General features: G+C 34.6%; 1 protein-coding gene and 1 long non-coding RNA gene across 2 annotated transcripts; one reads left to right on the plus strand and one right to left on the minus strand.

The window, feature by feature from the left end:
* Window positions 1-3,497: 3,497 nt before the first annotated feature.
* Window positions 3,498-26,811, plus strand: LOC129216598 (uncharacterized). Its single transcript, XR_008580189.1, has 4 exons — window positions 3,498-3,516; window positions 24,046-24,140; window positions 24,412-24,538; window positions 26,709-26,811. It is a non-coding gene; the product is annotated as an uncharacterized LOC129216598 (long non-coding RNA).
* A 37-nt stretch (window positions 26,812-26,848) lies between these two features.
* Window positions 26,849-60,691, minus strand: LOC129235031 (nucleotide triphosphate diphosphatase NUDT15-like). Its single transcript, XM_054850110.1, has 3 exons — window positions 60,495-60,691; window positions 33,849-34,045; window positions 26,849-27,092 (listed from the first exon to the last, which is right to left on the minus strand). Exons 1-3 carry the CDS (start codon window positions 60,668-60,670, stop codon window positions 26,992-26,994), a joined length of 474 nt encoding a protein of 157 aa, XP_054706085.1. The 5' UTR covers window positions 60,671-60,691; the 3' UTR covers window positions 26,849-26,991.
* Window positions 60,692-69,887: the final 9,196 nt, after the last annotated feature.

Raw genomic sequence — 69,887 nt, forward strand, 5'->3', positions numbered from 1 at the left:
GGGTGCTTATGTGACCTGAAAACCTTTATGCCTGTAATTAATTTTTTCTACATTGTATTAAAATGTTGATCTAGCTTCTGAGAATGAAAATAGAAAACAGTGAAAACTTGTAACCCCCATTCTATATTGTTCACATTTTAGTTAGCTTTGTCGGCAACATAAGGCTGAAAACGTCATTAAAACTAATACATACAATGCTTAGTAATTCTACCACGGTGTGTTTTTTACATTAACTGAATCATATTAAATTGCTAATATATTTTTCATGATTTTCTATGTATTTAATGAGTATGTTGGTGTACGGAATGTTTTCCGCTATTGAATTTTCCACCTCCCAAACCTTCTAAAGAAATTTGACGAGTCTGGCTCTTAAAGACACAAATAATTTTCAAAAATGTTTGTTGAGCTGTGGAAAGCACTTTATGTGTGTACCATTTGTAGTAACATAAAACACATGTAAAACGATGCAAAATACTCAGTATCTGGAATACGATTTAATCTATATATAAAAATATTTTTCTACTGGAAGGGAAAAATGTCAACTTTTCGCATTCGACAGCATTGTAACAATGTTCATTATATTGTAAATAAACAATTTGACTCAGAAATATTCCTTTCAAATCTATTTCTTTTCAAACCACAAATTTGAAAAAAAAAACAGATGTTGCGAATTTAACAGCTAATAGCACGCATCTACATGGATTCACTTTCAAAAGCACTTGATTCTTCACGAAAGCCTTAGGAAAAGAGGAAAGAAGAAAGGACGTCCAGCGGAGGTCATTGAGGGGAACTAATGAGAGGGTAATAAATCTTACACCCCATTAGCTTTTACCCCTCAAAAAGGGGAGGTAACTATTCTAGGGCGGGGCAAATGCAAAAAGTGAACGTATTTTGAAATTTTTTTCAATAGTTAGAACATGATATTTGTTTAAAAAATGGTCGCATTATTTCAAACAAGATCTCAAAAGAGAGCTGGAAATATTTTGCGTGTCAGGGCGTTCTTAAAATTTCGATAGCACGAGTTGCAGATGTTTTACAGAGCGAAATGTCCAACAGTACCTCGTTTTCGAAGAAATTCATTTTTTCTCGAATTTTAAAAAATCGGAGAATGGACACATCAAAAAAGTAAAAACTAAAAGAAACAGACATGGTCTTGAAAAATACTCAGAAAAAAAACGGATCCGAAAACTTTACAGGAATTTGTAAAACAAGCTCCAACTTTCCCCGTAGGTTAACATTAGATCCGAATCTTTCAGACTCTCAGTGAAGAGCACCCTTAAAGGTAAAGGCTGTCAGAACTGACAATGGGGGGTGAATTTGTGAACGATAATTTAGATGGTTTCTTTAGGAAGTTGGGCATCAAACATGAATTAACTAACAGTTATAGTCCTGAAATGAATGGTGTTGCCGAAGTATTTAACCGAAGGGTCGTAAATGGTGCCAGGGTACTATTGGTAGAAAGTGGAATGGTTCAATGTTTTTGGCCTGATGCCATGCTCCATTTTGTGTATACCTGGAACAGAGTCTGTCACAGTGGCCAAAAGAAAACTCCATTTGAACTTTATGGAGGCTCAATTCTATCGGTAAGGCATCTGAAGCCATTTGGCGTAATTTCATATGTAGGCGTTTCCAAACAGAAAAGAAGAAAGTTAGACTTAAAGGCCTTTAAGGGCATATCCAGGCGAGGACAAAATAATAGAAGCAATAAATGTAAACTTTAAGGAAGTGAAATTTTTTAAGGATCATTATTTTAATTCACAAAGTAGAGTTATGATGGGCAATTTTGAATTTATCCCAAGTCAGATTTTAATTTAAGAGATGCTAAATTTATTCTTAAAATTTCTAAAAGAAAAGATGGATCTCGAAATGACATATATTTTTATAAGGAGAACAGTTCTAAAATATTGAGGTCACATCAAGATGTTAAAAGACATTGCATTAAAAATGATACAAGATACAATCCAAACTCATTTGATTTTTCTGTTAAGTATTCATATAAGGGTCTGGTTGGCCAATCACAAGATTCCGAAACGTCAGAATGATCAGATACATGACTAGGTGCTGATATAATTATTCCTCGATGACAATTTAAATGTTTACCCTAAGGCCCAGTCATTTTTTTGCATGCACTTAACCAGTTTTTAATTTGTTACCAGTTTTTAACCTTTAATAAATGGTTTATTGATTTTAAAAGGGACTTATATGTTGTATTCAACAGTCTACATGTATTCAGTTAGTATACACATCTGAAAAAAATTCAGTATGCTAACGAGCGAATGTATCCGCGCACAATGTGTGCATGTGCGTCTATATTATCTATCTTTGCTTTAAATTAACCTATCAGTATTTTTGTGCTTCCTTTTGAGAAATAGAATGAGCTCTGCATAAAAATTGATCCTTTTTCATTTCTTTGCTCTGCTTCCGTAGGTAGGAAAGCCCATGTGTTTTCCGCCTTTCTATTCCAGGGGTTCTCGGGGAGGGCCGGTGGGAGTGGGAAAGTTATACGTTCTGGCTTGAAGCACTTGATTAGTGATGTGATTCGAGCCTAACTTTGCAATTAAGTTGTGCGCTTAGTGCTTAACAAAGATATATATTTTAGATACTCATTTTGTTCAGAATTTTAATCTCTACAAGAAATCTGCCAAAATGTATGACCATTACAGAAGTTATTTTTGACATATTGTTATATTAATGAAAAAACAGATGTTTTTTGTCACTAATTTGGTCGTAACAGTTAAAGCTCATTTAGTAGAAGGGGGAAAACCTAGTATGGTCATTCCATACCCATACGGCATTGAGTAAAGCAATTTTTAGCTTTCCACCAATTACTTCCGTACTCGACCTTTTTTTACTCCCTAACCATTTGTGTGCATCAGAATTTTGTGAAGGGTCCGTTTTGGTTGATAAGGATTTTGTGAAATGTCCGTTTTGGATAGTCGGATTTTTGTAAAGGGTTTGTTAACGAACTCAAATTTCCTCTGGCCATACCCCTGGTGACTTTTAAGAGTTCAATCTAACTTTATATAACAAACATTCAACAAAATTGACATAATGTTGAAAATAAAAAAGAAGTATGTTCACTTTTGTACCACTGTGCACAAGCAAGGTCGTAGCCAGAAATATATTTTCAAGGGGGAGCATTCTACCAATTTTTGTTTTGAATTTATTACAAATAGTTTTGCCTTTAACTGTTATATTAAATAGTTCTAGTGTAAGTTGGACTTATTGAAAGAAATTTAGTTGAAGCAGTAAATATATTTATTAGTTCTAATAAAATGTTAAATATAGCAAGTGCTAAAATTTATTAACTTTAAATTTCAGATAACAACAGTTATCTATAAAGTTTCTTTTCTAATGCTTTTAGTGAAACAATTCCTCTAACTCTTACATTTATTAAGTCTAGAGTCTCTAGCAGTTTATGAGCCAGTAGCTGAGGAAACACTTCAAAGTATTGCTGAAAGTTTTGAAGAACTTCTAGAGAATTCCCCTTTAGTTGACTGGGATGTGAACTACAGTGTAAGTATTAAAATGTTAACTAATTGTTTTGACACTTATGTCATTTTGGAGCTATTAATATGCAAAAATGCTTTAAATTAGGTAAATTCCTGATTATCTGCGGAATATAGATAACTGCAAATAAGTGAAATTCCTGGATAATCTTCAAAATAGGTAAAAAACAATAATAGTGTTTACAATAACTAAAAAATTCACACTATTCATTTAAACTCTGCCTAAAAAGATAAGTCTCTGTATGTAAAAGCTGAAAAAAGGATTGCTCATTACACTGCAAAGTAAGCACAATAACAGCAAATCATGCACCCAAATTTAAGTTCAATTATGCTTAAAACGTATAGCAAGAGAGGGTAATTTTGAATGAAATTTGCCTGGTCAGTGGGCACTCATGTGCCAGCATAAAGGGTGTAGGTATAAAAATCGGGTTTAGATTAGTCGGGGCTTGGTGACCTTGGAAGGTTTGATATCATTGGAAGGAAGAGGGAAAAATAAGAATGGTCTGAAAATAGATTCTGCATTTGTTAAGTTAAAATGGGTACATTTTCAACCTTCAGTAAATCATCGAGGCACACATTTATGGTGTGAAAGGCCATGGATAAGCCGCAAAGCACTTGGTCTACCCACAGATAATCAGCATTTTTTTGTACTCACCATCTCTCTACTGGGGGTTTTCAAAATTTAAAACAACACATATCACTTTTTAGAAACAAAACTAATAAGTACGACCTGCAATTCACTTCATCCTGAGGCTATGGCGAAAAAATGTTTAACTTACGAGAAAAAAAAAAAAAAACTCATCTTAAATTTCAATTTTACTTCATATTTCATCATCAGCATGCTAACTCCATAAAATGGCATGTTTCTTTTCTGAAAAAACTAAAAAGTTGAATTGAGAGCTCAAAATGTATGATTAATGATGTATGATTTTTTTTTTTTTCAATTTATTTTCAAAATTATTTTGAAATATAATTTCCTTTTTCCAAAATGAAAAACATCTATCTCACTTAAAACTTAAAAATATCCCTATAAAAAACAAAACAAAAAACTACTTCGAAATCATGGTTACAGATCTTAGGAGCAAGAAAAAGAACTCGAAGCTTTGGTAAAATAGGATCACTCGATTCAAATAACATCCAAAAATTGATTAAATATTTTGTTAAATAGCATAGTCGCACTAATTAGTGGCATAAATCATATTGACAAAGATATCACAGGTTTAGTACAGCCTAATGCAATAAACTTATAAATATTGCTAGCTCTCAAGTGTTGACTACTGATGTAAATTTATGTTTTCAGATTTATTTTCATTGTACCTATTAGTATCTCAAAGCAATTGTGACTGAAGTCAAATACTTCCATTACATTTTGTCTCTATGTGTATTCTGATTAGTGTGTTTTTAATACATGGATTAGCAAAAATTGGGCCAATAAACTGAGTTATGTGCCATATACAGTTGAATCCCGACTTACGCAATGGATGCGTAAGTCGGGAAGCGTTCCAAGACCCTTTGTGTAAATCGAAATTTGGCATTGTAGAAAAGGGTATGTGTAAAATGTTTTATAAACGTACCTAATTATTTTAGACACTTGTTAACACCACCTTAAACTGTTTAAAACCATTCCTTAATTATACATTAAAGTTTCACAGAACTGAATTTTTATTTGTATTTTTTTAAAAGTTGGTTTAATCAACATAAAATAATGTTGTGATGCACAAAATCAGTGATCAATGGGAAAGAAAGACATAAAATAAACCAGTAAGGTATGCGCAGTATGTAGTAATAATAAAATTATGTACTATAATAATACTGTGCAGTAGCTCCAGTAATGATATTTGTCACTTTAAAAAATGAAGATGTTGATGATTTATGCTGCTTGATCAAATTGTTATTCTAATATGTTTTTAAATACAGTTGCTTTGTAAGTTCTTTTTATAACGTGTCCATCTATGGCAACACCCCTCTTCAAGGTTTCTTTAATTCTCAATACAAAAGCCACTTCCAATTTCATAATGTTAGCATTTTGCTTAGAAATAACTCGGCAACTTTTTTACGGATTTTCTTTTCTTGACTTTTAATTGTACATATGAAAGAATCATTCATAAGTAATTGTCATGCTACATAAGACGCATATTTTAGTTGTTTGAGTTCATCGAGAACCTTTAGCTTTTCCTTAATTGTCAGAAACTTTCTCTTTTTCTTCCAATATTCACGAACAGAAGATGGAACAGTGCTCTTAGGTGGCATTATATTTCATCAATTTCCTCATTTAGAATGAAAAAAATATGTGATCTGCAGAGTAGTTATTTGTATACATCTGCATTCTTTATCGGTCCTTGTTCCAAGCTGAATGGCACTCCTAAACTTTCACGTTGAAAGGTAAGCAGTTGTTACAGAACAGTTGATTAGGTTAGGGCTGTCTCTCTACTTGTGTGCCAAGGAGAAGGTAGATTGGGTAGACTCCCCCCCCCCCCAGTTAGCCTTTAAGTGGCTAAGTTCCTTCACTTAGCTCAGAAGCGAATAGAGTTTCTACGCTCTGGGGAAAAAGGTTGTAGTGTTTCAAAAGGTCATTTATTCCTAAGTTGAGGATTCCACTCTCAGAACTCATTCAAGTGCAGTTTGTCTTTTGAATATGCTACCAGCACTGGTGAAACTCATCACCAACCATGCTGCTGTTCAAGCATGCTAAGAAGTTATCCTTGATGCCATGTTCAACCCTAGGCATGCATCTTTGTATAGTTTAGTCTTGCGGAATTTGCAGGGTTTTTTTCTTTTTTTTTTCTTTGATAACTTATTTTTTATTTACTTTTTCCCAGTTTTTTAGCTCTTGTATTAAAAGATGTCTGAAAGAAATACAAATACAAAAGTGACGACCAGCAACAGGCTCTGGGCCCAGCTAGACTGGTCCTAGTCAATTTACAATCCCCAATGAAGATAATTGGCCCTCTTAAAACTATCTACTCCCTTGCTCATTACCACCTCTTCCGGTAAACTGTTCCAAGGTTCCACTACCCTGCTATAATAATAATTTTTCCTAATATCCATGTTAGCCTGAGATTTAAATAGCTTAAAACAATGACCCCTTGTCCTGTTTTCAGTGCTTAACTTCAGCCCCGTAACATCTTTCATTTTAATAAATTTAAACAACTGAATCATGTCCCCTCGGTCTCTTCTTTGCTTAAGACTGTACATTTTTAGCCTTCTAAGCCTGGAATCATAGTCTAAGTGAGAAAGTCCATTTATTAGCCTTGTAGCTCGCCTCTGAACCCTTTCCAGTACATTAATGTCTTTCTTAAGATAAGGAGACCAAAACTGAACAGCATACTCCAAATGAGGTCTTACCAAACTTCTATATAAGGGCAAAAGAACTTCTTTAGATTTGTTTGAAATAGATCTATTGATAAACCCAAGCATCTTATTAGCTTTGTTACTAGCTATGCTGCACTGTTGGCTGAGCTTTAAATCCTGACTTATTAAGACCCCCAGATCAGTAACTTTGTCTGCTTGACTAATGACTGAACCTTGCAAATAATAACTTGTACACTTATTTCCATGCCCTAAATGTAGCACTTGACATTTCCCAACATTAACAGCCATACCCCATTTATCAGCCCACTCCGTAATATGATCTAGATCCTCTTGCAGCTGTTTTGCTTGTTCTTCATTATCTATAGTCCCCATAACTTTGACACCATCAGCAAAACAATTCACGTTCCCAGAAATATTTTTGTGAATATCGTTTATAAAAACAATGAACAAAACATTCCCTAACACTGATCCTTGAGGAACCCCGCTTAAAACCTCACTCCAATTAGAGTAATTTCCCTTTACAACTACCCTTTGTTTCCTTCCGGTCAGCCAGTTTTTTACCCAAATGAAAGTTTTCCCTCCTATTCCTATATCAGCTAATTTGCTAAGTAGAGCAACATGCGGTACCTTATCGAAAGCTTTTTGAAAATAATGTAAACAACATCTACAGGCTTCGTATTGTCCAAAGCCATGGTAACTTTGTCATAGAAATGTAATAAATTAGTTGCACAAGATTTGCCTTTCCTGAAACCTTACTGAAAACTAGTCAATAGATTATTAGTCTCTAGAAAATTTACTATCTTAATTTTTATCAATGTTTCAAAAATTTTGCAAACCACCGAAGTTAGACTCACAGGTCTATAATTTCCCACACTCCCTTTAGACCCTTTCTTGAAGAGCGGTGTAATGTTAGCCAGCTTCCAGTCCTCTGGCACTGTCCCCAAGTTATAAGAAGCATTGAAAATATTTACGATTACATCTGCTAATTCCTCCGCACATTCAACTAAAATTTTCGGATAAATATTATCAGGTCTCGGAGCCTTTGTCTCTTTAATTTTTTTCAAATGAAGTAAAACATCATCCCTGGAAAATACAAAGTCCTCAAGCTGTACTGTAGCTTGTGTCTTGTTGGTGTCAACTGTTGAGATACAGTTATCGTTAAAAACACTCGAAAAAAAGTAATTAAGAACATTAGCAATATCACTATCGTCCTGAATTAAAATTCCGTGCTCATCAACCAGTGGCCCAATATGACTATTTCTAACTTTCCCCGAATTAGCGTATGCAAAAAACCTCTTGGGATTCCTGTTTATATTATCTGCCAGTCGTTGCTCCAACTCTCTTTTCTGAATCCGTACCAAATACTTAAATTTGCGCCTTGCATTACAATATTGGAGCCTATCTGTACTGTGACCAGTTTCTCTAAACCTATGAAAAGCAGCTAGCTTGTAATTTAGAGCGTCTTTAGTTTCCCTGGAGAACCACTTTGGCCAAATTTTAATGTTGACACCCTTTCTCCTAAAAGGAACATGATCCCCAACCGTTTTCGCTAGCTTTTCCTTAAACTCTGCCCACTGAAGATTCACATCGCTATTGTCCAATCCAGAAGAAAAAACTGCTTTCAAACTCTGCCTAAGTGCCACAAAATCAGTTTTTCTGAAATTGGGCACAAACCTAAAATTCTCTATTTTGTGCGTATCAAATTTAATCCCAAACCTAATACTGTTGTGGTCACTGTCTCCAATGTGTTCCCCTACACATAACCCCTGAACAGAACCTTCCATATCACAGAAAACTAGATCCAAAATCACTTCCTGTCGAGTACCCTGAGTTACAATTTGGTCTAAAAAACAGTCACCAATTACTTTCAAAAATTCCTCTTCTCTGCTATTACTATGGTAAAAATTATTCCAATCAATTCCTGGAAAATTAAAATCTCCCATTATAATGACTGACCCCTTGCTTGAAATGTCACTAATAATACTAAACATCTGTTCATCTTGACCCTGGCTTAAGTTGGGTGGCCTATAAATGTTCCCTTAACGTAGTTTATTTCCCTTATTGCTCATCAACTCCAGCCAAATCATATCAATCTCATTAGGTTTATCATTAATTACCAATTCATTGCAAGCTAAAGTGTCTCTGACATAAAATAAAACCCCACCACCTCTTTTACCTACTCTATCTTGTCTAAACAAATTGTACCCAGCAATAGATAATAAATCATCATCACTTTTGGTAGCCCATGTCTCAGTAACTCCAATAATATCCAACCTCTCATCTATAATTATGCTTTTCAATTCTTCCATCTTGTTCCTAATACTACGAGCATTTGTATAAAAAACCTTAAGTAAGCCCATCTTACTTTTATTTAATGCTGCACGATTATTTGATTCCCAACTGTTAAAATCTTTTCTCTTATTAGTCACCCTATTTCCATTTCTACTAAAATCCAAATAGTTAATACCCTTTCGAATTCTGCTCCTAAAACCATGCCCCCATTCCAACTTAGTTTTTTGATTCTGAAGCCTCTAAAACCAAACCACTAACCATTTTGACCCCTGTAGAGCTCAGATGCAGGCCATCCCTAGCAATCCAATCGCGTTTACATTTACTCCACACATCAATAAACCTGATACTACGCTTAACGCAAATTTCCTTGAGTATCAGGTTCATACACCTATCCCGTTGGTTTAACCAACTCTTATGCACTCCATACCTGGGAAGCAAACCAACCACTTGGACATTTGCCGAACAGTTGGTTGCTTTGTCCAACAGGGAATCCCATTCCTTTGTAAACTCATCGTTGTTACTATGGCCTACATCATTTGTTCCCATCCACAAAGTAATTTCATCCTCTTTATTAAATACCCCCTTCTTTTCAGCAACCCTATTTACATCTCTCACCCGAGCCCCTGACAAACAACATCAAAAAAAAGTGGCCATGATTTGACAAGGTCAATACAGCACGGGTCCCCTACCTATGGCCAGTCCGCAAAGAGATTTTTTCTGGAACCATGAGAAGCTTAAACACTTTTTTAAAAACATTTTTATTTGGTAATATATTTCCTTTTAAGTGTTAAGAAAATTAAGTCCGTAAAATCTCAAAAACAGCCTCTGAGAGCTTAATTAAAAAAAAATTAAAAACATGGATGATGGGGCAGCACTAACTAAACTTCATTCATGGGAAATACAGACTAGATGTAAACAAAGAATTGCATCATTGTATGACCTCAATCACGTGTTTGACTTGGACAAGAACAAATTGGTACCAAGCAGATGGTGAAGCTGAATCCTATTGGTTAACTTCTTTTTATTCAAGAGAAAAATCCCCAAACGTGGTATAGCGGCAAACTTTCTGGAAACCTTTTTGTTTACTTTCGGTCTATGTATTCCGTAAGTAGAGTGTGGACCATCTGAACGAAAATATTGTTGCAGTGGTGCCGACTCCATGGGACCTGAGGGGGCCCGAGCACCCTTAAAAATATTTTTGTGGGGGCCCCCAATAAATCAAGAAAATTATTAGTTATATTATGCTTCCTAAACTCACAAATTTATCTTTTATTTTCCTTGTTTGAAGATAGACCTTGTAAAATAGAGGCAGTAATGAGTTAAAGCAAATAATTATTACGGTAGTAAGCAAGTTAACTGAAAATGAGTGGTGTAAATAATGATAGTGTTACAGTGCTGCAAGCATACCAGGGGTGCCCATCCCCCCCCCCAGCTCAATGGCACAAATTCCCCCCCCCCCAAAAAAAAATTATCTCGCTTTCGAATCGGGTTTAACATAACAGTTTTTAGAGTGTCTAATTTTCAGTCAAAGTTACGGGGATTTGGGGAGGGGGTAGTGCTAACAAATACCATTTGAACTGAAATATTGCTGGATTGTTCCGTCTCGCCTTCACAAAATTTACAACGTGGACCTTGAATAAACAAGTTTTGGAGCCCCCTGAGTTTAGCTACACCTTATTTATTTATTTTTCAAACCTATGAATAATTACAGGGAGAGTGGATTCAACTTTCTGTTTTGGGGGATGGAATCATTGCTGGATGTATACAATACAAACCTTGAAACGGAAATATAATAATGTTCTCTTAGCTAGGGGGTCAGCGGGTTTCTCCCCCAGAAAATTTTCGAAATTGCAGTTTTAAAATCAGTCTTAGACAACCTCTGGCAATATTAGGGGAATAAAAGGTTTAGTGACCCCTTCCCGGTAATTTTTCAATATTGAAATTTCAAAAAGGCAATTGTAGATAGTCTACCGCTGTGTTGGGGAGAGGGGACGTGTTCTTGGGCTCTCCTCAGATAAGTTTTCAAATTTGTAGTTCTAAAAACACAGTTTTAGACTATCTGTAGTAATGTTAGGAAAAAAGGGGGTTGGGGGGCTCGCCGCCAGAAAAATTTCGCATTTAAAGTTTTAAAAACACTATTTTAAGCTACCTATGGTTAGGGGACAGGCAGTTTTCTAAAATTTTGATGCTCAAAAATTGCAATTGTATCCGACTTTTGTGACGTTAAGAAAAAGAGTTTTCAGAAGCTTCGAGCAATTTTCTCGAAATTGGAAGTCCTGAAAATCAAAATTCAGACAGTCTTTAATAATGTTGACGGAAGTGGGGGAAGGCAGAAGGGCCCTTAAATTTGCGAACTTGTAGCTTTAAAAGTGCAGTTTTGATAGATCTTGATAATGTTAGTAGAAGGTGAATTTCGGTGCCATTCCCCGACTTTTTTTTGAAATTGATACTCTAAAAGCGCAATTCTAGGATTGTCTTTGATTGTGTTAAAGAGACGGGTGGAATCAGGGGCTCTCCCTAGAGAAGGCTATACCGGACCAAAAATTCAATTCTGGTATTCGGTATTTTTAAAACGTGATACCGGATTACCAGTATTAATACCGGTATTTAAAATTTCTCAAAAAATGTTTCAAAACATTTCGTTTCGTTGTCATATTACATCGTTTTGTACAAAAATTGTATTATTTATGAAAACGTATTGTAAACAAATATAAAATGAAGGAACAATTGTCATTTTAAAAAATCAATAATAGTAAAAAACAGTGCATCTATTGAATTATCATATCTCTAAGCCTGGAACTCATTTTATTGCTCAAATTACTACAGTTGAAAATACTTTCTAAATTCACACAGGTCAATGGTACTGTTAACAGTGCGTGATATATCTCCTCTAATTGTCTAGAAGTCCTTCATATTCAAGTAATTTGGTCTCTTCCGTGTTATTTTTTGATAAACCCTTTTTCTGTGTTTGTTTCTTTTGTGTTGTGCATATTATTATTATTAATTTATTTTAATTTATAGCTAGTTGTAATTTCTTTCCGAGAGAGGATGCTAAATATACTAAATATTCCAATATTAACATCATTTTCTCTTGAGCAGGAGAGATTTGTGTTTGCTTTTTACTAGCTCTTTCATTTGAAATCTACGGTAAACTTGACTAAACCTGATCTGGTTAGTTTCTCTTACTCGTTTTCGCTTTCTTTTCAAAATTCTTTATATTTATAATTATGTAAATATCTGAAAATATGTTTCAATTGATTGTGCTTACCTCTATGCAAATTTTCAAGGCACTATATAATTTCTAAATATTATATTGCCAAGTATAAAGCCAAATAGTGAGACAAGACAACAAACCAATACTGGTGACAACATATTACCACTTGTTATTCTAATAAGAAAAAAGTTTTTCTCAAAATTTAGTACAGTTAAGACAAAGTATTAAAAAAGAAATCATAAAGTATCACTAAAATTGATGGTTCAAATAAATTTTTCATAAGACATAGGACAAAAGCATTCAAAATTGCACTCGAAATTAACTTTCATAGTGGGGAAAGTAAGTGATCAGGGAAATGTAAAACGTAAAAACATAGTGCACAAAAGAGCACTAAAATGCAATTCAACTCACAATCTAGTAATGACAATATCATTTTGCAATCTTTCCGCTGTTTTTGTTTAATGATATTTTATTAGTTCGTGCTTTTGAAGCTACATTTTTGCATCAATAGATTGACTTTGGTTCTGTAGCATGGGGAAAAAAATGTACATTAAAAATATAAGTAGATATTCAATTAGTTAAATTGAACATTCTTTAATTGAAACTATTTGTTATTTTCAGTATATGGTAAATAAAGGGTAATTTCTCAAAAAACTTTTTTTTCCTATTTTTGATTAAAATGTAACAAAGAAAGAAGTGAATGACAGCATTTTTGTGTACTATTCTCAAAACAACGAAATATATTTTGATGTTTCTTTTAAATATGGCGTTACTTTCATTGTGTTAATACATTTATCGTGATACAAGGGGATTCAGTTTCTAGCCAATACTTCTTATTTACAATTAAAAGCTGTCTGAACATGATATGTTCTCGGTTTTACGAAAATAATTGGCAGAATTTCCTTTTACACTGTTATTACAAATTAGGCATTGCCATACATCTTTACTAATAATAAAGCTGAAAGTCTTTCTGTCCGGATCTCTGTAATGCGCATAGCGCCTAGACCGTTCGGCCGATTTTCATAACATTTGGCACAGAATTAGTTTGTAGCATGGGGGTGTGCACCTCGAAGGGATTTTTCGAAAATTCGATTTTGTTCTTTTTCTATTCCAATTTTAAGAACATTTTCCCGAGCAAAATTATCATAAGATGGACGAGTAAATTACAACCGTAATTAACGTGGAACCGTAACATGGGCAAGCCAATTGGCGAAAAATTCATACTACATTCTTTGTAAATATACAGGTGAACCTAAAGACCTTTAATTTTCTACTACGGCAAAGCCGTGTGGGTGCCACTAGTTACAAATAAAACAAGCATCTATTTTGCAACACATAATATTGCTGATAACTATTCTAAAGTTAGTCAGTATTTTCAAAATTTTTTTAGTATCAAATCAGCATTTAATAGATTTTGGTTACCAAAGCCAGCATTTTTGACCTTCCAAACAGTTTTACTCCCTGATACTTTATCTTCAATTAGAGTATATGAATGCAAGAGTAATCTTTGAAAATGGTAAAATACATACATAACAGAAGTAAAAGCTTAAGTATCATAGAACAATTACTGTATTTTTTATATGCTACAGTCTCATTGCTCACGTTCACAATATTTTAAAATGTATTGTGTGTATGATAAATGCACACAAGAACACATTATGTACTAAAATCTATGTATATAAACTAGTATTTTCCAATTTATTTGCTGATTTAATAGACTTTATATGATCTGTTTTCACTGCATAAGAGTATTACCTGGATGTTTCATCTTTAAATTTATACAACCATTAATTGAATTGTTTTTTTTTTTTTCAAACTAGTTAAGCGACAAAATTGCTTATATTAGGAAAACATCTATTATCAGCTACAACATTGTTTATACAAAGAAATAAACCTAAATATGTATCCCTTTTAGTTTGAAACATTTATAATCCTTTTAGAAAATTTTAATACAAAGGTAAAAATGCTTTTTTGAATTTTTAGAGTTTATCACTTGACTGGTTTTTGAAATAAACTGTTCTATTATGCTTTACTTTGTTATAATACTCTGTGTTTTGTCACCATTGAAGAAATTTCTTGTGAAAACTTAATTTTTTTCCAAAGTGTAGGTAAGATGATGATAATATCAAAGCAATAAGGTTTACAAGACAACTACATTTGTGTAAAAGTTTAAATTGAGAAAAAATTTATTAGGTTTAAATTGTTATCTTTATTTACTGCCTTTGACTTTCATCATAAGTTCTTACAGTATAAGTGAACTTAAGTTTCTCTACATGCAAAAATATTTGCTGATTAGTTAGTAATTAGAATAATCTTCTGAATGGTGTTCTGGGTTTTACTAAAATAAATTGTAAACTAAAAATTTACAGAGTTAAATGTACAATTTATAGATTTTTTTCATTTTGTATTTCCTGATATCAGAATTTTTCTTAAAGTTGTGTTTTCCAGTGGATTTTCAAAGAAAAATATTGTAAATGAAACATTGCTCTTAATCATTTAATAATATCTTGACCAGTTGCGAGATCTTTTTATTTATTTTCCTAGTTTCAGAAAACTTTTATTCATTATTCAGTAAATCTTATATAATAGCTGCTTCACCCGGCTTTGCGAGGTGTACCTCAAAAAAAAAAAAAAAAAAAAATGTGAAGTGACGCATGTTCAATACTCATGCTTGAAAAAAAAAAAAAAAATCAGTAAAATTTTGCAGCAGATTGCGGAAAAATAACAAAAAAGTAAACATTTTAAATCCCCAAAAGCCTTTAAAACAAAAGCAAGAATTTTACTTGTTCATATTCGAGAAACCAAAATGGCGACAGATCTTTTGTCTCATGATTTTCTTCAGGCTATAAATTTTAATAAAAGCATTGTTGCGGCAAGTTGAGATGAAGCATAGTAATTTGAATGGAGCAAAGCCTTTGAAAAATAGGGATTTTATGTCAAAATCTATGTATCATAATTGATAGTTTTGAATTGATATCTCCGCTAATTATAATTGGAGGATTATGTTAAATAGCCAAACATAAAGACGGGAAAATTAGGAACCTATCGATACCTCGCTCGATGGTCAGTTCACTGGCGTTCGGGAGAAGTAACTTGGACATAGATGACGCATAGGTACATGCATAGATATGTATGCACTCTATGTATGTACCTATGTAGTCAACTATGTATCAACATTGCTTTTATTAAAATTTACAGCGTGAAGAAAATCATTGAGATGAAAGATCTGTTGCCATTTTTGTTTCTCGAATATGAACAAGTAAAATTCTTGCTCTTGTTTTAAAGGCTTTTTCTGTAATTGGAAGATTAAAATGTTTACTTTTTGGTTATTTTTCCGCAATCTGCAGCAAAAATTTACTGATTTTTTTTTTTTGTTCAAGCCTGATTGTTGAACACTTGTCGCTTGACATAACTTTTATTTTCGAGGTGGAACGTGAAAAGCTGTCGATGCAGCTAGTATATGAATTTAAACTCTCAACTTTCAGTCAAAATTTATATCAAATAAGCTTTAAATTATGTTGCTGCACATTACAAATAAAGCTAGCATTTATTTCACTCAGTATGATACTCTTTTTTGTTACTCCAAAGTTTATTAAGTTTTTAAATTTTAGTCGGTACTCGTAAAGTATTTTATGAGTTTTGGTCAGTAAAGTCGGTATTTTCATCCCTCCAAACAGTTTTACCCCCTGAAAAGAAAAACCTTTACAAAATGATGATCCTTCACTTCCTCGGAATCGACGTATACCAAAGAGGTATGAAAACAAGGAAGCCTACTCAAAGCACATTTTCAAAATCCTAAAGGAATACTACAAGGCACTTTACATTAAGGTTTGTGAAATGATGCAATCTTGCATTATTGCGCGGTTTACATCAACTGGACTCACACAGGTCATTGCAGTTGAACAAGAGTGCTTGCTTTTATTAAACAGAGGTGAAACAGATTTTGAAAAATCAACTGAGTTTTTTTAAAAATGACTTAGACATTAAGAGACTGCATTTATACTTGAATATGTTAGCCAATATAACTAATTAAAAAATAACTGGTCTTAAAAAAACATGCGTAAATTAAATATCTTTTTACGAAAATACTGTGCGTGTTTGTATTTATTTTTTCCTTTTTTCAAAGCCAAAAAAATATGTGTCAGGCTTGTCGAGCTTTCAGGGTTCTAATGTTGATTATATGACTTTAAAATACTAAAAAAAACTTTAAAACTCACTATTTTTCATTTCAAATTTAGAAAATTCTGCCGACAAGCCCCCCCCACCAATATTTTAAGTTGGCATCGCTAAAAGTGTCTTTCCTTGCAAGTCAAGTGCTCTACCTTATGTCAATGCCTAGCTACGGCATTGCACGGCTACCGATAAAATAGAACAAAAAATATCTCTTACTAAGACAAGTGTCATGATCTAAGTTGAACCAGAAAATTTTTATACCAATTTTTAAATTGTTTTACTTCGAAAACACCATGTCACATACTGTTTATTTAAATTATATGTATACACCGGAAAATATGGCACTTTCAAGATACAAAAATCTGACCTTTATTGGGGGGGGGGGACCTCTGTGGGATTACATAACCCCCTAAACCCCCAGTGATGTCTGCCCCTCCCCCTATAAATTTTGCAAATTAGTGCCCCTATATTGTTGTATTTCTGGCATGCCTTTCCTTCAGAAATTTAAAATATGGCCCTTGAGTAAAAAAGGTTGGAAACCCCTGCTCTATACATACACACACACACACATATATATATCTTTATACATAAAGGTCTAATCTCTGTCCGGATGTCCGGGGTAAACTTCGAAACTACTGGAGGGATTTTAATCATTTTTTCACCATAGATAGCTTTATAATCGGGGAACAACTTAGGCTATAATTTATTGCTAAAAAAATTAGTTTAAGAACGTCGTGATCGAAAACAGCAAATGTCATGTACTTTCCACATCAAATGATTAAAGATTTCACCCATTGTTTCGAAAATTCGTTGACTAACAACAGCAATATTAAAAGTTATCATAATGAAAATTTTGAATCAAGGCCTGTCTGGAGTAAGCATGATATTTAATGCTTTCTTAGGAGTTGCATCCTTATCTTTGTACATAAAGGGCTACTTCTGTCCGGATGTCCAGGGTAAACTTCAAAACTACTGGACGGATTTTAACCATTTTTTCACCATTAATAGCTACATTATCGGGGAACAACTTAGGCTATAATTTATTGTTAAAAAACTTAGTTTAAGAACGTCGTGATCGAAAACAGTAAATGTCATGTAATTTCCACATCAAATGATTAAAGATTAAACCCATTGTTTCGAAAATTCGTTGCCTAACAACAGCAACATTAAAAGTGATCATAATGTAAATTTTGAATCAAGGCTTCTCCGGAGCAAATATGAGTCTAAAGTCATTTAAACATTTGGAAACTCACTTTTTGCACACTTAGGTAAACATAGTAGAGACCTTTTTTTTTTTTTTTGTGTGTGTACTATTTAAGTAAATAAAGAACCCATAAAGCACAGTTTTTTTTATGATCTTTGTTTTTGTTAGATATATTTTGGAAATTCTTCAAATTTTTATATGCTTCACTTTGCGCTTTCGTTTCTAAATGAATACTCTTTCGTTCTTTATACTTATTGCTGTTTTACTTTTATGGGTAAGGATGAAGCTCAATTTTTAATGACGTCAAAGCGGTGTGTTTTGAGTTCTTTCAGTTAAAACAGAAAACAAAAGAAAGTAGCGATTGTTTCTCACAATTATTACTGACCCAGGCAACGCCGGGTATTTTTGCTAGTATATATATATATATATATATATATATATATATATATATATATATATATATATATATATATTGTGGCAATTAATTGGGAAATGCATTTTTTTTTCAAAAAAATCAGTTTTATTCTAATTTCTCATGAATACATTTGAAACTAATGTAAAAATATGACCTCCCCCGAGACTTAATAACATCACAGACACGTTTTGGCATGGAATGTACTAGACTGGCACATATAGTTTTAATTTCAACGTCTTTATACCATATGTCAAAAACAGACAAAATTAGCTTTCCGTTGTAGTACTATCAAACTTATGGAGACGTTTTTTAACGATAGCCCACAAACGTTCAATTAGATTTAAGTCTGGTGAGTTTCCCGGCCAATCCAGTACCGTAAGTTCATTTTCAGAGCAAAAATTGACAATTTGCTTCGATGTGTGACATCGTGCACTGTCTTGTTGAAAAACGCCATCTTCGTTCGGCCAAAGTGTAGATGGTTGGAAGCACATTTTGGGTCAATATCGATTTGTAGCTGGTACTGTCCATCATTCCTTCTACAGGAACAAGGGATCCTGTCCCTAAAACGCAGAAACAACAACAAAACATCTTTTCGGGCGGATACTTGGGTGATTGATTAATGTGGTGTGGACGAAGAGGTTCTCCTTTGCTCCTTCTCACGAACCTGGATCTAAATCCCTGAACCACAAAATGTGTTTCATCAGAAAATAAAACCTTTTCCCTGTCCTTTTCAGTCCATTTTTTTACATTTCCGTGCCCATTCTAACCTTTTTTCTTCATGCAAGGCATGAAAAGCTGCTTCTTGTACAGTCGACGTGCTTTCCGCTCACGCTCTAAAAACCTGTATCTCTCTGTTGAAGGTGCAATGTCAACACTAGCTGCCACCATGGACTTGGACAGATCAAAACTAGTTAATCAAGGATTCATAACACTCATTCGATGTAAACTTTTGTCATCACGAGCCGAAGTTGATCTTTTTCAGCCACATTTTCCAATACGTTTGGTTCCAGCATTACCTATCGTCTTAAACCGCTGCCATATCCTCTCGACACTTGATTTACTCACTTCATATATTTTGCTTATTTCTTCTAATGTTTTAGAAGTGTGTTCTCTAAGTGTGTTTCAGGGCTGATATCCATGATTGTAATTACTTCCATAACACATGAGCAACAAACACTGCCAACTTCTAGACACTTGGCGCAAGAATTTATATGCCTGCTACTTACCTGATGTGTATAAACAGCTACTAGTTTGACAATAACTGCCAGTTGAACTCTGAACTGAATTTGAGTGCTTATTTGTTTGCTTATGTGTGATAACGCAAAAAAAAAAAAAAAAAAATCCCAATTAATTGCCACATACTGTATATATGCACACCATTTGTATTCTAAAGTGTGCATGTAAGCTTGTTCAATGTTCTATTACAGGTAGTGGAAAAAAGGACTGTGTATGCCGCATAGAAAGAAATGACATCAGCAAAATGATGAGAGATGCTCATTTCAGAAAAATAAAAATTACTTGCATTTGATGAAAGCGTAGTTGGTATTAAAGCTAAATTGCTGTTCATGAGATTTATAGTGAAATACAAACTGCTGCTATCTCTTGGCTCATTATTCAGAAAAATATTCCTGGATTTAAATTATGGATCTGATTGTTGATGTCAGGGTGTATGCAACCTGGAAAAACTTGAAAGGCCTTGAATTTCACTTGATTTTAAAAGCTTTGCAAGTCCTGAAAAATCGGGATACAATACCTGTACAATGTTTGATTATTACTTGCTTTCTTATATTCTCTTGATCCAAGCACATAATTGTTGTAGTAAAATGTGTGACATAGATCTTCCCACAAAAAAGTGTTTTTGCCGAAGATTTAAAAAAAAAAAAAAATCAAAAATACTTACACTAAAAAGTACAATTTGGTAAAAAATTTCAGTGGGCTTCTTTTTTGTGAATACTTGAAACAGAAAGAAATGATACTGATCTTGGTCACTCATATTGTGCATCACAAAACTCTTACAGTGGAAGTAAAAGCAAATGCCTCCTTTTTTTTAATGCAAATGATTCTTCTTCTCCCCAGCAATATGGCTCGTGAAAGTATCTTCTGCATTGTTTAAAACCTATTTACAGATTTTTGTTCCAAGTGTGAACGTGGCCAAATTTGAAGCAATCTTAAATGCAAAAGTGCTAAAGCAATCTGATGCTGTTTTATATGAAGCAGATCTAAACACATGCAACAATGTAGTTATGACTCAGTGTGAGAATAATAGCTATTAGATGTGTGCATTAGGGTGGGCCGAAAAAATTGAATTTTTTCAGAGCACTTAGCCTCAGTGCGGAAAATTTTTGACTCCCTAACACTAATTACTAAACATTAATCACTTGATATTCTAAATTCAGATCTACTTTAAAAAAAATTAATCTCTTTTGGTTAATGAGTTATTAATCTTTTAAATCTAAAAAAACACATTTTTTACTCATCTGTTGCGCTTAAAAATGCTACAATTTTATTTGTATGGGGTCAATACAGTTGGTTAATAGCTCATTTTAAAGAAAATTGCATGAGCTTTAATTTAACATGTAACTTGCATATTTTTTTTGCATTTTTAATTTAAAAAAATAATTTGAATTTTAAATTTAAATTTTTTCAAAGTTACAGAGTCTTAAAAATTTTGAAAAAATATATGTTTTTTAATATGTTTTAGTTGATTTATCCTAAAAATTTTAGAGTGGGGGCATGATGGGATTAGCAGTTATAGCAAATAACGCAATGGTGCTACTTAGTATTTTTGTTTAAAAATTAAAAAAACAATAAAAAAAAATACTTTTTTAAATGCACAAAACTATTTTTAACAATTTAAATTTATTTCAAAATATACATGTTTTAGTTTTTTTAATAATATTATAAACATTTTGCAGTAAAACTATGAGTAGTTCAATTAATTAAAAAACCTTTACATTTCAAAAAAATCTTAAATTTTGGTTATCTTTTATTCCTTTGAAGTTCAGTAAACAGAACTAGCACAGAAACTTCGAGGATGTAATTTTGAAATGTCTAAACACAAAGTAGAATTCGATACATAAAAATACCTTGTGGCAGATAAGTCTTTCATCTCCTCAGTTTGGAAAGAAGCTTTTTACTCGCCTTTGAACTTTCAGATTCTGCGAGATTGTAAACCCTTCCAGTTTGTGTTTGTAGGGTCAACTTTGGTTAGTATTTCTGTTTTATTTACAACCAATACATCAGGAATATGAGGGTACTTAAAGGATGGAGAAGGTCCATGAGGTTGTAAAAAACTTACTTTAACCTCCTCATTTTCAATTCCTAAAACACAACCCAGCCACCATTCATTATTATATACACATGTTAAAAAACCAACTATATCATTCAAGTCCAAATCATCAGCATCATCATGTTTGCTTACTATCTCTACTTTTGTGTGGTGTGAAAAGGAGTAATATTTAACGAAAACTGTGCTTTTGTTTTTTGGTTTGTAATTGTGGAACTGTTGAGTTCCTTTCACTGTTATGGCTTCTTCAAACCTTGTTTTCAGAAATGCTAATTCTTTTTCGTAATCTTTTTCTGTTGAATATATGAAATCGATATATTTTTAATATTGTCTTTAGACCATTCATATAATTGACGGGGGGGGGGGGGGGGAAGAAAATTTAAAATAAAAGTAATTTTAAAAAGTAAGAGATTAATTTAAAAAAATATGATTTTAAAAAAGTAAAAGAAAATAATCTAAAAAAATGTCTAATAAAAAACATATATAATATATATATATATATATATATATATATATATATATATATATATATATATATATATATATATATATATATATATATATATATACACACAAATATACAAAAAAAGTCATTGCATTATTTGCTATAACTGCTGATCCCATCATGTCTCCACTCTGAAACTTTTAGGATGTATTTATTAAAACATATTAAAAAACATATATTTTTTTCAAAATTTTTAAAGGACACTAACTTAAAAAAAATTTAAATTTTAAAATAAAAAAATTATATTAAAAATTCAAGAGAAATATGCAAGCTGCATGTCAAATTAAAGCTCGTGCAATTTCCTTTAAAATGAGCTGTTAACCAACTGTATTGACCCCATAGTACTGAATACTAAAATTGTAGCATTTTTAAGCACAACAGATGAGTTAAAAAAACGTGAGTTTTTACACATTTAAAAAATTAATAACTCATTAACCAAAAAAGATAGATTTTTTTAAAAAGTAGATCTTAATTTAGAATGTCAAACAGTATAATCCCTGAAAGTTTCATGAAAATCTCAGATGGTCATTTTGAGTGACTGGTTGATTTGTCATGGAATGTTCCCTGTGCAAAATTTCACTACTCTGAGTCTTCTGCTCTGGCAAGAGACTTGAATTTTTGTGATTTTTAGAAAAACATCTAACAAAGAGAAATTCAACAAAATATTTAAAATTCTGCTAAACTACAAACTGCAAAATTACCGCACTAAGGCTTAAAGCCTTAGTGTGGTAATTTTTAAACTTTCTAACACAAACTACTGCGTGAAATCTCAATCCTGTGAGTTAATTTTTTCTGCTCTGGCAAGAGACATGAATTTTAAGATTTTATATAAAATTCCTTAAATAGGAGTGACTCATTACAAAGTAGCAGCATACCTAATACACTGCAATACTTCGAATTTTTAATCACATTAACAACATCAGTCCATCCCTTGAACCAGGTCTGTCATTTCAAATTTTAGGGGGAAGGGGGTCAATGCCTCCCCACTACTTTAAAAAACTAATGTTTTTACATATAAAGTGGGCATGTTTTTGATTCCGATAAAATTGCTTTGAGTTCACGCCCTTTATCCCCCGATTCCCTAGAAACAATCGAAATAGTGGGCCTGCTTTGAACTGAAGTAGGCTCTATTTTGTTGTTTTTACAGGGAAAATGATAAAGAAGTCACATAGTTTAAATATTTGTTAGAAGTTGTTTGTTGTATCTGATGCATATTTGAAAGTATTTTCAATTCAAATACAATACAAATGTGATGACCAGTAACAGGCTCTGGGCCCAGCTAGGCTGGTCCTCTTCAATTCATTTGTTCCAAATGAAGATCAATGGCCCTCTTAAAGCTAACCACGAATCAATTCTCAAAGTTGATGCCTTTTGCCAGAGCAGAAAAAATTAACTCCTAGACTTGAAATTTTATGCAGTAGTTTGTGTTTGAAAGTTTAAAAATTACCTCACTAAGGCTTCAAGTTAAGCGGAATTAAAAATATTTTGTAAAATTCTTCTTTTGTTTCATGTTTTTCTAGAAATCTCAAAAATTCAAGTCTCTTGCCAGAGCAGAAGACATTAACTCAGAGTCATGAACTTTTTGCACAGTAATTAGTGTTAGGGAGTTACAAATTTTCCACACTAAGGCTAAGTTCTCATAAAAAATTCGATTTTTTTTGTCCCACCCCCCCTAATGTGAATATATTTATTAAATCTTTATTTAAAATTTAATAAATTTACATTTTTATGAAGCACTAATGTAAATAAATGCCAAGCTGCATTGTGGTATTACCTAAGCTTTTCAGCCTTAGGAACTTGGCCTTGACCACCTGAACTGTTGAATCCAATTAGTGGTAGGAAAATTATTTCACTTTACTAGCGTGGTTACAACAAGTAATCCTTTTGAGAGAATAAATGAGGCAAGAGAAAAGCATAGAATATGAAATTTAGCTCTGTGGTTGCTATCCCTGGGACATAGAAAAATTTTGACTTCAAGGCACAAAGAACTAAACAGTTGATTTTTAAAATGAGCTGGCTGTGGTTTTACAAGATTTTGTAATTAGTAAATTTTTATTACTTTACTTGAGTATACATTTGTAATGTCTATTGTATTGAGATTTCCTTCTTTCTATTAATTATTTTCTCCTCAACAGAATGGTGTATTAAAAATTTCAATTGAGAAGTATGGTGTTTATGTATTAAATAAACAGACTCCAAATAGGCAAATTTGGTTATCATCTCCTATTAGGTAAGTGGCTGTCGTTCTTATGTTGTACAGTGAAATCTTGTAGCAATGAACTTCCAAGGAGCCAATAAAATATTTTGTTGTAACCAAAACGTCTTAAAACTTTCTTTATTTTCATTAAAATATAATTTTGCAAATATACTGTAATATAATTAAACCTACAACATTTGCCTTTTGATCTAAAATAAAGGAGGTGCAAAGGTATTTAATTTGAAAGTGCGATGATTTTTAAAAAAAAGGTGACTTATTTTCCCCGCTTTTCTTTATTTTCTAGTGTCTGTGAAAGGATTACATATCACTTTACGTTTCAGCTCGGACTATGGATCAACATTTGTGAACTTTGAAATTAAATATTTTCGCACCTCTTACAGCTACAATAATATTAAAATACATTTTTACAGGTAATTTTATATTCTTTAATTCAACATGAATTATGTTACGTATAATTAAATGGCTTTTTGCAATTTGAAACAAAAAATGAACCTGGAATCCAAGAGAGTGGTGCGAGTTTCCCCGATGTACGGCCAAATTTTAAGAAACAAGTTGAAAACATATTTATTTAGCATAATTATGTTTCAAAAGCATATGGAAGTAGAAATTTGCAGCCTGATTATGTACTTAAAAGGCACCTGGATTTTGTACTTAACATTGTGATATTAGTCTATTTTTTTGACAAAGCTGATTTTAATTTTTCAAACAAAAGATTTAATTTCTGCCAAACTTGAACCCCAATATGATTTACTGTGATATTATTTGAAAGCTAGTGGAGTGAACCAGTTTTTAGTAGATTTGATCGATTGTAGCTAAAACGAGTTTTTGAAAATGCTGTTTACAGATTTTGGTGCCAATTCAACTTTGAGCACTTAATGTTTCAAAGCTTGATGACAAATGTAACTGTCTCGATGAAAAATGTTTAAATTTAAAGAATTTTGTCTACTCTTTTCAAATATGATCTAATTTTGTGTGTAGATTTTCCAGGAATTACAGAAATTGTTCTCAATCTCAGAGATTTAGTTTTTGGCTAATTTATCTTCTTTCTACTGTAACTGGGTTACAAATTGGACAAAATAATAGGTAGTTCTATGCTCCACTTGGGCTCTTCTAACACCCCCTTTTGTTTGGCAGATTAGGTCAAATTTACCCTGCATATATATATATATATATATATATATATATATATATATATATATATATATATATATATATATATATATATATATATATTTTGCTGCAATGTTCCTTTAAAATCCACAGCTCTATGCTTGCTTAAGTTCAGCCGTAAAATTGATTTGTTAACTCTAAACATTAAGAGATCAGCGCCCACCCTGCCTTGACCTTGTTCATGTTGAAAAATTATCTACATTAAATAAATATCATGCAGGTACTGTTTATTTTGAAATATCATAGTAAACAAGATTTTTTATGATACTTCAAAACAAATTGGTTCACCTCATTTCTTGATCAAGAGAGAGCAGCATGTTATGGACTTGTTAATTGTCCACATAGGCGGCTGATGTACCAAAAAGTGGGACATCAAAAGAAGGGGTTAGTGGCGGCACCCCTGAAGCTAAATTTTTTTGGGGGGAAAATCGTACTACATACATCATTGGATTTTAACAGTACTGATTTAAAGACCTCTAAGAATTTGGAATATGGCCTCAAAAACTAGAATGGATGTGATGGCCACAATAAACTTCCCCTTTCCAATTCAAAGTTCCATTCTTATGAAATACAGTGGGTGGCCAAATTATTGGGGACACTACTCAAATTCTCGTATTTTCAAGTTTACACACATTTTTTTCTTTTTTTAAATAAATCACGAATCACAATTTTTCTTATTCTGCACAGCAGCTGGTATCATTATTATTGTTTTTTAGAAGTGGCAACAATACCAGACTCAGCAGTGTACAAATATTTGAGATTTCCAGTTTTAGTCTCTAGTGAGAAAAAACTGCTTTTTTTTGTCGTGAGGTTATATTAAGTATTCTAGAATTATTTCATTGAAAGTTTTGGTGTCGGTTATAGTTAATACGTAAGTAACACTTATCAATAAAACAATGTTGCTACATTTTGCGATTAAATTTCAATATTTGATTTGTATTATTGTTTGATAATGTCAAAACGATTTTTTTAAGAATGGGCAAGGCTTTTGTACTTATTTATTAGAGAAAATGCAAAGAAAATAATATTGTTAAAAAAAAGTCAATTAAAATCTTTATTCCTTCAACCACAGTATTACTCCTTTACTAGCAAAATATCTTTTCCCACAATTTTATGCCCTTTTTTTTCATTGCCTTAGGTCAATGAAACAAAATTTTTATTTTTTGTACTATACATAAGTTTTTGTACATTATAAGTTGGTTGACAACCATAATCTTTTATTCCATGCTCTCAAAGTGCCTCCATTGTACAACTGGCATGATATATTTTGTAATTATTTCACATTAGCGTTTAAAAGGCACGCGTGAGTTAATATTTACTTGTTTTATAACTTTAGTCTTCTAAAAGGTGTCAAGAAGAAGTGTGTGTGTTTACATATCTTAAAATTTACTGAATTTCTATTATTTATAGTGGACCTAAAAGGTATGACTACATAAATGGAACATGGATCTATAAACATGATGAGAGAGCACTACATGATCTGCTCAGCACTGAACTCAGTGATATATTAAAGACTAAAGTTAATTTTAAATCATGTTCTTTCTGTAATTTATGATTTTATTGTGCATTGTAAAAAAAAAGGTGTTACATAAATGTATAAGATTTCATAAACTAATAAATGATAAAATATAATATTATTGTAATTATTTTGTGTGGACATTCATGTATAACAAACATGCTTTTTTCTCGTAGTTTACATATCTATAGGGTTTATTCCAGTTAATGTAAAATCTTTTAAGGCATAGAATAGTAAATCTGCTTCTGGTAAATCACCCCACTCAATCCATTCCCATCCTGAAAAGAAATACAGATTAATGTATCTTAAAAATTAAGTAAAATCTGTTTCTGTTGAATACTTACTTTCTTCATACAGTCAAACCTTGATATCTCCTCACCATCATCCTTTTGGGCTAGAGGTTCTTAACCTTTCAGGCTCTGCACCTCCCTTTGAATGCTGATGTGTTGTGAACGACATTATGAAACAAACGAGTTTGTGAAAAAAACATGAAAATTCATATACATTTGTTTATTATTTTTTATTATTTCTGGTAAATTTGCTTTGAATCGTTATATTGCCTCATTGTATCATTCTTGTGCTCCAGAAAAAAATTGGCACTTGCATCTCTGACTTCGAAAAAAGGTTCAAGTTTTTCTGCACATCGAAATCCATCGACATTGAAGGTGGTTCAGTTTCAAATTCTTAACATTTGTCATGATTTTTTTCACCTGCATTTGCTTGAATTTAAGCTACAATATCCTGCGAAGCATACCTCGGAAGTGATAACATATTGGCGTCAACAAATGTATGTCATTCAAATGCTTCTCTGCTCTACAAATAGTTTTAAAAAACTATTTGTAGAGCAGAGAAGCATTTAAACTACTTTTATGGTTTTTTTTTTTTTAAAGTACCATCAACACTTGTTCTCAGGATGTATATCTCATCCCTAACTTTCGACTGACTTAGGAAAGCTAAAGGAGTTTTTCCAAGAAAGAAGAAATTGAGCTGAAAGTCTATAGAAATTTTATAAATCATAAAAATATTGCTCGCTTTAAGCAGTGTTTGCTTGTTAAAAGCGAGTTATGCTCCCATAGACATAACATTGTACCAATCAAATCTTTCCGATTTCCTTGCTAAATCCGGGTTTTCGTTAAATCAGGCTTCGTTATAAGAGAGTTCAACTGTATAACTTTAAGGAACGTTTTCCTATATTTCCATCGTTTTTCTGAGTACCATTTTGCTACCCATTTAGCAAACTAGTTTGTTAAAAAAATAATAATGCCCCAGGCCGTATACAGGAGGGGGGGGGGCTTATGGATAACCCCCCCCCCTCCAAAAAGTTCAGTTTGACATTGAAATGTTCATTTATATTTAAAAATGTCCAAAAGATATTGTTCCAACCCTCAAATGTCTTTCATACGTATATTAAGTGCATAAAACGGTTTTGGTGAGTCAAGGCTGGTTTTCATAAATGTACTACCTTCCGCAAAGCCTCGGCATGAAAGTTTTGAAATCCTCCCCAAAATTATTTTCTGGTTACGGCCCTGATAATATCTACATATATAGCTACTTTAGATGGACAGTGGTTGCAGAAGTTTATTTGAAGTATATTGCAAAAGTTTGTTTTCAATTAGTGGTAACAACTGTAATAATATTTTTAATGTAAAAACCTGCAAATTTGTCTAAAAGTAAACAAAAAATACATTTATGTTATACCTCCAAAAAGAATGCTAAGAGACATGGTTGAAAGACTTAAGAATTGGAAGAATAAAAAGACATAAACACAAATGGTTGAATTTTGACCACAAGCAATGCCATTTGAAATTATATCATTAAATCGGGACTTAAAAAATGTAATGTAACATCCTGGTGTCATGATAACAAAGGTGGATTGTAGCATTACATAATATCAATACTTAATCTATCATTTTAATGGAACTAATCAGTATCGCAGAAAATAATAAAAATGCTTTTAAAAACTGTTCTTCAAAAATTGCACTTTGCACAAACTCATATAAGGTTAAGCACAGACTCTCCATGTTTGTTGTGACTGCCCTTAGTTGGCGTAAGCAATTGTTCAGATTTCTAGACAAGCAAGTTCAGAAATACGGGTGAAACCAGGGGTGTAGTGAAGTGGGTTTTGGAGTGTTAAACCACTCCCAAACCTTTGGTGTTAAATCACATTGTAAAACCTAGTACAATAGTTTATGTACATGTAAGATTGGTTTAAATGCCCATCCTTTCCCACCACACACACACACACACACAGAGAAGGTAAATTCTGACTGCTCTAAAGGTTGAAATATATATTTTCAATGTAGAAAATATAATTTTAATCAAATTTAATCATGAACAGATAGATTGTTAAAATATTGTGATAAAATTCCCTTCATTATTAAGGTATAGGACATAGTTGTCTTTACTTTGAGATTTTCACTTCTCCCAATTCCTTACTCTCTTATTCATTGGGTAATGTTTACAATTTCATTTGAACAATTGTAAAAATTTGAGAGGGATAGTATGTTTGGATAATCAATGCTCTATTGTACAATTAGTTATTCTGAGAATTTTTTCAATTAAATCTATACCAATATTATAAAGAGAAAGGCCGGATTTTTGTGTATTTATATGTTCAAGGTAATCTCCGGAACCACTGCACCTATTTGAAAAATTCCGTCACTATATGAAAGGTGCTTTCTTACTGAGTAACTTAGGCTATAATTTGAAAAAAAAAATCCGATAAATAGGTATTTTTTTTATTCCAATTTAGGCCCAAATTTCACTTGAATTGCCTATTATTGGCTATTAAAGGGGTGAAAAATTACCTGCACATATTAATATTATATATCGTCGAAAAGGGAAGAATTTTACGCGTTCTAAAGAATTTGTTTCAATGCTCTAACTTAATTACGGCGGGAGTAATTTGCGTTTTTAGCTCAAACTTTTTTAGGCTTAGCTGAAATTTAGGCACTACTTCCTTCATTAAATCTATCAATAAAAAGTGAAGGAATTGTCCCACAGTTTTCTATTTGACACCAATGGAAAAAGCAACATTTTTTACTCCAAATCTCTCTTGACCTATGGTCGAAAAAATTATCTTCTATCCTCGAAGGAAAAAGTTACAAGTGTTTTTAAAACAGTTTCAAAATATGTCATTTTGATTCAAGTTGTCAACCATTTTATTTTCACGTTTCCACGGTTAGGCTTTTTGAATCCATTGTTTATGTCCTTATTTTGCATTTAATTTCTCAAACTTATTTTATTTCATGTTTCCATACTTATGCTTTTAAAATCCATCTTTCGCATTTTAATTTCTTAAAAGCATTTCAATATCTGTCGTCATTGTTTGGAAGGGTAATTTTGCATGGTGTTTTTTTTCTCTTATTTAAGCCTGATTGTTGAATATATGTCCACTTCACACAATTTTTATTCTCAAGGTAGACCGGGCAAAGCCGGGCAACGCAGCTCTTAATATTTAATTATATATTTAATAAATTTTATAATCTAAGATTTGAAAGCTACTGTTAATGTGATTTTATACCTTTTTATTTGTTTGGCGAAACACTTATTATTGCCAAAGAAAAAACATTCGCTTCACTCGCAAAAGGGCTGTGTTCCGGTAGAGTGGTCGCTTGGCACGTTAGGCGTTGAGCAGTTCAGTCTAGGATCATTGTTTTAAGGCAACCGTTAACGTAAGTCATTGTTTTGGCGATTTGATTTCAAAGAAAAAACTTTTGATTTGTTTTTATCCGAGTGAAATGTACAACATTTTTTTTTCTGACCACGATTTTTGAATGTTACACGGGATGTTTTTTTTTCGTTTGACAGATCGATTATGATAGCGTGGTTGCTGGGCAAGTTTTGCGATAAACAATAGAGTTGCGGAATTATTTTTACATATGAAAGGTATTATTTGCTGTTTTTTTTTGTTTTGTTTATTTGGCCAAATATTTTAAATTGCAGTTAAAACTGCTTCACTCGCTAAATAGAGTTTAATAGAGTTTTAAAGTTACTGTAAATCTAATTTAATAATTTGACAAAAAGTTTTAAATTCCAAAGAAATTTAAATAGTTTTTTTTTTTTTTGAAAAGGTGTGTATGCATTTTATAAAAAGAAAAATGATCATTTCATATTAGAGGGAAAGGGGGTGTCAATTTTTTTTTTAAAAATTATTCAACGAACTTCCATTAAATTTTTAGCACGGGCATCGCTGTGCGGATACTGTTATATTGTATAAAAATACTCAAAATAAAAAATTAGATGTTCGTCCACTTTTTAAATTAGTTATTAGAAACAGCTTGAACCTATGTACGATTCTAGCTCCACCAGTTAGCGATAGTTTTGGCAAAAATCTAAGCGTATAAAAGCATTCGTCTTATCTTGATTTCAACCATTCTCAAAGATTTAAATATTAGTTATCCTCTCACAGGGCTTTTGTGTAATGCATCTCCAAAAAAAAAAAAAAGTTAAAAAAGTTTAAATTAATTCCTTCTAAAATGTTGAAGTTGCGACCATTTTATTGTTATTATACCAATAATTTCATATTATAAAGGATCTTAAAAAGCACCAAGAAAGTAATATTTTTGTATTAAGAAATTCATGAACAGAAACCTTTATAATACCAATATTTTATATGTAAGCAATTACTTTCTATATTGAAAATCAGAGCTTTATCTTTCTCATTTAATTCCTGCAAAATGTTTGATTACCTCATTACTTAATTTACCTTATGCTCAATAAAAAGCATTGCAGTTCATAAACTACATTGAATTTTTACTTTTCCTACGGAAGTTTTCTTGCATTGAAAAGACAAAAGTACAAAGTTTACTTCCATGAATCCAGTCATCTCTAATTATACAAATACAAAAGTGACGACCAGCAACAGGCTCTGGGCCCAGCTAGACTGGTCCTAGTCAATTTACAATCCCCAGTGAAGATCAATGGCCCTCTTAAAACTGTCTACTCCTTTGCTCATTACACCTCTTCCGGTAAGCTGTTCCAAGGTTCCACTACCCTGCTAAAATAATAATTTTTCCTAATATCTATGTTAGCCGAGATTGAAATAGCTTAAAACAATGACCCCTTGTCCTGTTTTCAGTGCTAAACTTTAGCCCCGTAACATCTTTCGTTTTAATAAATTTAAACAGCTGAATCATGTCCCCTCGGTCTCTTCTTTGCTCAAGACTGTACATTTTTAGCCTTCTAAGCCTGGAATCATAATCTAAGTGGGAAAGTCCACTTATTAGCCTTGTAGCCCGCCTTTGAACCCTTTCCAATACATTAATGTCTTTCTTAAGATAAGGAGACCAAAACTGAACAGCATACTCCAAATGGGGTCTTACCAAACTTCTATATAAGGGCAGAAGAACTTCTTTAGATTTATTTGAAATAGATCTATTGATAAACCCAAGCATCTTATTGGCTTTGTTGCTAGCAATGCTGCACTGTTGGCTAAACTTTAAATCCTGACTTATTAGGACCCCCAGATCAGTAACTTTGTCTGCCTGACTAATGACTGAACCTTGCAAATAATAACTTGTACACTTATTTCCATGCCCTAAATGTAGCACTTGACATTTCCCAACATTAACAGCCATACCCCATTTATCAGCCCACTCCGTAATATGATCTAGATACTCTTGCAGTTGTTTTGCTTGTTCTTCATTTTCTACAGTCCCCATAACTTTGACATCATCAGCAAAACAATTCATGTTCCCAGAAATATTTTTATGAATATCGTTCATAAAGACAATGAACAAAACAGGCCCTAACACTGATCCTTGAGGAACCCCGCTTAAGACCTCACTCCAACTAGAATAATTTCCCCTTACAACTACTCTTTGTTTCCTTCCGGTCAGCCAATTTTTTACCCAAATGAAAGTTTTCCCTCCTATTCCTATATCAGCTTATTTGCTAAGTAGAGCAACATGCGGTACCTTATCAAAAGCTTTTTGAAATGAACTGTTGTCCATAAATAATGACACGCTTTTCAGAAGGAAGGTGGGTTCCTGAAATTGTGCCTAGGAGGAGGTTTTAGGTAGCAAGAAATGTGACATCACATTTTTAAAAAAGAATATGTTCATGAAAAATAGCGGAACATGCTATGAGGGGAGGGGATAATGCGAAGTGTTACAGTTCCTGATAAAGAGAGGACAAACGTGTTGAAAAATTGTGACATTTATGGAGAGCCCCTAGTAGAACTATTCACTTGGATTCGAAGATTAACTGAGGCAGTGAGAAGCAAAGGGATGTAAGTGGACATTTTCAAGTTTTGGGTAAAACGCATTTAAAGATAACTTCCTTGGTAGGCTTTCATTGATTTTTTTTTTTTCAAAATCATTCTGTACAGCAGCACCTATCAGGGCTACTAGTATTATCTCTTTCCCCAAGACAGATAAGAGGTTCACCTACCATTTGTGCTGGTTATCTTCAAATTTTTAATTTTGACACTTACATCCATTTGCTTTTCACTGCTTCAACTGTGCTTAATTCCAACTTTGTAAAAATTTAAGTGATATAATACTTATTATGCAGATTTTTTACTGAAACTAATACTATTACTCAAAGCAAGTACTTTGTTTAAAATTAATGTACAGTAGAACCTTAATTAACCGAGGTTTCTATTAACCGAGCCGATAATGAAGATTATTTTTTAAAAAAACTTTTAATTTAATATTAAATGCAGAGTTTTCAATTTGAGAATGAGCATATTTTTCAGAAGTTTGTTTCTTTAAATGCATAATTCAATATTTAACTTTTTTGACATTTTAAAAATAATAATAATTTTTTAACACTTACTACAAGTTATTTTCTATTGCAATTTTTTAACTGTAAAACATTACTTTTCACCTAATCAGTTTTATCTTTCAAAAATATTCTACTGTATTTTAATTAAATTCTTTTCAAAAATTTGAGATCCTGAGAGGTTTTTTATACAAAGTTTCTATTAACTGAGATTTCCGACACTCCACGTCCCCAATTAACTTGGATAATCGAGGTTCTACTGCATAATAGGATAAATGCATACTGTGTTGAATTCAAGTATGACTGACCTTCACATTTATCTGGCTCTAAATTCTGTGGTTCAGATGGCCCGCATTGTTCAATGCTGCCTTTCATAAATATTGTAACATAGTGATAATCTATTTCTGGAACTACTGAATTTACAGCACCGCAAAAGCAAATGTTTGTGATGTGCAAGCCGGTCTCTTCCAAAACTTCACGAATAGCAGCATCTTCCCAAGATTCCCTGAAATTAAAGATTGTTTTAATTGCATTTTTCTGTAGTGTACATTAAGTTCAAATGTAATTTAAATCTTCTTTTATTTTATGACAATTACTACAGCACTTCAGACATTAGTAATAAAGTCTTAAAATTTGATGCATATTTTCTGGAGAAAAAAAAATCCCCATGAGATAAAGCATAAAACCACTAAATTTGTTTGCAAACTGGCATTTTTCTACATTTTTAGTAGAACTGCACCTACACTGCTAGCAAATGCTGTGATATTTTAGTTTAAGACTTGGTTAAATATAAAACTTCTTGTCATATGATAATTTTTATATTTTAGTGGTGATAAATTTTGAAATTATAAGTAAAACAATTGTTTATTACAAAGTTTGACAAAAATTGTAAAATCTTAGAAACCAGGAAAAGGGTCACACAATACAAAAATGCTTTGTAAAGTTTATCATTTTTAGAAGATAATGCAATGTGAATAGATTGTTCACTCATCATTTTAGGATGAACAACTTTATTATTTCAAGTTTAAAAAAAAATATTAAAGAAAAAAGTTATGAAATTAAAAGCTATAAACTAAAACTGAAGCAGAAAGAAAAATATTGATCTTGAAATATTCGAAACTTCACAGAAATTTTTCATGCTCAGTTTTAATACCTTTTAAAGATGTAGATATACTATACAGCTGTATACAGATAAGCACCATTCAGTTGTCAGGTCAATCAGCAACTTTCTGAGCATAATTGGCGATTAAGAGCAGGAATCTGAGAAACTGTCACGCCAAGCATTATGAGGTGGTTCATGCCATCTTGGATTTCTTTCAAAAAATTATCAACTGTTATTCATCTTATTAGAAGATCAAATACAGAATTTTTCTTTCTAAAGTTGAGTTGTTCAGTTTCTGTGGGCCCCTAAAGGCTGGTGTGCGGTATTAAAAATTAAGCGAATTTTTGAGACCTAGAAATTGCTATTTGTCACAATTCATCCCGAAAACAGTTTACCACCAAATTTTTTTGTGTATAAAATACAGAAGGGTCTGACTTAATATAATAAACATTAAATTTGCCGCAACTAGTTGCCCCAAGGTCAATGAAGGTCACCAAAAAGTTGCCTTTTTGATGTTTTTTAGCATTTTTGAGGTCAAAAAGCAGCTTGCACCTTTCAGTTACCCCGACAAAATTAGTATTGTTTGAAAGGCAAGTATAAGCACTTTTAAAAAATGTAAATTTTTCTGGTAAGTTCAATGTGCTTTCTCTTACATTAGACCAAAATGTGGAAAATGTCAAATTTAACCGATATTCAAACTGTCCTAACCTCTTGCGCGAACAACACATTGGAATAATTTTTTTGCCATTTTTATACTCTATTATGTGTCTTACCATAACAATAAAATCTTTTGAGGCGAAGTGCTTCTAAAAATTTTGAAAAAATTTTAAACTTAGCCTATTTCTGTAGTCTGGGCTTTTTGATGCTACTTGCCTGACTTAATGTGATGCTAATCAGAAAGTTTGCAATATAAAGTGATATTTTAATGCTCTGTGACACATATATCAAATTTTTGATACTTATTTAGTTTTACCTATGGCATTAATAACATTTAAGGGAGACTGGGGACAGTTGATCCCCCTTTTTTTTTGGAGCTTATAACTTTTGTTTGATTGAATGGAGCATATAACGTTACATATTTAGAACAGTCTTTTCCCCGCCAAAATGCTATGCCGGTTTTTAAAATACATAAATTTGAAAAAAATATTTTAAGAAAAGTCAAAACTTGGTAAAAGAATCAAGTCTTCTTAGTTACAAGGTGACTTCATCCCCGTCTGTCATGAGACTTGATCTTAAGGGCAAAAGAGTCCTTATATGTGCTTCAAATACAAATCAAACATTTATTATTGCCACATGGTTATTATTTACTCACCCCCCGCCCCCCTCCAAAAAAAATTTTTTGCTTCAAATTAAAAACTAGAATAAAACGAAAACAATTGACTATAAAATAACAAACAAAATCAACTCTGTAACAGGAAATAATTGCTTAAAGATCTAATAATTTTTGTCCTAAATCTTGATTATGTACAGCGAAAACTAAAAAATAATGAAATTATATTGAACGTACTTTTGAAACGTACAATTAGTGACGAACAAAATTAGTGTTTTAAAGTTGAAAACTATAAAAATATTCCAAAATTGACCCTGACAATTAGCTGAAATTAGAAGTTGGAATGAAAATGAAAAAGAACATTAATTTTAGAATTTCAAGAATTATTTTGTAAAATTAAAGTGCCTAATCTGCAGAAATGAGTTTTCGAGATATTTGAAAAAACATGTTTTGTATTCAATAAGAATAGGGAAAAGTTGGAATTAAGGCGTTTTTTCCGTGCTTTTTTCAGTGGAAACGAAATTTGCAAGCATGCACAATAAGTTGATACACAAAAATGCAATAACAATGTGCAAAAAAGTGAAAAATAAAAAATTTGCAGTTACTGATCTTTAATTGCCGACGGCAGTTATAAGCTTAGTAGATGTAACCAATTCTTAATTTTCGTTCTATACTTAATCAAGATTGATGAAAAAGTATTAGTTTCTTTAGCGATGCTAGTTATTTCTTATTAGAGTCTTGTAAGTTTGTTAAATATGAGTTTTGTTAGCTACTGTTTTTGTTTTGTTTCAGTTTTTTACTTGGCAAGATATATATATATATATATATATATATATATATATATATATATATATATATATATATATATATATATATATATATATATATATATTGAGCAAATAATAACCATGTTGCAATAATAAATGTTTGACTTGCTTTTAAAGCACATATAAGGACTCTTTTGCCCTCAGGATCAAGTCTCATAAGAGACATTAAAATCACCTTTGTGACAAAATTAGTTGTCAATCGAAGTATTTTAAGTTTCTTTTATAGAGGAAGATTATGTAGTCCAGTGTTTGCCAGATTGGGAAAATTTCCCCATTTTGGGGAAATCTGGTGCTCTCTGGGGAAATTTTGGGGAAATGGGTTTTGAGGGGAATTTTTTGGGGAAAAATTTTTTCCTTGGGGAAAACCTGGGGAAAAATACCTCGGGGATAAAAGATTTTTTTTCGTATTTAAATTTGTGTCAAGAAGTAGTGGGAACGTTGTTTGTATCAAACAGCGTTGGGTTAGCTTTGTTCAACTTTATGGATTTCGCATTATGTGGAATATTATGCTATGGAATTCGCATTAATGTTCTGCGTGAGTAACTAGTTGATACGTGAAACAGGTAAAAATAAGTGTGATGAAGAGTGTCCTTGGATAAATATATACACAAATCATACTTTAAATGTACATACAGAAGCAGAGTAGTAAATGCGAGTAAAAAAAAATTTGGTTATTTCTTATCTCTCGGTCAGGCGCTCGTATTTATGACGTGGCAATCGCACGGCTTTGCCCGTAGTAGAAAATTAAAAGGTCTTTTGGTCCCCCTGTTTGGTCCCATATTTGGAGATGGATACGCTGGTGAAAGTGGTGAATCTGTCGATAGACAGATAGCAGTATATGTGCCATTTGCAACAGAAGCATAATGGGATGATGCGGTAAGCATCGTCATGTGTTGTGGAGGTGCATATTAAAAATGGTGGTAACAAATAATGCATGATGAATTTCTCGCCAATTGGCTTGCCCATGTTTACAGTTCCACATTATGATAACTTGGTAATTTACTCGTCTATCTTATCATAATTTTGCTCGGAAAAATGTTCTTAAAATTGGAATAGAAAAAGAACAAAATCAAATTTTCAAAAAATTGCTTAAAGGTGCACACCTCCATGCTACAAACTAATTCTTTGCCAAATTTCATGAAAATCAGCCGAACGGTCTTGGCGCTATTTGCGCGTTAGAGATCCTGACAGATAGAAAGAGATCCGGACAGAGAGATTTTCAGCTTTATTATAAGTAAAGATAAAGAAAGATAAAGAAGACAAAAAAAAAAAAAAAAAAGCGAAAATGTGAAGGAAAAAAAAGTTGGGGAATTTTATAAGAAAATTTGGCTATTTGGGGAAAAAAATTTTTTTCAAGAGACAAAAGTATTAGAGGAAGTCGATTCATTTTATGAAAATATAAGTGGAAAAATAGTTTTTGCATTTGGGGAATTTTGGTAGAAAACATCGCTTTTTGGGGAAAAGTTGGAAGGGAATTGGGGAAATCTGGATTTGACCATCTGGCAACACTGATGTAGTCTTGAACTAAAAAGGAAGGAGTTAAAACCAAAATGAAGGAGTTTGAAGGGCCCTTAAAAACATTTTTTAACTAAAGGAGTTTTGGAGGAGGTTCGAAGGAGCGCATAAACCCTGAAGTCGGGCAAGTAGTATCAAAAAGCAAAAAACCCAGACTACAGAAATAGGCTAAGTATAAATTTTTTCAAAATTTTTTGAAGCATTTCGCCTAATGGATTTTACTGTTATGGTAAGACACATAATAGAGTATAATTATGGCAAAAAAATTATTCCAATATGTTGTTCATGCAAGAGGTTATGACAGTTAAAATATCGGTAAAATAGAACATTTTCCACATTTCGGTCTAATGTATGGGAAAGCACACTGAACTTGCCAGAAAAATTTATACATTTTTTAAAAGTGCTTGTACTTGCCTTTCAAACGACACTAATTTTGTCGGGGTAACTGAAAGGTGCAAGCTGCTTTTAGACCTCAAAAATGCTAAAAAACATCAAAAATGCAACTTTTTGGTGACCTTCATTGACCTTGGGGCAACTAGTTGTGGAAAATTTAACGTTTATTATATTAAGTCAGACCCTTCTGTATTTTATACACAAAAAGAATTTGGAGGGAAACTTTTCAGAAAGAGTTGTGGCACATAGCAATTTCTATGTCTCAAAAATCCGCTTAATTTTTAATACCGCACATCAGCCTTTAGGGGGCCTGCAGAAACGGAACAACTAAACTTTAGAAAGAAAAATTCTGTATTTGATCTTCTAATAAGATGAATAACAGTTGGTAACTTTTTGAAAAAAAAAAATCTAAGATAACATGAATCACAGGCGTGATACTCTCTCAGATTATTGCTCTTAAGTAACTAGCGTTCTATTTTAAATCAAATTTCAAACTTATTTTTTTTACATCAGTTTACACATACGTTGGACGTTGATGATATAAAATACAAGTGTGTGAATGAAAAATTCAAATTTTTACTAGTGGAAATATTACTCTACTTGTAAAATATCATTCATGAAAATATTTCGGGAAACATGAATTGTTTTGCGAGAATTTCTTCATAGTTGCTATTTACAATTGTGGGGTTTGGAAACCTTCCCTCGGAATGCTTCCAAAATCAAAGTTTCAAAAACCCACTTCTAGGATGCCTTTGGTCACATAAAATAAAGGAATAAGGTAAGAGGAACCCCACCCCTTCTTGTCTATTGTCTCTTATTTATTCTAATTATGGTTAAAACTGTTGTGAAAAACCCACCCTCAGTTTTTCTCCTCTAAAACCATTGGACTGCTTTGGCTGGTTTGTACAGCCTAATATTAAATCTATTTGGAAAACAAAGTCAACTGCAACCCCAATAAAAATAACGTTTGACATTTTAGGCTGATGTGGTGAACTTTGCAGTGATACCTCAGGTCAGGGCTTCCCAAACTTTATAGCTATCGGACCCCTTTCGTAGACCAATATATAGAGCAGATCTCCCTTTTAAAAAAGGTCTTGGAGAGCTGTCCTTATAAATGATATCACACTTTTTTTTTTCAACATGCTTGATTTGCCAAGCATAGGCGGATTTATGGAGGGGCGGAGGGGGGCAATGCCCCCCAGTCTTTGGAGGACTTTATACATAATAACAATACACCTTCCAAAGTCTCAAAAGAAAAAATTATGATTTTTTTCTTTTTTGAATAGTTCAGAAGCGAAAATGAAGAAAAATAGCGACTGTCCATTTCTAAATGGTGGGGGGGGGGGGGAGAATCCATACAATGTATTACAAGTAGTAAAGTGGTCACTGGGATGCTAAAATGTAATAAAAACAACTACTTCGAACTGAAAACCATTAGGGCAAGTATATAAGGGTCATTCTCCAGAAAAGGTAACTTTCTAATTCAAATATTTTTCAATTTCAAAGCCTTTTATTTTCTTATTTTTTATTCTTACATGAAAGTGTTACCTACTAGAAGTAACGACAAACAATGGCCTAGCAAGGTTCCAATAATTTTTCTCAGAAATAAAAAAAATTAAAAAATGCTTTGTTCACAGAAAAAAAAAGAAGAAAAAACTTTTAATGTTTAAAAATTGTGCTAATTTAGTATCAAAGTAGTAATTTTGTTAATTGTGCAAACAATGAGCTACTTTAATGATTAGTGGGACTCTAATGTTAAGCTCTCTTAATTAAAGTACAGCTTAATTAGTAGGTTTCCTTTTAATTAAAATGTGTGTTAAAAAATAGTATTTAGTAAATTTGAGAATATACTGGCAATTTAAAATTTTGGTAGAATACCTAAGATTGATGTATTTCCTCTCCATCATTTATTTTCACCTCAGAAATAATGACATTGATAAGGCCTGTCACAGAGGTGAGGAATTTTCCATTATTATTGGCCTAATATGGATACATTTTTCAGAGAAATATTTTTTTTTCTTCCTTGCTACAATCTGTACGTGTAAAGGATATGAAAACATGTTCACTTATTTTTTTACATTAATTTACATCCCTGAAATTCAAGTTCACGGAGGTGAGAAGTCACAGTAACCATACTTAGTTTTTAATTAAAGTATACGTCTTCTTGTTTTTCGACAAAAATCTCACAACTTCTTTATGTCTGAAAGTAAACAAGGGGGCCCCCTTGTATCATGGAAAATAAAATTTGATGTCAAGACTGCCACGTGTTAATGAGGAATGGCATTTTGTGCTTCAGTAACGGAGGTGAGAATTTATTGTGTGACACGACTCCTTATCCTACTAAAACGAACTAAAACACAATATTAAAAATTAAATATACTTAAACAATTGGTATTTAAGTCACTTGTGAAAGGAATAATAAATAAATAAGTATATACTTTTAATTAAACAAGTTATAAAGCAACATAATATTTCTGGAAGCATGAATTGTTTTGCTGACGATGTAAAAGTTATGGGGATTGTCGAAAATGAAGAACAAGTAAAACAGCTGCAAGAGGATTTAGATCATATTACTAAGTGGGCAGATAAATGGGGTATGGCAGTTAATGTAGGGAAATGTCAAGTGCTACACTTAGGTCATGGAAATAAGCGTATGAGATATGGTTTACAGGGTTCAGTCATAAATCAGGCAGAAAATGTTATGGATCTGGGTGTCTTTATAAATCAGGACTTCAAGTTTAGTCAACAGTGCAGTATTGCTAGTAACAAAGCCAACAAAATGCTTGGGTTCATCAATAGATCTATTTCAAACAAATCTAAGAAAGTTCTTCTGCCTTTATATAGGAGTTTAGTAAGACCTCATTTGGAGTACGCTGTTCAGTTTTGGTCGCCTTATCTGAAGAAAGATATTTTTGTATTGGAAAGGGTTCAAAGAAGGGTAACTAAATTAGTAAGGGGACTCTCAGATTTAGATTATGATACCAGACTTAATAGGCTTAACATGTATAGCCTGGAGCAAAGGAGAGTCAGAGGGGACATGATTCAGTTATTTAAATTTATCAAAATGAAAGATGTAAATGGATTAAATTTTTGCGGGAAAAGCAGGACAAGGGGCCATTGTTTTAAGCTATTTAAATCTCAGGCTAACTTGGAAAGCAGAAAAACTACTACTTTAGCAGGGTCGTGGGCACTTGGAATAGCTTACAGGAAGAGGCGGGTAATGAGCAAGGGGGTGGATAGCTTTAAGAGGGCCATTGATCTTCATTGGGGACTAATTAATTGACTAGGACCAGCCTAGCTGGGCCCAGAGCCTGTTGCTGGTCGTCACATTTGTATTTGTATTTGTATAAACAGTCACACAAGGTGTGTAACATGCCACGGAGGTGAGAATTCACATGTGAACCAAAAAAACAAAAAATACTAAAATAAAAATTATTATTAAAAAATTGTTGGCAGGTTTAAATAGATATATTTTTGATGAAATTAAAAAGCATTGTTATTGTTAGATGAATTGTTCCTTAAAATTTTTACTGTGAAAGGCGTGAGACTCAAAAGTTACACTTTTTAAAAAATGACCCATAAGTGAAAATATCGACTGAACGACCTATGTATTCAGCAGCAATACATGAAATAATCAACGACTATTTCAACAAATTAGAATCTCAAAGATTAAAAAAAAGAAAAGAAAGTACTTGAAAAAATACATTTCATTTTAAAGTTCTTGAAAACTTTGAAAAAGTGTGGATACAAACCATAAATTTTATAACAAATGGTAGGGGTTAGAGGGATAGATGCCGAAGTATGTTAAATTTTGTTCCTTGCCTCATTCTGCATCAAAAATGCAAAAATCATGGTTCTCACGTTTCTGTAACATATTAATTGAGATAAATTGTTGTGACTCAAATGTTTCATATCTTGCTGTTTATTTAATCCCAAATGCAATGCATTATTTTAGAAATTCTAATATACTGCTTTCTTTTATCTTGCTTCGAATGCATATTGTTAATCTGTTCAGCACGAGAAAAAAAACACAAGTTTTCTGCACTGCTTGTAATTGAAGAAAAAAGTTGTTGAAATGAAAAATCAATATATATATATATTTTTTTTTTCTTTTAAACTTAAAGTAATTGTATCTTACAAAGTTAGAACAATACTAAAAAACTGTAAAATCTAGTACTAAATTTCAGAGACTGAAAAGGGCAAATGAAGCCTAGAATAGTTTTAATTGTTCTGGAGTCTTTGAAATGGATTAGACGAGTTTTTGAAATTCCTAAGCAAAGAGTGCTTCAAATTTATTTCTTATCAAGTGTATAAATTATGAATTGTTCAAATGAGCAGCATGTTACTCTCTTGTTACCTATTTTCCAAATCTGTACACCGTTTCTTTTAAAGCACTTTTTACTATTGATCATTTTGTATTTAATTCATTGTTGTATTTGCGGGTGGATTGAAGACATGATCAAAAACTAATTGAATTGAACCGACAGCCGATGTAAGCAAATAGCAATGCATAACCTTATATTCTACCTTGCTTTTTCTCTCTGAGGACTGCTGTCACTCATTTGCCAACACGAAAACAATTTTTACTTTGTATTATCGTAATTCGCATAAGATTATTTTGCTATTTTTTTCTGAGATTTTTGTGGTTCCAATTATCCCTTATAAGGCTTGAAAATGCAGGATTTCATATCTATTTTACAAAAATTCCTCCGAAAGGGAAACCCCCTGACCCTTTAAATTGGGGATATTCTATACACTACTTAAAAGGGACACTATTTCCCAGCATATAACAAATGTATAATGCATAATGGGGGGGGGGGGGGTCGGGGCTTTAAAGTATGGCCTTTTTTGACCGACAGAAAAGCTGTTTGAACTACAAAAAAGACTCAAAACCTGAAATAGCTTAGGGTCACATGAAGTCTTACCCAGGGATTCAAGTGAAACACGGCCGATCGCAATGCACCGCTGCGATCGCTATTTCCCCAATTTGAATTCAAGTGTAACATTGCGATTGTCTTCAGTCCCGATTCCCTTGCAAAATTAGCAATTGCTCTCGAGCTCTCACAGTGCAGAAAAACATCAATGGCGTTTGTTTTGAATGCAAAGTTGATTTTAGAATTAATGGAATGTTATTGTTAAAAATTTTCAATTCTAAATTGGCAACTCAATGCAAGACTCGTTTTTTGTTTACCGTAGCCTTCATTTTAAATTGGAAGTATAATTGGTTTTATTTACTTAAAATATGCGATACTTCTTCAATTTAACATTGTTTTCATCCACAAATGTAGTACTTATTTTAATTATGACTTAATACTTGATGGCATAATATTCTGCATAGTCATTATACTACTTTGTCGTTTTGAAGAAATCAACGGAATTCTTTTCCGGCTGAACAACAGTACAAGTTGAATTACGACTGTGAAGAGAAATTATAATTAAATTCTCTTCATTGTTGTAATTTTACTAGTTAGTATCATACTAGTTGAGAAAGAAAAAGAAAAGGGACTGTTGAAAGTGAGTAAAACAGTTTAACGTTCACTATCTTACTAATACAAAATCTCAATTCTAGGCTAGTATTTTTTAATTATTTGCTACAATTGCATTTACTTGCGTGTTATGGTACAATAACAAAATGCATCAAACTTAGCTACATGACCCCCTGGCATAAGTTCCTACTATAACATGCATTGTACTCCCATTAAAAGTTAAACTGTGAAAGTCTGAAATCTGGTAAATGTCGACACTAGTCAGTGCATATCAACATACACATACCAAAGGCATCAGTGATAAACTTAATATTTCTGGTGAATCGCCAGTAAAAGTCGACATTCTTTACTTTTGGTGTTTTGCAGTAACATATATGTACTGCATACACATGATTTTAAAAAAGTAATTGGCAGAAACATTTCGCTGTAAAATAAATGAAAAAAAAAATTAATTTGAATTTTGACACCTTGAATTCAAATTATGTTTTTCGCAATCACGAGTGTGTGTGTGTTTGTGTGGGGGTATGTGTTTGTGTGTAGGGGTTATGTGTATGTGTGTGTAAGCATGTGTGTTTGTGTCTGTGTGCTGGCATAAGTGTGTGGGTAGTTGTGTGTGTGAATGTGTGTGGGGGGGGATGTGTATGTCTGTGTAGGCATATGTGTTTGTGTCTGTGTGCAGGCATGAATGTGTGGGTAACTATGTGTATGTGTTTGAGTATGTGTGTGTATGTGTTTGTGTGTGTATGTGTGCGTGTGTGTGTGTGGTTGTGTATGTATGCGCGTGTGTGTAGGACATGGATGCAACCTGGAGACATCTTTCGCTAGAGGTGCAGCATCGTGAGGAGCCCGTCGACGGTGATGGTGTGGAGGGTGGCGGTGGGAAAAATCAAAGGAACGTCAAAAACAGTCAAATGAGAACAATAAGCAATCGTGATTGCTCAAAAAAAAAAAAAAAAAGGATAATTAATTTGAATTCTGAAATTTTGAATTCAAATTATGTTTTTCGCAATCACGAGTTGCGACAGGACCCTACTCATTGGGGGCTATTGTTTCTAGAAACAGCCCCTGTTCCCCCAAGCCTACCCCTCCTCCTGGGCATTTACAGATGTATAGTTGTGTGTGTGCAGGTATGTGTAGGCATACGTGCATGTGTAGGCTTGTATGTGTGCGTAAACCTGTGTGTATGAGTGTAGAAGTGTGTGTGTGTAAAGGCTTGTGTGTATGAGCGTGTGTGTGTGTAGGACATGGACGCCCCCGACCTGGAGAAACGGATTCTAGGGGGCAGTGCTCGGAGCCGCACCTGCACAGGCCGGTGGGCGATGGTGCTGGTGTCCCTGGTCCAAGCTGAAAAAGGAACCACAACATCAAGGACGGTCAAATGAAAGCAATAAGCAATCGCGATTGCTCAATAACGATCCAAATCCCGTTATTTTCTTTTCCAATGAGGAAAAAAATAATGGCAGTACTTCACAAAGCTGAATACAAAACGTAGTCAGACAAGGGGGGCAAATTTCGAATTCAGTCTTCTAATACTGGTTTGGGAGGGGGTGATAGTGAAAAGCGAGCAGTACCAGATGTTTAATTTTTCTGTTATTTTTATATTTCTGTGGCAAATGTTGAAACTGATGCCCTCACTAGTGATGGGCATTATTGAGACCTTTTGATAATCAAGATCTTTCCAAATCGAGAACTTGAGCGATTGATAATCCAGATCTTTTAAAACCGAGAACTCCAGCTGAGTCAATCAATAACCAAGAATTCATGTTCTAACTTGTACATAACCCAAGCTATTAACAAAAACTCTCATTTTGCTTCATAAGTAAACATATTTTTACTTACTACTTGTGCAAATGTATTCAACGAAGGGAAACAAACATGTTCAAATCAAACAGATATTACAATAGGCAGTTTAAATTCAAAATTCTCTAAGTATTATTCAATTGTCGTTGTGAGAAAATTATTTGAAAATCTTTGATCCTCATTAGATTCATTCTCATCGGATGATTATCAAATCGTAATTTTCCTTTAAACATCATGCATTTTATTCAAAACAAATACAATATGCATGTGGAACATATAAAGCATTTCTTAAACGGAAACATTTTTTATCCAGTTTGCTTTCTTTTCCAACTGTAGAACTGAAAGTTGAAAAAAAATAGCACGGAACATATCCATTACGCGAGCGAACATGAATTCAACATCAAAACAAATATTGCATCAGGATTTTAGCCATCTCAAACCCAGGGAGCTCAAACCTAATTCTCTCATTGGTTAGCATCAGTTAGTCGCTCCAAGTACATGCGATTATCATCGACCAGTAGCTCCTACCCCGACTTCTTATTTGCGATTGTCCAAATTGTTTCACTTGAATTCGACTGCCAACAGCGATTGCGATTGTCTTTTTTTGTGATTGTGTAGTGTTTCACTTGAATCCGGCCCTAAATCTAGCCTTGATTACAACTAATATTGCTCAAAAAAAAAAAAAAAAAAAAAAAAAAAAAATCCTGCCCCCCCCCAGGAACTCAGTCCTAAATCCGCCTATGTTGCCATGTCACTAAATATCATTCTTCACCTTATCTCCTCCTCTCTTTTAGTTACATATCACACTGTTTTTCATAAACATATTGTTTTCAAAAGATGTTATCCTCTTCTTGTTCCCCTCCTTTCTCTTGTCACAAACTCAAACAAAATTCCATACCGCCTCCCCCTCAAAACGTTATATCATTTAAAGACGGCCCCTTGGTAGATAGTTTACAATGCAACAAATTTTGAAGTTTAAAAATCAAAATGATCCGAATTCTGAAAAAGGACGGGGGTAGCACGTTCCTTGAAGACGGCCCTGAGTATATTTCAGAGGCTATGTCAGCCTAGTCATGAATAAGTTCTCGCCTCGGAATCGCAGTCATATAAGTTTTAATGAGGATAGGGGGACAGAAAACCAACAGACAGGGGGCCTCTACCTTGGCTCCTGGTAGCCCTAGAGCTCCTTGAAAAGGACAGGCTGACTTATGCGACATTTTGGTTCCAAGACAAAATTGGATCCAACCTCGTTTCTTGTATTTATAAATACGTTATAATACTTGCTGGTTACTATGTCGTAAAACAGCTGTTAAGTTGAGTAAAATGTCACTTAAGGTGAATCTAGAAAGATAACTTAGTTCACAAATTCAACAAAAATGTATCTGGAAATGTTCACTGTAATAAACCTCATTTTCACACCTTATTTGTTTCTAATTTGTATTAATTACATCGTTTTCATCTACAGAATAAAATAATCAAACATCAAGGAGGCACCACATTTAAAGCCAACCAGTTTTCTGCACAATGAGGCTTTTGTACAAATACTATTTTTTTCTCCCGACAATTTTGGAACCAAAATGGGCCACTAGAGGGCGCCTGTGATGCAGGGAGTGTTATTGCTACTAATTTGATAAGTGTTTTTTTACTATAATTTTTCATTATTACTGTCTAGTTTTAGGTTTTTTTACTTCACTTTATCATGTAATTTAGTTTTATTGTGTTTTGGGGGTTCATTTTTGATGTTATTGTATTCTTGAAGTGTTTTTGCATTTTTTGGAGCTAAGTCTAACATGTGGTGATCTCCTGGTTTTTGATCTTGTGTGCTTTATTGGGTGTAGCAACTCTTTATTTACTGCTGTTTTTAGTATTTATTCTGTGTTTTTTTTTTGCATTTTTATCTTTCTGTTTTGCCTTTTGGAACATATTCACTGAGTAGAAATGGGTGTTATATGCATTATGAAAGAGGTAAAGAGTGGGAAGGGGGACAGGTGGATCTCTTGTGATTTATGTCATATGTTCTGCCTGTATAAGGGGGAAAATGAGTCTGTTTTTGAGGAGGATTTTATTTGCACTAAATGTGCTGAACTCTCGGACTTAAGACTTAAGATGCTAGTTTTGGAAGCCCAGTTAGCATTAGGGTGTAAGCCAGTTGTAGAGGGTATAAATGTTCCAGAGATTCAGGGGGAAGTTTCAAATGAGGAGTTAGATTGGGAAACTAAGGGTGTAATTTTGGGGGACTCTATGGTAAGGGAGGTGGGTAACACAGTTGGGAGAGTAAAGTGTAAGGTGGCTAGGTGTTGTTTACCAGGGGCTCGGGTAAAAGACGTTAATATGGTTGCTGAAAAGAAGGGATTATTGAATAAGGAGGATATGGTTACTTTGTGGGTGGGAACAAATGATGTAGGCCACAGTAAAAATGAGGAGTTTTCTAGGGAATGGGAATCCCTGTTGGATAAAGCAACCAGCTTTTCGACGAATGTCCAAGTGGTTGGTTTGCTTCCCAGGTATGGAGTGCATAGGAGCTGGCTAAATCAACGTTCAAGGTGTATGAACTTGCTACTGAAGTCAATTTGCGAAAAGCGCAGTATCAGGTTCATTGATGTATGGAGTCATTGTAAACGGGATTGGATTGCTAGGGATGGCCTGCATCTGAGCTCTACAGGGGTCAAAATGGTTAGTGGATTAATTTTAAGGGCTTCGGAGTCAAAAAACTAAGTTGGAATGGGGGGCATGGTTCAAGCATCAGGTATCGAGAGAATGAAATTTTTTTAGGTATTGCTAGGAATGGAAATAAAGTGACGAACAAGAGTAGTAATGTTAACAATTGTAATTTAGGAAATTTCAGGGTGTTAAATAAAAGCAACTTAGGCATGCTTAAAGTTTTCTATACCAATGCTCGCAGTATTAGGAACAAGATGGATGAATTGAAAAGCATAGTTATGGATGAGAAGTTGGATGTTATAGGAATTACAGAGACATGGGCTACCGAATCTGATGCAGAGTTATTACATATTGCTGGGTATAATTTGTTCAGACAGGATAGAGTAGGTAAAAGAGGTGGTGGGGTTTTATTTTATGTTAGAGACAATTTTATCTGCAATGAATTGGTCATAAATGATAAGCCTACTGATATTGATATGGTTTGGCTGGAGTTGATGAGCAGTAAGGGCAAAAAGCTACGCTTTGGAAACATTTATAGGCCACCTAATTCAAACCAGGGACAAGATGAACAGATGTACCGTATTATAAGTGACATGTCCAGTAAAGGATCCATTATCATAATGGGGGATTTCAATTTTCCGAGGATTGATTGGAATAATTTTTATCCCGGTAATGGCAAAGAAGAGGAATTTTTAAAAGTAATTGGTGACTGTTTCTTAGATCAAGTTGTAACTCAGGGAACTCGAGAGGAGGCCATTTTGGATCTAGCTTTTGTGACATAGGTAGTTTTGTTCAAGGGTTGAGTGTAGGGGAGCATATTGGAGATAGTGATCATAACAGCATTAGGTTCCGGGTTAAATTTGAAGTGTGCAAAGATGATAATTTTAGGTTTGTGCCCAATTTCAGAAACACCGATTTTGTTGCACTTAGGTAGAGCTTGAAAGAGGTTTTTTCGTCAGGGTTGGAAAATAACGACGTAGATCAGCAGTGGACGGAATTTAAGGATAAACTTGCTGAAACTGTTGGGGACTATGTTCCATTTAGGAGAAAAGGTGTTAGTACCAAAATTTGGCCCATGTGGTTCTCCAGGGAGACTAAAGAAGTTCTTAATTATAAGCAAGCCACTTTTCGTAAGTTTAAAGAAACTGGTCAGAGTGCGGAGAGGCTCCAGTATGGTAAGGCAAGGCGAAATTTTAAGCATTTGGTACGGATTCAGAAAAGGGAATTGGAGCAAAGGCTGGCAGATGACATTGATGGGAACCCTAAGAGGTTTTTTGCTTACGCTAATTCTGGGAAAGCTCGAAACAGTCAAATTGGGCCTTTGGTTGATGAGTATGGAAATTTAATCCAAAACGATAGGGATATTGCAAATGTTCTAAATAACTTTTTTTCCAGTGTGTTTAACGATAACTGTATCTCAACAGTTGACACTAACAAGATACAAGCTATTATACAGCTTGAGGATTTTGTATTTTCCAGGGAGGAGGTCTTATTTCATTTGAAAAAGATTAAAGCAACTAAAGCTCCGGGACCAGATAATATTTATCCAAAAATTTTAGTTGAATGTGCAGATGAATTAGCGGATGTTATTTTGATTATTTTCAATGCTTCTTATAACTTGGGGACGGTGCCAGAGGACTGGAAGCTGGCTAACATAACGCCACTCTTCAAGAAGGGGTCTAAAGGTATTGCTGGGAATTATAGACCTGTAAGTTTGACTTCGGTGATTTGTAAGATTTTCGAAACTTTGATCAAAATTAAGATCATGAAGTTCTTAGAGACTAATAGTCTGTTGACTAGTTTGCAGTATGGTTTCAGGAAAGGTAAATCCTGTACTACTAATTTATTGCATTTCTACGACAAGGTTACCTCAGCTTTAGATAACAAAAAATGTGTGGATGTTGTTTATATTGATTTTCAAAAAGCTTTTGACAAGGTACCGCATGTTGCTCTTCTCAGCAAGTTAGCTGACATAGGAATAGGAGGAAAAACTTTACTTTGGGTTAGAAATTGGCTCACTGGTAGGAAGCAAAGAGTAGTTGTGAGAGGAAATCATTCTAATTGGAGTGATGTTTTAAGTGGGGTTCCTCAGGGATCAGTTTTAGGGCCTCTTTTGTTTATTATATTTATGAATGACATCAATGAAAATATTTCTGGAAGCATGAATTGTTTTGCTGATGATGTAAAAGTTATGGGGATTGTCGAAAATGAAGAACAAGTAAATCAGCTTCAAGAGGATTTAAATCATATTACGAAGTGGGCAGATAAATGGGGTATGGCAGTTAATGTAGGGAAATGTCAAGTGCTACACATAGGTCATGGAAATAAGCGTATGAGATATCATTTACAGGGTTCAGTCATAAATCAGGCAGAAAATGTTATGGATCTGGGTATCTTAATAAATCAGGACTTCAAGTTTAGTCAACAGTGCAGTATTGCTAGTAACAAAGCCAACAGAATGCTTGGGTTTATCAATAGATCTATTTCAAACAAATCTAAGAAAGTTCTTCTGCCTTTATATAGGAGTTTAGTAAGACCTCATTTGGAGTACGCTGTTCAGTTTTGGTCGCCTTATCTGAAGAAAGATATTTTTGTATTGGAAAGGGTTCAAAGAAGGGTAACTAAATTAATAAGGGGACTCTCAGATTTAGATTATGATACCAGACTTAATAGGCTTAACATGTATAGCCTGGAGCAAAGGAGAGTCAGAGGGGACATGATTCAGTTATTTAAATTTATCAAAATGAAAGATGTAAATGGATTAAATTTTTGTGGGGAAAGCAGGACAAGGGGTCATTGTTTTAAGCTATTTAAATCTCAGGCTAACTTGGAAATCAGGAAAAACTACTACTTTAGCAGGGTCGTGGGCACTTGGAATAGCTTACCGGAAGAGACGGTAATGAGCAAGGGGGTGGATAGCTTTAAGAGGGCCATTGATCTTCATTGGGGTCTAATTAATTGACTAGGACCAGCCTAGCTGGGCCCAGAGCCTGTTGCTGGTCGTCACATTTGTATTTGTATTTGTATTTGTAAAATGTTGGATAAGTCAGCTCCCCTTATATAGGAGCCTTAAGCAGCCCAGAGTTCATTAAAAAATGCCTTGTGGTCACTCTTGATAGTAAACCTAGTGCCTGATTGCTTCCCAAGCCTCTATTAAACATAGGCCTGGTGCAGGTGTCACCAAATTTGCTGGTCTTTCAAACTATTCATTAAGAGAGATCTCTTTATGAGAAAAAAAAGTTTAACCACCAATCACAACTGGGCCCTGCAATCCACCAGCACTTTGAGCGATCATCTGGTTGTCCAGTCCGGCCCTGTGTAAAAGTTATGGGGATTGTAGGAATTGAAGAACTAGTAAAACAGCTTCAAGAGGATTTAGACCATATTACTAAGTGGTTGGATACAGGGCCTGATAACTGAATAGGCCAACTAGGCCATGGCCTAGGGCCCCTACTTTTTAGGGGCCCCCAAATGGCTACTTTTTTTGAAAACCAATAGCTGAAACTGTTTTTGCCAATGGCTAAAACTGTAAGGATTGACTTCAAAGGGGCCCCGAAAAAGCATACGGCCTAGGGCCCCCTGATAGCTTAATCGGGCCCTGGTTGGATAGGCGAAATATGGCAGTTAATGTATTGAAATGTCAAGTGTTACACTTAGGTCATGGAATAAGCGTACAAGTTCTTATTTACAGGGTTCGGCCATTAGTCAGGCAGAAAATGTTATTGATCTGGGTATCTTAATAAATCAGGACTTCAAGTTTAATCAATAGTGCAGCATTGCAAGTACCCGGGGGGGGGGGGGGGGCAATCGCCCCAGGTGTCACGAAATGAGGGGCATTCCTCATTTCATGTAACATAGTATTTTCCTACATATATCTGTAGATTATCTGTTAAAAAAGTGCAAAGGATTTGTGATTTTTTTTCTCAACACCAACGCATTGAACCTCAATATTTACAGTAGGATTCTCCGATAGAGACCGTAGGCTGGCTGAATGTTGTTTATTTTACATAGTTTGAATGTTCTGTCGCTGCCTGTATGTTACTTAGTTTGCATTGTTTGATTTCAAGTTTAGCCAACAATGCAGCATTGCTAGTTACAAGGCCAATAAGATGCTTGGGTTTATCAATAGATCTATTTCAAACAAATCTAAAGAAGTTCTTCTGCCCTTATATAGAAGTTTGGTAAGACCTCATTTGGAGTATGCTGTTCAGTTTTGGTCTCCTTATCTTAAGAAAGACATTAATGCATTGGAAAGGGTTCAAAGGCGAGCTACAAGGCTAATAAATGGACTTTCTCATTTAGACTACGATTCCAGGCTTAGAATGCTAAAAATGTATAGTCTTGAGCAAAGAAGAGACCGAGGGGACATGATTCAGTTGTTTAAATTTATTAAAATAAAAGATGTTACGGGGCTGAAGTTTAACACTGAAAACAGGACAAGGGGTCATTGTTTTAAGCTATTTAAATCTCAGGCTAACATAGATGTTAGGAAAAATTATTATTTTAGCAGGGTAGTGGAACCTTGGAACAGTTTACCGGAAAAGGTGGTAATGAGCAAGGGAGTAGATAGTTTTAAGAGGGCCATTGATCTTCACTGGGGATTGTAAATTGACTAGGACCAGTCTAGCTGGGCCCAGAGCCTGTTACTGGTCGTCACTTTTGTATTTGTATTTGTATTGTTTCTATTACGTGATTCAGGCCATGTAAAGAAAACAACAACACAGTGAAGGAGGAAGTCTTCATAGGCACAAGATTAGACCGTTTGTTCCTTTGTCTTGACCCCTTGTTTTTCGAGTAATTAGCGTACTATGACTATGATTTCAAGAAGAAATCATTATTTTTTTAGACTATATTTCAGATTAATTTTGATTATAACTTTAAAGTAATTACTTTTTCACATTTTTAGTTTAGTTGCTCAATTAGTATATTGAATTTAGGAATTGCAATACCGGTATACCAAATACCGGTATTTAAAGCAACAATTGCAATTTGGTGATGCCGGTATTTGCTGAGGAAAATATCAGTATTTTTGGTATTAGCTGAAAATAATAAATAGTTTTAATTCAAGAATTTTCATTTTAACTTATTAAATGTCTACTTATATTTTAAACTAGGTGCCCGTTCGAACTTGTTCAGGTTGAAAAATCATGTCTTAAATAAAGACACAAGCTATAGTACAGCTTGAGGACTTTGTATTTTTCAGGGATGACGTTTTACTTCATTTGAAAAAAATTAAAGAGACTAAGGCTCCGGGACCAGATAATATTTATCCAAAAATTTTAGTTGAATGTGCAGAGGAATTAGCAGATGTAATTGTAAATATTTTCAATGCTTCTTATAACTCGGGGGCAGTGCTAGAGGACTGGAAGCTGGCTAACATTACACCGCTCTTCAAGAGAGGGTCTAAAGGGAGTGCGGGAAATTATAGACCTGTGAGTCTAACTTTGGTGGTTTGCAAAATTTTTGAAACATTGATAAAAATTAAGATAGTAAATTTTTTAGAGATTAATAATCTATTGACTAGTTTTCAGAACGGTTTCAGGAAAGGTAAATCTTGTGCAACTAATTTATTACATTTCTATGACAAAGTTACCATGGCATTGGACAATAAGAAGCCTGCAGATGTTGTTTACATTGATTTTCAAAAAGCTTTCGATAAGGTACCGCATGTTGCTCTACTTAGCAAATTAGCTGATGTAGGAATAGGAGGGAAAACTTTCATTTGGGTAAAAAACTGGCTGACCGGAAAGAAACAAAGAGTAGTTGTAAGGGGAAATTATTCTAATTGGAGTGAGGTCTTAAGCGGGGTTCCTCAAGGATCAGTGTTAGATCCTGTTTTGTTCATTGTTTTTATGAACGATATTCATAAAAATATTTCTGGGAACATGAATTGTTTTGCTGATGATGTCAAAGTTATGGGGAGTGTAGAAAATGAAGTACAAGCAAATCAGCTGCAAGAGAATCTAGATCATATTACGGAGTGGGCTGATAAATGGGGTATGGCTCTTAATGTTGGGAAATGTCAAGTGCTACATTCAGGGCCGGATTTGGAATTGTGGAGGGCCCGGGACAACGAAGGAGTGGAGGCCCCTAATCAGGGTTCGAAAAGATCATCATATTTCAGAAAATATCTAATACTTTCATAAATATCCGAATATTTTGATATACGAGGCGTATCTGGAAAGTAAGTACCGTTTCATTCTAATGCCGCTGCAGCGCTGCTGTCGGCACTCAGTGCATGCGTACTTGTTAACTCTGTTCATCGGCTACAAACTCGCGCCATTACGGTTGATTTGTCTTGTGTTTTGCGTTTACTGTGGCCGTATATAATGTTTAAAAAAATCGATGATCCCGCCGACTGTGAAATTCGTTCTGTGATCCGGTTTTTGAATGCAAGGAACGTTAAGCCATCCGAAATTCATTGTCAGATTACAGAGATTTACGGTGAAAGTGCAATGACTGATGGAATGGTGCGGAAGTGGGTAAGACAATTCAATGAAGGACGGACACATGTCCACGACGCAACACTTCACTTGCGACTAATGATTTGGTTAACAGAGTGGATGAGAAAATTAGAGCTAACAGACGAGTCACAATGACAATGCTTGCAGATGAATTTCCACAAGTTTCGAGAACTGTTTTGCACGAGATTGTAACAGATCGTTTAGGTTATCAGAAGCTGTGTTCCCGCTGGGTACCAAAAATGCTGACGGATGAGCACAAAACAAAGCGACTTGGCAGTGCTCTGACATTTTTTACCCGGTACAATGATGAAGGTGAGGAATTTTTAAAACAAATCGTGACCGATGATGAAACTTAGATTCGCCATCTTACTCCAGAATCCAAACAACTATCGATGGAGTGGAGACACACAAGTTCCCCAAAAAGCACAAATTCAAAACAACGTTTTCTGTGCAAAAAATCATGTGCACTGTATTCTGGGATACGAAAGGTGTTTTGCTTGTTGAATATTGTCCCAGAGGTCAAATCATCAATGCGGAACGTTGCCGTGTGACTTTGAGGAATCTTCGACGAGCTATTCAAAACAAACGTAGAGGAATGCTCAGTGAAGGAATTGTGTTGCTGCATGACAATGCTCGGCCCAATACTGCTCGTGACACTGAAAGACTAATTGAACAGTTCGGTTGGGAGCAGTTTAATCACTCACCGTACAGCCCAGACTTGGCACCGTCCGATTTCCACTTGTTCCTGCACATGAAACGAGAACTTGGATGTAGGCGCTTTGCTTGTGATAACAACGCAAAAAATGCTGTAAATTTATGGCTCTCTTTATTGGCGGCAAGTCTCTTTGAGGCAGGTATGAATAAGCTGGTGAGCCGCTACGACAAGTGCCTCAACAATGGTGGAAACTATGTTGAAAAATAATTTAAGGTATGATCTTTGATGTAAACATTAAAAAATCTTTTTAAAAAAAATTTTATAGCTTTTTTTTCAAAACGGTACTTACTTTCCGGATACACCTCGTATATGTATATATCCGATATTTTCGACCCGTGAAAGTTAAGATATTTTGGAAATTTTTTTATTGTGGGGTCCCTTTTGTTGCGGAGGCCCCGGGGCAGTAGCCCCGCCTGCCTCCCCTAAATCCGGCCCTGGCTACATTTAGGGCATGGAAATAAGTGTACAAGTTATTATTTGCAAGGCTCAGTCATTGGTCAGGCAGAAAAAGTTACTGATCTGGGCGTCTTAATGAGTCAGGATTTAAAGTTTAGCCAACAGTGCAGCATAGCAAGTAACAAAACCAATAAGATGCTTGGGTTTATAAATAGATCTATTCAGTGGCGGATGGGACAGCATGAACCGGCCCTGGCATGTACAGACCGGCTGGCCCTTTAAGAGTTGCTCTTTGAAGAGGCGACGCCCCCCCCTCTCTCTAGTTTTTTCAAATATAAAAGAAATATTAGATCTAGCTTCTAGTTTTAGGAGTCATTACTAGAGTCTGATGATTCAAGTTAGGAGAATTGTGTTCTACGAATGTGGAAAAAAAATAGAATACGAACGCTTGCATAATAAAAAGTGTAATATTCATGCAGATAATGGGGGATTCAGGGAAAATTTTTCGAAATTATAGCTCCAAAAAACGCACTGTTAAACTATTTTTAAATGATCTTGGACGATGTTTGCAACAGGGAGGGGGAGAGTTCCTCAAGAAAATTTTCGAAATTAGAGTCTTAAAAACGCATGTAAAAGCTATCTTAGGAAGCACTAGGAGAAGGGGTGGGGTTCAGGATTTCTCTCTAAGCAACATTTCTCAATTGAAACTCCCAAAGCGCAAATTTAGAAGATAATTGAGGTTTTTGGGGTGAGGGTATATTTCTTGAATTTTGTTCTTTAACAAGTTTGTTAACGATAAACTGCCCCCCCCCCTCCCCGCCCAAAACTGTTTCTGTATGCACACATTGCAATAACGCTTGAAGAGGGGGAACTTTTTATGTGAAATCGCAAAAAAACAGAATGTATAATTGTAATGAACGTGCAAAACGAAAATGCAGAAGCTCCTTAATGATATTAGATGAGGATTTAGAAGCGATCCCCCAAGAAAATTGTTGAAATTTTCAGTTCTAATGACATATGTATAGACTATCTTTGATGGCGGAGGAAAGTGGATAAGAATCTTCCAAGGAGCTGCTGGTGTATTAACCAAAAAGGAAGGTAGGGCTTTAAGTGGGGACATGTTAAGCCATCATGGAAACATAAGCCCTGTGTTAACATCAGCAGATATCTTCTGGGTTTATGCCCGTCGCGAGATCAAAAAAAAAAAAATAAATAAATAAATAAATAAATAAATAAACCTACGTTTTTACACTTCCTGTGTATGAAATGAACAGTCATTTAATTATTTCAGACTTATCTTAAATATAGAGGTAAAGAGTGAGTTCAGCTTCTGGGGTAGATCTCATCTAAGTATTGACAACCTGAACCTAATCGTAAATATAATATTCACTCCGGGGGTTTTCTCCGTAAATAGTTTCGAGTTTGTAGTTGAAAAAAAAGAATTGAGGCGATCTTTGGTAATGTTAGGGGAAGGAGAAATTTCAGGGGCTCTCCCGGAGAATTTTTGCGAAAATGTAGTTCTAAAAACGCAACTTTATACGATTTTTGGTGATGATTCGAAGATGAGAAATTCGGTAACCAACGTTTTTAAAATTTTCTGATTTATATAATCTTAATGCCTTTTAGGCAATCTTTGCATAAGTTGGGGGGGGGGGGATTTTCGTGCGCACTTTCCCGGTGATTTTTCAAACTTGAAACTTCTAAAGCGCTAATGGTGCGCAGGTTTAAGAGATTTAGACTGTTTAGACTATCTTTGAAAATGTTAGTGAGAGCAAAGATCCGGTGCCCTGAATATTTGCTCCAGAGAATTTTTTTTCAATTTTTTTTCATTAAAAATGCATTCTATATGATCTTAGGTAATGTTATGGAGTGAAGAGTTTCGGTGGTGCTTCCCAGGAAATTTTTTGAAATTGGAATCTAAAAAAATGGGAAGTTTCAAGCTTAAAAAACGTTATTTTAGTCGATTTTCAATGACGTGAACGGGAGGAGTTTCCGGTAGACATCCGGAAAGGTTCCGATCTGGAAACTCTTCTCCTGCACATTTTCAAAATAAAAGTTTCAAAACACGTTTTCATGCTTTTTGGTGGTGTAAAAGGAGGGGATGAAGTTCGAGGACACCCTCCCCACCGTCTTCCTTCCTCATTCTTGGCTAAGTCCCTAAGTTCTTTCATTTAAATTGTTGATACAAATGTTGTGGGAAAACCTCCCTCAGTATTTTTTTCCAAGACCATTTTAGTTCTTTGGTTTTTCCATAGCGAAATTTTCAACTTCTAGCCTGATGTTTGTACAAGTTTGAAATTAAAGCTTTAGGGATTCATTAAAATAATCTTTTACCATTTCGGACTGATGTGGTACTTTTGAGTGACACCGTAAGTCTTCTTTTCCCCAACTTTATTTTATTTTAACTATCGTGTCTCCTAAATCTCTTGATAAAGTTTTGGTTTACTTTCGTTTCGTAGATTCAAACACTTAGAACTACTGGTGTGACTATTCATTACTATATTTCAAATCTCCCTTACAGCATTTTAAGTTTTTTTTAATTCAAAACATTCTTCGGCGACCCCGATGAAATGGTCATGGTTATTTATCTATCCATTTCTTGTATTAAGCTGAAGTTTGTCATGGGTTTGTGCTATGTACTCTGTACTGTATAATTTTTTTCGTTAAAAATTGTTTGCAACATACATTTCAGCGGCCTTCAGTTAGGTAAATTATAATATAAAGAAACGTGGATGTTCCTAAATAATATTCAAATGTTTAATTGCTAAATATTCAATGGTTTCATTTTCTTTTTTTTTCACTAGAATTCCACCTGTTATTTTATTATCACTATTTCAACTTTTTAATACTGAGAACGTTTTCTATTTTCCTAACATTTATTTATTATTATTACTATTATTATTTTAGTCTTCATTGAATTAAAATTAGCAGACTCGGTTCGGCCGCCTCCTCTGGTGACGGCCCTACCTTGACGTGTTCATTATCCCATACGAACTAGAGACAGTTGTTAAGACATTAGAAAATCCTGGCAGTTATGCAAAAAAAAAAAAAATCTTATCGGCCCGACACACAGAAAATCATCTTATTACTTACAGCATGAGTTTGTAGAGTTATTGTTTTTTATATCTTAATTTTGCAAGCTTTGCTATTCTTGCAGCGATTTTCTTATAAATCGTTGAAAAATGTGTTATAATGATATTGCCACAGCTTTTTTTTAAAGAAAGGAAGAGAGAAAGGAAAAAAAAGAAAAACCTTTTTTTTTTTCTTTACTATTCAATACTAAAACTCAATGCGGCCCAAACAGAGGCGGCCCACCGGGCAAATGCTCGGCTGCCCGCCGGGCCCATCCGCCCCTGGATCTATTTCAAACAAATCTAGAGAAGTTCTTCTGTCCTTATATAGAAGTTTGGTAAGACCTCATTAGGAGTATGCTGTTCAGTTTTGGTCTCCTTATCTTAAGAAAGATATTAATGTATTGGAAAGGGTTCAAAGGCGGGCTACGAGGCTAATAAATGGACTTTCTCATTAGAAAACCATTCCAGGCTTAGAATGCTAAAAATGCAGTCTTGAGCAAAGAAGAGACCTAGGGGACATGATTCAGTTGTTTAAATTTATTAAAATGAAAGATGTTATGGGGCTAAAGTTGAGCACTGAAAACAGGACAAGGGGTCATTGTTTGAAGCTATTTAAATCTCAGGCTAACATGGATATTAGGAAAAATTATTTTTTTAGCAGGGTAGTGGAACCTTGGAACAGCTTACCGGAAGATGTGGTAATGAGCAAGTGAGTAGATAGTTTTAAGAGAGCCATTGATCTTCACTGGGGATTATAAATTGACTAGGACCAGCTTAGCTGAGCCCAGAGCTTGTTGCTGGTCATCACTTTTGTATTTGTACATATGATAATAATAAATGATTTGTAGCATTTGTTGCCATTTATTACAAATGATTTTATAGTTTTAGCGATTGATCAACACTTATTAAAATTTATGGGTGACTATATACAACCCTCTTTGGGGCTGCCCTCAAATGATGTCACGCTTTGAAGAGGGTTTGTGAAAGTATGAGTGCGTGACAAGGGGAGAGAAGAGGTACCAAGAAGTATGACATCATATTTTAAAAAATAGATAAAAATGAAAGCGTGAAGAGAGAAGGGGAGGGGGCACGATGAATTGTGATAAGAGAGGGGTTAAAATGTTGGGGGGTGGGGATGTGACATTATTAATGGACAGTCTCTTTGTGTTTGCTTTTTTTTTCGACGATTCTCTGTTTTCAAATAAAGTTTAAATCTCTTAGTTACCTTTGAAGAAAAAAATGAAAACCAACCCAAATTCCAAGTGTCCACCGGGTAGTTGGTATAAACCCGAACCAATTTTACCTTTCCTTTTTCCTAGGATAACACAACGGGGATGTTTATCACTCGTAACGATAGCAGCTACACCGACACCAGGTCTAGGCTTATTTGCCTGCATTGATGCATCTTGCACACACATCTTATCCATTAATCTACTAATTAAATAAATTTAGCCAAGAAAAAGCAAGATTCTTCTTCTTCTTCTCTATTTTGAGGTATATGCTTCACTCTAACACAGTGGCTTCACCTCTATTACTCCAAAATTTTCCATGTTTCTACTTGAAACAAAAGGAAGGACAATGTTCAATATACAGAAAATAAGACAAAAAAATAAAAAACGAGAGGCAAAGAGCAGAGGGCAAGAAAAAGGCAAACAAGGAACAAAGCTGAACCCCAACCAGAGGAAAGACAAGGAGAACACCAAAGGAAAGGAAATTATGAATCAACAGCCTTGAGCAAATCAATGAGAAGGGACATCAAGCGGCGAGAAGCATGAGCAGCCGAGAAAACAAGAGAAAAGGACAAGGGGACACATCCCATATAGGCACGAATTTTGTTTCTTTCCTTGTTATATTTATTGCAGACCAGAATGGCATGGTCTACTGTATCAGGAGTATTGCAAGTTAAGCACAAAGGGGAGTTACTATGTTTGATTCGGTGCTGATTGAATTGAGTGAGAGTGGTACGGGTCTGAGCTCTTGATAGCAGGACATCTTCATAACGATTTTTTGTTAGATTGTGATTGCTGTTTCCTTGACCATTTAAGTGGCTGTATCCGGTATAGTATTTAGATCTGTTCCAGGAAGTTGTAGCTTTATCTCTGTACTTTTGTTTCAGGTTATTTATTACGTCTTCAGGGGCAATCCAGTGGAGAATTATATTTTCCCCGTGTCCCAAGCTAGCCAGTCTGTCTGCAGTTTCATTTGCTTTGATTCCCACGTGGGCAGGGGTCCAAACGAATTCGAGTGTATGACCGATTGAATTGTGATTGGCAATACTTTTTGAAATCATCGTGATGATGTGAGGAGACTTATTGTTAGCTTTTTCGAGGGCAGAAAGGACTGACAAACTGTCGGAGCAGAATACTATCTTTGGACCTGTGTTTCCAAAACGAACAATAGCGAGCCACAGAGCGAGCCCTTCAGCAGTGAAGATGGAGTTCATGTTTGAAATTTTTCCCTTTATATTTTCGTTTGAGCTAGAATTGTGGATCCCTATTGCGGTAGAATATTGGGTTTTTGATGCATCAGTTGCTATTATATGGCAGTCTTTCCAGTGGGTGGAGTAGTAGTCGTCAAAAGCTTTGCTAATTAGTTGTCTTGGAATGTCTTCTTTTTGAAAAGGAAGGGACTTGAGGGAAATTGTAGTTCTGTTTGGATTAATAATTGACGGAATACAAATAGGTATGCATTGGCTGGGATAGATGTTTAGGTCTGTCAGTAAATTTTTTTTCCGAATTCCTAACGGAGTTTTTTCTAATTTGGTAGGAATTTTTTTAATCTCATAGGAGAGAAGTGTTTTTCTGATTGGTGAGAGCTTGTCCAAGGCAACTTGTCTGATAAAAAAACATCTCAGATTTGAGGTCATGAGTTTGGCTGCAGGAGGTCTCATTTGCTTCTCTAAGCAGGATAGGGATTGGGGTGAATTTTGGGAGGCCAGTTGCTACTCGTAGAGCAGCATGGTATATTATTTCAATTTTATTTTTATTTGTCTGGGCAGAAGATGAATAGATGTGACTGCCAAAATTAATCTTGCTCTTGATGCAGCTATTCGCAATTTTTAAAAGATCTTTTGTTCTTGCTCCCCATCTGTTCGAGGCGACCACTTTTAGAATGTTAGTATATTTAAAGACTTTTTTGGCTAAGTAGTTTATGTGTGATTTAAAGGTGAGGTTATTATTGAAGTAAATGCCTAGTATTCTGATATCTTCCCTCCATTCGATGGTATCTTGGTTTATAGATAAATTACGATCCGTCTTCTTTCTTTTACTTGAAAAATTAACTGCCACACATTTCTCCGGTACAATCGTCATGTGCCAAGTTTTACACCAGGAATTTACTTTATTTAGCGAATTTTGAACCAGGGGCGTAGCTAAGGGGGGGGTTTTGGGGACAAAACCCCCCCCCGAAAAGTTAGTCTCAAAAAAAAAAGAGAAAAAGAAGAGAGAAGTGAAAGAAAAAAAAAGAAGAAAAGGAAAAAAATTCCAAGCGATTATACATATATATATATATATATATATATATATATATATATATATATATATATATATATATATACATATATATATATATAAAAGAAGTAACCCCCCCCGAAAGTCGGGTCTAGCTACGCCACTGTTTTGAACGTCATTAAGTGTGTTGTCAATGTCCACACCTGAGCCTAAGATAAAGATATCATCAGCGTAGGTGATTATTTTTACGTTTTTGAGATGTAGGTGGCAAAGATCTTTGATGTAAATTTGGAAAAGAAACGGGCTCAATACCGCACCTTGGGGGACTCCTCTTTGTGATGTTATATTAGTTGAAAAATGTTCTCTCCATCGGACCTGGGCAGATCTGTGGCTGATGAAGTTGTGTATCCATTGTGCAGTTTTTCCTTGTATTCCGTTTTGTAGCAATTTCCATATTAGACCATCATGCCAAACTGCATCATAGGCTCCCTTAAGATCCAATGCGACGAGGAAGGTGAACCGACCTTCATTTCTTGCTCGGAACAACTCATGATGGATTTCTGCCAAAATTACATCGCAGCCCCTAAAAGGTATAAAGCCGTATTGATTGGGAGGGAAAAGATTCTGTTGAATACTATGGTTTGTCAGCCAGGTTAAGATCATGCGTTCGACAGTTTTAGCGAGAGTAGATGTGAGTGAAATTGGTCTGTACGAGTTTATGTCTTCTTTATTCTTCCCTTTTTTGTGAATTGGAACTATATGAGCGTTTTTAAAGGAGTTTGGGACCTCTCCGGTATTCCAGAGATGGTTAATGGTATTCAGAATTTTAATCTGGTTATTTGCTGAAATATTTTTTAATGCTTTTGCAGATATTTTATCAGGTCCGGGGGCAGAATTCCTGTTTTTATTGATTGCTTCCTTTAGTTCGTTTAAAGTGAAAGGTGCATCTAAGTAACAGTTTCCACTGAGGTCTAGGGGAATAAATTCGTTGATTTTCTGATGCATAAAAAATTTGCTGAACGCATTTGCTTGGGCAACAGGTGAATGGAGCTCTCCCGCAGGCGTATTTAGGATAAAGTGAGATTTTGTATCTTCGTACGTTCTGTTATTAAGGCTCTTTAGAATTTTATATATGCTGTGATTTTCCTTTGCCATGTTAATGGTCTTATTCCAATAAATTCTGCGTAAACAATTACATAATCTTCTTAGTTTTGCCCCTATTTGTTTGTATTTTCCCCATGCATCACGGTTTAGAGAGTTTCTTGAAAGTCGATGATATTTTCTTTTTTGGCCCAGGAGAAAACTGCATTCTCTATTCCACCAGGGATTATTGCTGCTTGTTTTTATAATTTCATTCTTGCTGTTTTTAAAAAGGGTTTTTTCTATGATATTATTAAATTCGTTAATATTAATAATGTTGGCATCATTAAGGTATTAGTTTAAATCAGAGTTGAAATTTTTCCAGTTTATTTTCCATCTGTTTTGGTAATGACTCCCGAGATGCGGAATATTTATTTTGATAGGGTGTTGGTCACTGTCAAAGGTATCGGCAATTACTTCGTATGATAGATGATTGTAAAGGTCCAGAGATGTGATTGTTAAGTCCAGAATAGCAAGTTTATTGTTGATTGAATAGTATGTGGGAGTACTGCAGTTTAAGAGAACCATGTTGTTGTTAATTATCCAGTCGATTACTGTTTCAGCATCCCGGGAGTCATTATCACTGCCAAGGGAGGTGTGGTGGATATTGAAGTCCCCCATAATTAAAAAAGGAGGGGTCAGATATTGTTGAAAGGTAGATAGCCAGTTTTTGTTCCATGAGCCGGATGGAGAATAGATATTAAAAATTTTTAGGTTTTTTTTTTGTAAAAGATTTCAATTCCAAGTACTTCAACATTGGAGATAGGTAGGGTGATGTTGATAATTTTAGCAGAATATTTTGTACTGACGGCCGTAATGAGCCCGCCCCCCAGGACGGTTTCCCCTGTCCTTACGAAAGATGGTCTTATCTTTCAGATTGAAATAAATTTGATTATTTAAAAAAGTTTCTTGAATGGCGATAACATCAGCGCCCAAAAAAAAATCCGTGTTCAGCCAGGTGCGCTTGTTAGAGACGCTTCTAGCGTTCCACTGTAAGAAGTAGCAACCTGCCATGGAAAACAAAAGGGAAAAAAGGACGAAAAAAGGAAAAGTACAAGCGCACCAGACAGCGGCCGGAAAAGCTAACATTCCACAAAGGAAGAAGCAGCAGGGACCGGCCCAAGAGCCTCATGTTCCATATGATTTTCGTCTTCTAAACAATCCGTGTCTCCTCTTTGCCTCTTAAAGGCGTTCCAGTCGATCTTTGAGTCCATATTTTGAAAGGATATTTTTTTTTTATTACCAGAGTTGGTAACCAGATTTTGTAGCATTTTCGCCACGTTGGTGTTCATTTGAAGTATACAGTTTTTCATCACCATTTCAATTGATGTTTGTAGCTGGCTGATTTGGCTGATGAATTCAGCCCTAATTTTGGATTCAAATATTTCCATTCTTTCTTGAATGGCTTTATCCATGACCTCTTTGGTTATGAATTTATTTTCCTCGCCCTTAGCAGTAATCTTAGCATAAGTGGTGTTGTTACTTTTTATTCTTCTTCTAGCTTCACTTAAGCTTAAGTGATTGATGCATTTGAATGTCATGATTTCAGCTTCTTTCATCCTCTTTGGGCATAAATTGAAATTTGCTGGATGTGCATTTTCGCAGTTGATACATTTTGGAGGGAAAGTACATATCTCTTTGTGTCTATTTCCGCAATTTATACACTTACTTGCCTCTGTGCATTTGTTGGTGATATGGAAGAAAGAGAAACAGTTGCTGCATTGTCTTGGCTTGTCAATGAATAGAGATATTTTTTTTCTCATCATGAACACTTTGATATACTCAGGCACTTTGTGCCCTATGATTGTGATTAGTATCATTTCTGTCGGAATCTGCCCCTGAGGGGTATTTTTCTGAAAGCGACGAGCTTCCAATATAATAATTTCATTTTCTAGTTCCAGTTCAGATGTCAGGTCAGTCAGTCCTATGTCGTTATTGATGTCCCTAAGGAGGAAGCGGGAGGTGTAGTTTTCAATGATTAGATGGGCTTGGACTTTTATATTTAGTATGGTCGTTATTGACGTGATTTCTTTAGCACATTCGAAGCTATCAGTGATAATCAAAAGGCTGTCATTTCTGGTGAAGTTGATGCTAGTTATCTCATTGGAGCGTTTGATTTTAGCCATTAATTCAGCCTTGATAAGCTTTGGTTTGTTACGAGGAATTTTTTCTGCGTCGATACCCGATAAAAATATGGGGAACGAGGTGACGCCATTTTCAAATGCTGTTTTTACTATGTCCGCATTTGGTATTTCTTTGGTGTACTTATGGGGCTCCATGAGGATGGGAGAGCATGCAAAAAAGAGAAAGCAAGAAAAAGCAAAAGGCACCTTACCTAGGAAACGAAAAACAAGAAGTGGCAAACTCACCACCGAAAGGGAACTTGCTTGCTCCCCAGGGCAAGTAGAAAATTCATTCGTGGAAAACAGTCCTGTATCCGAGAAATACGAAGCCTATAGGAGAGAAAGACCAAGGCCGAGTAGAATCTTATATACAATAGGCTGACATACAACGGGACCACCTCGCTCGGCAGCCAATCACTAGACAAAATTTCCGAGTTAGGCCTAGCTCGGATGCATTCCAAAGTCCTGAGTGTTAACTAGCAAAAGAACAAGCGGACAAAAATCGAAAGGAAAAAGAAGCGACCAAATTCAACACATTTTCACTTTCTTGAACACTAACACATTTCTAATTTCAATTTTCAATTGCCTCATACAGCGTTTTACTCGCAACAGACAAAAAACCAGAGAACGTCCTGAGCAGCACAGAATATTGTCCAGCAAGATTAATTTCAAATATATGATTCCATCTTCTTCTTCTTCTTCTTCTTCTTTTGGGAATTTTGCTACACTTAACCTAAGTGGCTTTATCCCTAATGATCCAGGTATCAAGGACTGAAATTCTAAGGGCAGGCAACTTAAATTAGACCAAAACCCTGAAGAATGAACATAGCAAGAGAAACAGAATGAACGAAAGTGGCAAGATACACAGCAAGACAAAACAAAACCAGGTCCCCAACTCGGGGATGGACTGGAGAACGAAAGTTAGCCAACATCGATGACCGAAAGGAGAGCCAACAAGCAAGAAAAAACCCGGGGGGAAAGAAATGAAATTTCAAAGATAAGACAGAAGGACAGAGGCACACAGCCGGCACAAGCCCGCAGTCTGTCTCTCTCTTTAGTATACTTGGAGCATTCCAGAATTGCATGATCAAGTGTCTCTGGAACTTTGCATCTTGAGCAGAGGGGGGAATTTGCCCGTCTGCTCTGGAACAAGTTGTAATTTGTAAGAGTGGTGCGAGTCCTGGCCCTAGAGATTAAGACATCTTCATATCTACTGTTGGGCATCATCCGGATCTTGTCGTTGATATTGATAAGGTGGCTGAATCTTTTGGCATAGTGAGATGAGTTCCAGTTTTGGAGGGTTTTCATTTTGAAACTTTTTCTGAGATTTTGAATAATGTCTTCAGGGGACTTCCAGTGGAGGATAAGGTTTTCACGATGGCCCATGTTCGCTATTTTGTCCGCAATTTCATTGCATTGTATTCCTACATGCGCCGGGGTCCAAGCAATGTCAATGGAGTGACCGTTTTCAATGCAACTATTGATGATCTGAGCAATCATAGTAATGATGTGTGGAGATTTGTTATTGACGTTTTTGAGGGCCGTGAGGACTGATAAGCTGTCAGAAAGAAAAATAACTTTATCCCCGGTTCTTCCGAACCGACGTATGGCAAGCCACAAGGCCAAACCTTCAGCAGTGAAGACTGAGTTTTCATGAGGGATTCTTCCCATGATGCACTCTTTAGTATCGTTATTGTAGATACCGATGGAGGTGGAATTAGTGACTTTTGAAGCGTCCGATGCAATGATAGGGTTATTGTTCCAATTATTACTGCTATAATTATGGAAGGCTTTGCTGATGAGATTATTAGGGATCTTGTCATTTTGAAAAGGCAGGCTCTTGAGAAAAATGTTGCAGTGTATTGAATTATCAACGATCGGAATGCATAGTGGGATGATTTGGCTGGGGTAAATATTGAGATCTTTTAGTAGATTTTTCTTTTTTATTGCCAGGGGAGCTTTGTCAGTGTTTGCAGGTATGAAATTAGTCTCGAAAGAGAGTAAACGTTTTCTGACTGTAGAGAAATTCCCTAATGCGACTTGGCGTATCATGAAGATTTCTGCATTGAGGCTATGGCTATGTTGGCAGGTGGTTTCTTTAGCTTCCATGAGAAGGACCGGGATAGGGGTGAATTTGGGGAGGCCCACAGCTACCCGTATTGCGGAATGGTATATTGTTTCAATCTTCTTTTTATTTGTCTCGGAGCATGAGGAAAAGATATGGCTTCCAAAATTTATTTTGCTTTTAATGCAACTTTTCGCAATGATTAACAGATCTTTAGTTCTCGCTCCCCATCTTTTCGAGGCAACGGCTTTGAGAATGTTGGTGTATTTGTACACTTTTTGAGATAAGTGGTTAATATGGTTTTTAAAGGTGAGATTGCGGTCGAAAATGAGACCCAGGATTCTGATATCTTCACTCCATTTGATGTTTTTTCCGTTAATGGATAGATTACGATTAGTTTTCTTTTTTTTGTTTGAAAAATTTATTGCCACGCACTTTTCCGGTACGATCTTCATGTGCCAGCACTCGCACCATTCTTGAATTTTTTGTAAGGCAGCCTGGAGGTCGTTAAGTGCTGTGTCGATTTCGGCCCCTGAGCTGATCAGAAAGATGTCGTCAGCATATGTGAACAATTTAGTATTCCTATAATGGGCTTGACATAAATCGGCAATGTATATTTGGAATAAGAAAGGGCTCAAGACCGCTCCTTGAGGGACGCCTCTATTGGTGTAAAATTTCGCTGAGTAATTACCTCTCCATTTAACTTGGGCGGAACGGTTGTTTATGAAATTGTGAATCCAGTAGGCTGCTTTCCCTTGAATTCCGGCTTGCATCATCTTCCAAATAAGTCCGTCGGTCCAGACAGAATCGTATGCTCCTTTAAGGTCAAGTGCAACTAGGAAAGTAAAAAGCTTATTGCTTCTGGATTGGAAAATTTCATGATGAATACTGGTAAGTATGACGTCGCAGCCTCTAAAAGGGAGGAAGCCAAATTGATTGGGCGGAAAGATATTGGAAGTTAGGCTATAATCAATTAAACGTTTGAGGAGCATTCTTTCCATAGTTTTCCCGAGTGTGGAGGTGAGTGATATAGGACGATACGAGGATATATCTTCGCGACTTTTACCTTTTTTGTGGATAGGGATGATATGGGCACTCTTGAAAAAATTTGGGATTTCCCCGGTTAACCAGGAATGGTTAAGCATATTGAGGATCTGGATAAGGTTGGTGTGAGAGATTCCTTTCAGAGCTTTTGCGGAAATATTGTCGGGGCCAGGAGATGAATTTCGGTTATTTTTAATAGCTTCTTCTAATTCAGTAATAGTGAAATCCTTATCCAAGTCGTTGCTTCCACTGAAATCCAATGGTATTACCATGTTTATGTTTGTGTTCTTGAAAATAGTGGCAAAGGCATTAGCTTGGGCTATGGGTGTATAAATTTCATTGGTACGAATCTTAAGGATGAGGTTGGAGTTAATTTCCTCCAGTTGGCGATTATTAAGATGTTTTATGATTTTAAAGATACTGTGATTTTTGTTTGCCATGTACATGGTCTTGCTCCAAAATTCTCTTCGTAATCTATTGCAGAGTTTTCTTAGTTGTGCACTCATCCTTTTGTATGTTTTCCAAGCCTCTTTGCTAAATTTCGTTTTTGCTATGCGTAGGAATTTCCTTTTTTTGCCCAAGAGAATATTACACTCCTGATTCCACCAGGGATTATTATTATTATTGTGTTTAAAGGCATCCAATTTGCTATTTTTATGTAGGGAATTATTCATCATTTTTCTAAAAGTATTGAGGTCGAAATCGTTACTATTGGAGAGCTGAGTGTTCACCTCCTTGAGGTAATCCTGCCAGTTCAGTTTCCAGCGTTTGCTGATTATAGTCCCGAGATGGGGAAGGTGGATCTTGACTGGGTGGTGGTCAC

The sequence above is a fragment of the Uloborus diversus genome, chromosome 1 (assembly GCF_026930045.1).
Source record: "Uloborus diversus isolate 005 chromosome 1, Udiv.v.3.1, whole genome shotgun sequence".
Classification (NCBI taxonomy): domain Eukaryota; kingdom Metazoa; phylum Arthropoda; class Arachnida; order Araneae; family Uloboridae; genus Uloborus; species Uloborus diversus.

What these genes read in the sequence shown, in the direction of transcription:
- LOC129235031 (XM_054850110.1), bottom strand. Translation starts at nt 60,670, where the DNA reads ATGGATAAGATGTGTGTGCAAGATGCATCAATGCAGGCAAATAAGCCT. An exon ending in GGTGGACACTTGGAATTTGG is followed by an intron (nt 34,046 to 60,494) that starts GTTGGTTTTCAT and finishes CTTTAATTTCAG; the next exon opens with GGAATCTTGGGAAGATGCTG. An exon ending in AGAGCCAGATAAATGTGAAG is followed by an intron (nt 27,093 to 33,848) that starts GTCAGTCATACT and finishes ATTTCTTTTCAG; the next exon opens with GATGGGAATGGATTGAGTGG.